Consider the following 72,089-nt stretch of genomic DNA (forward strand, 5'->3'; position numbering starts at 1 on the left):
GTATCAAGCACAATTAGAGGACAATATATTATTATATTAAAAAAAATACAAAAAGATATTAAACAACGCTTAAAATTATTTCGTAGGGTATGTGTACTATAAAAATTGTGTTGTAAAATCTTATCGTAACTAATAGACTAATAAACTATTAGACTATTAGACTAATAAAAAATATAATAAATACAAAACATTTTTTTTAACATAGTGATAACATTAAAATTATATATTTGTGTTGAGTATTTTTCGAAAATACATTTTTTCAGAAAAACATAATCTTAAGCGCTAAAGTTGAATTTTCATTACAAAATTACATTAGTCTAAATGTGTACATGGTGGAAATGCAATTTGTTTGAAATGCAAGTATGCAATTGTTTTTAAATAAAATAATTTTCAATTTGTCTGTTAAATATTAATTTACAAACACGCAGTCGTCGACGATTTATAGTTGTCACAAAAGATAAAAGTAAAAAAAAAAAAAAAAAATAGTTTAATATTATTTACTATTATTAAATAGTTATAATTGTATCGAATAAAATTAATCAACCGAATATTTAAGAGTTCATTTTACGTTTTGCTGCTTTCAGTATTATTACTTGAACTTGGCGTTTTGGCAGCGTTCGCCTTAGAGTTTGACTCGACGCCCGGCACTTGGACCGTGTGCGGAAAGTATGCGTCTGCCGCCAATGGAGCGTCCTTGCTCGCAGTGAAGCGCACCTCTACGACGAAATCGAATTGAACGGGCAAGCACACGGGACCCATATCGGTGTCCGTAGTGCAAATGCTGGTTTCGCATCTCAGTATAATAATTTGAGGTTCTTCGTCGCAATCGTATTCTCCGTTATCGTCTGCCGTGTACTCTCCGGCGTCACCTTCTGTCGAGCCTTCTCGCTGGTTCACCGGCATACGGATCAAATACTTAAAATCGGTAGACTGCGTTCCGACGTTGGCCGGACTTTTGATTTCTTTCGATTCCCACGTATTATCTGCGATCGAACAATGATATATTATATTAAAAAATAAAATAGTCAAAAAATTAATCATACCTGGCATTTGTAGGGTCCATTTCAACGGCGGCGAAACTTTTTCAACGCTGTCGCTTTCGTTGGTCACCTGCGACGGCCACGACACTCGACCGCGAACCATCAACTGGGCCGGAGCGCTTCCGTTGTTCGAAAGTCTCACTCGTGCGTTTCCTACTACGTTTTTCGGTTCTTCGATCAACGGGAATTCGAATTTAAGCTAAAACAATATAATGGAATCGATTTAGTTATCGTTGTTAGTCGACCAGTTGTCGTTATTGTTTAACAACACTATTACTTTTTTGGTAACGTAAGAGTTGAAATTATAAGCATAGATCGTATGCGAGTTTGTGTCGGCTATCAACAATAAGCTGCCATTGTCAGTATTAGTTTCATCTTGGTGCTGTCCGTTTTTGTTTTCCACGAAATACAAACCATTTGGTTCGTTTAACTGAAAAAAAAAAAACCATATTGAGAATGTAACTTATCGATTATTTTGCATACGAAGCGAAATCTGTCTTACTTTAACCGGGAGCGGTAAAGCATGGACATTTCCTTTTGCACTCAAATTGGGGTCGGTAGAATTTGCATTGTGCACGCTGCCTCCTCCAACTATGCCGGTTACGCACTTCACCTTGTTGTTGTACGTATCGGCCACGTACAGAGTGTTTCTTTTTCGGTTCCACGCAACAGCCATCGGATGTTGGAGGCGGCTATTGGTACCAGCCGGTCCGTCTATGTCTCCATAGCTAAACAAGTCCTGAGAATACGAGTAAAAGTATTAATAATCAATTTTATATCCAATATTAATTAGTGTCGTATGAAGTTCAAAATGATAAGTTCTTCGGTATCCCATATACAAAAGTGTTAATTATTATTATTAAATTTTTTTCACCGTCGGGTCAGGCGATCCACCACAAACGTTCAATACTCTGGTGCAACAGCGAGTGCTTGCAGGCGCACTGGAATTATTACTGTTTCCGGTGTCTAAATACACACGGCGGATTGTTGAAGACTCGGCGTCCGCAACAAACACTGAAAGATTCTGGTGGTAATTGTACTGGGGTTGACTATCGTCTTGTTGATAATTCTGATAGCCTCCGGTCACTGCCAAACACAAACCGGACGGTTGAGCGAAAGAAGCTCTCAGAGCGTTGTAAGAATTGTTACGATTTTCTTCTTTTCCCGAACCGGCTACACAAACACACAGGCCTTTGCCGCACCATCTGAATAAAGGTAATTGTTTAATGGTTCAACCATTCAGATTACAATACTCAAAAAGTATTTGAACGTATTATTTTAGTTTTGCAATTTTTTTCTTCTTACTTTGACTTGTTCGTTCCTTGTGTAGTTTTATCGAGAAATAACGCCCATAGCTGATGCGAACCTGCCATGGCAATAATGACGGCACGTAAACGTTCCACATACAACACGTCCCACGGAGTGTTCAAACGTTGTATGGTCCACATAGCACCGCCAAAAGGACACAGTCCCGAATTTGGGTTGCTTGCTGCAGAATTTTTTACATCCATGTTGGCCGGCAGAAGCATTTGTCCGTTGCCCGCAACTGTTTTGACCGTTTTCAGTTTTAAATCCACCTGGAAAAATATAAAAAAATTATATTCAAACTTTTATTCGGCAGGAGAGTTTTGCTAAATCGTAGCTACCATTCGTATGGCATGATTTTCTGTGTCGGCTACATATAATACATCATGTGTTTCTCCGAAACAAAGTCCCTGAGGATTTTTAAATAACGCTTCTCTAAATCCTCCGTCTTTGAAACCATGATTGTCAGACGACGGCTTAAGAGGATCACTACCTCCACCAATCACACACTGGGAAAAAAAAAAATAAAAACTATGAATAACAATTTAAAACAAAATTACTATTTTATTGCCGTTTACCTTGACGTATCCTCGGATATTGCATACAATTATACGATGGTGTCCACTGTCCGAAACTGCGACTAGTATGTCGGAATTTTTATTACTTTTTTGAACAACGGTGGCCGTAACTTTTCCCGGATAGAGTAACGGGCTCGCATTTGGAGGGACAGCTGCGTTTTTTCCTCCACTCCCCATAAAGTGGGTGTCCACCTCGATTCCTTCAATCTGATGTCCACTTATCAAATCTGCCGCTTTTAAAATCTCAAGAGAAGAAGATATAAAAGTTTGCAAAAGCTTGCTGTGAAACTGCTCTCCTTGAACGACCAACATTGGCTCACCCAGCGGGCCTACTATTATACAAGTTGGCCAACAACAGCAAGCAAGATCGTTCCACATGGTCGACTCCGTGTCGTTCACTATCGGATGCGTCATTCCGTATCGTTTGACAGCGTGTTGTACATTTACGCTGTTCAATTCGTGAGGAAACTTCGCACTGTGAACACTGATCTGTAAACATCGTCAAACTAGTATTAGATGCACAATAATGGGGTAAAAATTGATAAAAAACCATAACATTTATTTTAAATAATTATTATGTTAACTTGAAACTTCCCAACACGGAGTTTGATATTGTTATGTGAAATTTCAAGGAGGAACAAAAAAGTGAGTAGGTAGCCGAGAGTTCTAGATACAGTCGTTGCCATATAGTTCTCCGTATTTTAAGTCGTTTAACAAATAGATCAACAAATGAGCAATTATAGTTTTGGTAAAAATTTAAAACTTGCATTATGCAATTTATTTAAAACTTTATATTATATTTTAATACTTCATTAATATAATAAAAAAATAATTGAATTTCTTTTTTTTTTATACGAATGTTATAATTTGTTTTTTTTTCGGATTAATTTTATAAAAATACTTTATTTGTTTTTTTGTACTGTATTAAGTTAAACTTATAGTGGTGCTACACCAAAACCTTCATCTTTGTCTTCAATACTTGTAGTGCCGTCTTCGATTAAACCATCTTCTCTGAATGTTACCACTAACTTATCAGTTCTAATCTAATCTTAAAACTTATCTAATCTGTGGTTTCAGTGTTCATACAACCTTCCTTTTCCCAAATCTCAACCTCCAATTTTTTCATATTTTTACAGACTGCTTTCCACTCTGATTTACCGATAGTATAAATTTTTTGTTTACACAGTTCGTCAATATTTCTTTATACAACAACTATGGTTTTGTTTTCACTCGGTGCCAAATCATTTAATTTACTTTCTTTTCTTAGCATACTATCCAACAAATACATAACCGTAACTCCTTTGTGTCTGCCAATTACATTATAAAGTTTTGGCTTAAGCAAACTTGAATAAAAACTAATACTATTTTCAGTTAACCATTTTACTATGGATTTTTTTAAAACTATTTGAGTTTCGAGCTCGGTTAGATTGTTGACAGTGATAAGATGCGCTATCCATGACCACAACACAATTTTGGGTTTAATTTAGTATTACTTTTTCTACGACCCATTCATGATAATTTTCCTTAGTCGTATCGTGGTAATCATCATTGGAAGTTTGAGCTTCTCATGTCAGTAAAGCATTGAAACAAAACCATCTTCTCCTTCAGAATGAACAATTATTTGACGCTTTCCTTTACTTGAAACCGTATTGTCATCGGCAGAACTTCACTATTGACAACATGGGATGACAATATATAACTTTCATCGGTATACACTATTTGTCTACCTTGTCTAAGAAACTATTTTTTTTTAACGTTTTTATGTTGTCCAAAAACTAGTTTAATTTTGTCAACTTAATACATATTATCTACGATAGTTTGCCTTAAAGCACATTGGTTAAAATACAAGTAGTATTATAACGCACGGCACCGAGGGTATTTATCTCTATCGATACAAAAATGTACACTATTGTGGAGTAAAAAAATATACTTTATATATTTTGGAGAGAGTTAAACTTTTAATAGTACGACAATATACAATATATATATATATAATTTTTTTTATTTACAACATAAATCATAGTTTTCTTCCCTCCAAAAGCTATGCCTTGTCGAAGCATAGTTGATAGTTAATTTTTTTATAAATTGTATAATAAAATTATTAGTAATAAGAACCATAGTAACAATAAACAACCGTCGCGGGCCAAACCACTTGCGCCCTAGTCGACGGTGGCGCAAAACACTAGTTTGGAATAGACCTACTGAAAGACCCTGCCGTGGTTGTGTCAAGTTATTTGGAAACGGCTGTACCGAGCTTTAATTGAAATGAGTAGAAATATTTATACTTAACTATCGAAACTAAATATACCTAGCTGTATACCTATTCATTTTTAACGCCTCAAGTAAAATAATGAAATGTCATTTATAACCAATTCAATTTTATAATACGACTGTGACAATGTGCTTAGGTCCTATCGAAAAACCCAGAAAATCCTAGTAAGTCACATGAATGATGGTCATAGAGATCGCTTACGTGAGAAAGTGTCTTTGACTTTTCCAAAAATAATTGGAGTTTTACAGTAGACCAATATTCGAGATAGCAAACAAGATCGTACGAGATAATATTTATTATCTACATATTCAGCATACTTACAATTACGAGTCCTTGTTCGACAGTAAATTTTTTTTCTAGCTTTTCAAGAATAGGAATCATGTGTTGGCAATTGACACAACAATACGTCCAAAAATGAAGTAAAACCAATTTTCCACGTAAATGCTTATGAAATAGTAAAGGCTCTTTACAATTGAACCAATCGAGATCTGAAAAAAAAACCATATTAATTGTACAACAAACATTCGATTATATCAGTTATTATAATAATTAACCTGTTAAATTTTATTAATTTATCAAGTCAATAAAACGAGTCTATCGGTCTTAGCCAATTATACAAATAAATACAAAACTGATATATTAAAATAAAACACAGTTTGGTTCACAAAAAAAAAATTAGGTACGCAAATATTTTTGGCTATGCAAACACAAAAGATCATATTATTTCTTACTAGGTTTGAACTCATTGACTCGCATTCCTTGTTGCGATCCAGATGTCTGTGCTCCTGAGCTTGCATTACACGCCGTTAACATTTTTTGAATATAATCTTCGGTAGTTTCTCGTAAATGAGAAGGGATGTCTACGGTATCGTCGTCCGTAGTGCAATTGCTGCCGTCTTTGTTGACATTTACATCCAAATTGGAGTTTGCCGATCCTGCTGTGGAATTAAAGAGATCAACAAAAACCGACGAGATCTCTAGTACCCGATCCATAGTGGCTAGAGGCTAAAACAAATAAATATTCGATTGCTGTTAATATATATTATTTTTGCATTACAACAACCGAAGAACGGAATATTATGACAGTTTGTAAGACATTATACTTACACGAATTACAAAATAAAATTGTCTAAAGTTTGAGAAAATACAATTCAAAAGCAAAACGTAATTATTGTATTTACGTATTTATGTGTAGCAAAACGCCGAGTTCTTGAGATTTCAGTCTGCTATCGAAATTCGAATTACAATTTTCAAAATAACATACACATTACACGAAAAGTTCTCTGCAGCAGTCGCCGTAGGGAGGTTTATTCGTTATACGGGTACTGTTGAAGCTAGGATCGGTAGGAGCCAAACCGGGGGCTAAGCATCATTCCGTGTCCATATATTGATAACCCGGCTTTATGTTAGTTTACAACTGATAACAATTACCCGCCTCCGTGTTACCGCATACCCGATCCGCGGTATGCACTACATACGGGTATAACGTTTTGCCTCCGTGTTATCGTTTTTATCATTGTTATTATTATTATTACTACTGAATACTGATAAGAAAACACCGCCAGTCGCCACTGAACAGCACCAGCAGCTGTGTTTTTCTGGTTTCTGTACAATAAATAATAATGTACTAGGTACCTACAAACTCTACAATATTATTATGCTGCATAGTTGTTACAATGTATTTTTCTACAATTACCTACGTGCCAAATCGTAAATCCTAACGCCTAATGCATAGTCAAAACGTAATGTATTCGAAAAGGTTAAAAACCATTTTATTTTTTTAACAAAAAATTATACCTGCAGTTATACCTACTAAAATAATATGATAAGCAAAACACGTAATATATATTTCATTGGTTCTTCTACATCAGTTTAGGTATTTTGTTATACAATTTTATTTAGATGTTATCTAGTGTAGTTTGTGTTCAGCTCTTATAAATTCACGACGTTTTTAATTAATTTTATAGACTTCTAGTCGTTTTGGCAATGCTGGTTAAACTTATTCGTGGACTGTACTATAATGTCGATCACAGAAGAACATAATGTAAGAATAGTTAATTATGTATAAGTCGCGAAAATAAAATAATAATCAACATTGTCTGTTTTTAGATACAGGTCGATGAAAATGGTGTAAACTCAAATAATATGCAGAAAGACTTTCGTCAAATTTTTAGTACCACTCATGCCTGTCGAATTTCAAATTGCACTATTCGATTTCAAACCTATCTCATTATTTTCGTCCTACTCGGTGGCATTATTTTCTTGGTGACTCTTTACAATATTGGATATTCGGCTTCAAGATTTGTCAGTAATGGTTTTGGTCAGCCAACTGAGCATTTTGTGTTGAACGAACAACCCAAGTATCCGTTAACACAACCTATATTTGTTGTCAACGTCGGCATAAAATATCGTATAGGCATAATTAGTGATCTGGACAAAGCTTCTATTAGCCCCGATGAGAAAAATACGTGGTATAGTTTTTATAAAAAAGGATATGTCACGTGGTACGCAAACAACAGCACGATTGACGTTGTTTGGGATAATGAGGAACCTGCTGTTTTAAAATCGTCGTTGTCAATGGGAGGTCGAGGAATGGAACTCTCGGAACTAGTCACATTCAATAACAAAATATATACATTCGATGATCGAACTGGAATAGTTTATACCATTGGCGAGGATGATTCAATTCTACCTTGGGTAATTCTCATGGATGGAAATGGAAATATTTTTAAAGGTAATTTATTGACATTTCTAGTTAAGGGAAAAATAAAAAGCAAAATTTCACACGAATAAAAACTAAAATACAAAGTCGGTTTTCAGAATATCGACTACTTAAATTAATAATTATATACCATTTTAGTGACAAAATAAAAAATAATAACTGCCTATTAATAATACTCTTATGCCTGGTTTACCGTTAAATTATGATAAGTTATTTCATTTTATTATATTTATTGATTTTTTTTTTCAAACAAACCATTATTATTTTATTTTATCCAATATTGTATTTTTGATTTATTATGAAACAACATTAGATGGTGTTTATTTTTAAACGTAGTATTTTATAATTAAAAAGAAAAATAACAATACATATACCTAGCCTAGTTGAGAGAGTATGAGTTGACACTTGGCTCCGGGCAACTCAAATTGCCAGCTGAGAAGTTGAGACGATTATTAAAGAGTTGCCCTCTGCTCTCCGGTAAAGCATTAACGACCTGTCAAGGTAGCGAATAGCGTTAACAAACCTGTCTCACGACGTGAGGGTGGTGGTCGTAGTCTTAAGTTATGCGTATTGTGAAAATAATTTTTACACTATTAAAATAAATATTGTAATTTTTTTTTCTTTTTTAGGATTTAAAAGCGAATGGGCAACTGTACACAATTCGGATTTATATGTTGGCAGTATGGGCAGAGAGTGGTTGTCATCAGACGGTGAATACCTCAACGATAACCCAATGTGGATAAAAATTATTGATAAGTTTGGACAAGTGACTCATGTTAACTGGACTGAAAATTACGTTGCACTAAGAACAGCAGTTGATATATATTACCCGGGATACATGATACACGAGTCGTGTGTGTGGAGTGAAGTGCATAACAGATGGTTTTTTCTGCCGAGAAGGAGTTCTATACACCGATATAACGACAAGACTGATGAGCACATGGCCACCAATTTATTGTTGTCGGCAAACGATAAATTTAATGATATTAAGGTATTCAACTTAAATCATATTTGATTTATACATTTTAAAATGTTTCTACCGTCATTCAGAGTTGTCGAATAAAACATTGTTGTAATTGACTAATTCTAGGTAGTTACCATTGGCGAACGAGTTCCCACTCATGGGTTTTCCAGTTTCAAATTCTTACCCGGAACCAATGATAGAATAATTGTAGCGATTAAATCGGAAGAGGTCGGTTCTATAACTGCCACCTACATGACGGCCTTCAATATTGACGGCACAATTATACTGCCAGAAATAAAAGTAGCTAATTTTAAATACGAAGGTATTGAGTTCATATGACGCATATTTAAAATTTTATTTATTAATATTTTTTTTTTTTTTGTGTTGTGATTTTTTTGTGGGTTAAGTATTAAAAAAATGTAAAATTGTTGACGTATGATTTATTTATTATAATATTATAATTGTTCAAGTTTTGCTTCCTCAAAAAACGAAGCTATGGTTCACTGGACAATTTTTGTTCGAATATTGGGATAAGAGTAATGCCATATTATATAAAAATTGAACAACTTGGCATTCTGTCTGTGGATGTGTGTGTGTGTTCGATAGCGACTATGCGGCTTTGAATTTGTAACAGCTATGATTATATTTTTGCTTTTATCAGTCGAGAACCTACCTTGAGCTTACATTACCGAGAACTTTTAGACTCTGATAAGAGTTAATACGTTTTTAGTCTTGTTAGTATGGAAACCGAAATTCTTGTGAGAATTCTAAGAAAATGGACATTTATAAGAAGTACCTAAATTTATTTTACTATATTTATTACTATTATGAAATGTAAATTGAAAATTAACTGCTTAACATTTAGTTTCGCGCTCAACAATTGGCGCATCTTGGTTTGATTCTCATTTCTCGCCCACCGTAACTGATCTCTCCTCTACGTCGAGGGCGTAGCGGTTACAAAATGTTTAACCCGATAGAGTAGCCGAGTAGCCCGGCCGAGGTTCGCTTGTTGCTGAAGTTGGAGAAGCAATCAAATTCAAAGTGAAAACCATTGTACAAGTGGTAGGTAAGTCCAATCCCACCACTGGATATCACCGACGATGATTGACCACTCTGTCGTATGGTGCCCAAGCCGGCGAAAAAGTGCAAACGCGGTAGCCCGTAAGAAGTCCGTAAGAACGGAATCTTTGTATACGCATGAGCGCTCATCGTCATCAGACCGACCGTCGATGTCGGTGCCACGTCCAGCAGTTTATCGGTCAAGTTCACACCCTGTAGACAGTTGCGGGCCACCGAAGCCAACGTGTTGATCCGGTCGTTACTTGAATAGCCGTTAACCAGCCGGGGCATAGCCAACCCGCCAACAACGCGAAACTGCAAGATAACACGATATGTTTTTAAACCCGTAAGAAACTGTACGGTAGTTGAAATAACCGGCAACATGTAGTATATATATATATATATATATACAAGTTTTACACCAGTTCATTGTAATATCTCTTGATCATTTTAAAATTTGGGCATTCTAAATATTAAGTATTTAAAAAAAAATACAAATTTTTATTTTTAATTTAGAAAAAAAATCAAAATAAAATATGTTAGGATGTATTTTTTGAAATTTTTAACTGGTCTGAAACAAGTCTGTTTACATACTTTTTGAGTAATAAGCGCGCATATATATTTTTTTGTTTATTTAAAAATTGAAATATTTGAAATTGATGAATAAATTCTAAAACTAGGAAAACTCAGTTTAAAATTTAGAATTGTTCCAGGAAATACAATATACCATGTAGGTGTCTTATGGTAATTTTTAGTTGAAAATTAAAATCAAAACGTATGTACTTTATTTTACTTTTAGAAAAAACTTAATTTACTTCTGACGAGTTTTGATTTCGAAAAATATCGAATACACAATGTTCAAAACCACGTTAAAAGGCAAAATCGGCTAGGCAAACATTTTCAATAAATTATTATTAATTTAATAATTCAATTTTTTATGTAAGTTACGATATAAGTTTCACAATAGTCGACAAAGCTCTAGAAAATACTAAAAAAAATAAAATTTGAATATTATCTAATATTGTGATATAATATAAACAAAAATGGTTTAAAAAAAAAAAACTGCAATTTATTTTAAACGTATTTTATACATTTATATTATTTTAAATATGTAAAAAAACTATTCATATTTTATGTTACAGTAATGAAATAGTTTTTTGTTTTTTACAACTGAAATAAAATTCGAAAAGTACTTATTCAAATCCATGGCTGTCATTGTTTTCATTACATTATTTCGCTTTTAAATGGGTAATTAAGTATGCATGTTTCTAATCGACTTTTAACATTTACCTACGCTTCGAAACTACCCTTTAAGATAATGTTTTTTTTATCAAATATATTCTAAGCGATTTAGTGTCTACACACTGTATGGATTTTATTTGGAAATATTTTTATTTCATTCTAAAAATCACTGCAACATGAAATTTGGAAAACCTTGTACGTATCACTGCTCCGGTAGAACAATGACACAGCTGCAATAATTGAAATTTTACAGGAGAACCAAAACGCCAAATTGTTTACACATCGATAGTTCACGAACGCACAATTAATTACGAAATTGAGGGCTTGACCAGAAAACGACCACAGTTGCATCGTTTTTCGACGAAGCATTTAGTCCATTTTTACCGAATTTTGCAGCTGTGTCGTTGTTCTACCGGGGCGGCGATATGGTGTTCAACAATTCTCTGATCCGTGTCACTAACTAATGCGATAAACAAAACAATAACTGTCGTACCCGGACCGCGGCGTCGTTGCCCAAGTGTAGCGTGTGCTGGCCTATGAACTTCGAAGAGACGAACGCGTCGTCGGTGGTTAAAAAACCGAATTTGTTTGTCGCTGTCATTATGAGCCCGGGGGCGGGTAAAGTTTTTTTATGTCTTCCGCCGCCCGTGTTGTCGTAGGAAAACCGGTTGGTCAGGTCCACTTGCCACTCTCTGAAAATACCCTCCCAATGTCCGGGCTGCCTGTAAACGTCCAATTGAACAAACTGCTGAAAGTTCCTCAACGGCGACCACCTCAGACCGGCCGTCGCGCCCATGTACTTAGCAGGACAAGGCCGTCGCCACGTGTTGTGGAAAAACGATAAGAAGCCCGTCCAAGTGGCCGCGACCGGCAGGTGAGCAGTCAACGAATTTTTCGAATTGACGTTTTTGTCCAAAAACGATTCGGCAGTCAAAAAGCATCCGTTTTTTACGTTCACGCACCTAGGGAAAAGGACACGGACATAAATTACAACTTAGTAGGCTCTGGACGCGCACGCGTATCATCCGGAGTAATGACTTATTGTTATATTTCGCAACAATCCCACCGTCATATGTCTTAAAACTGTCCATTTTGCTATCTGTATTATACGTTTTTAGCTGGAGTCGATCCAAAATGGTCGCACACGATCCGCGGTATCGACATTGTGACAATAATACAAGAAAACCAGGTAAAACGAAAAGAAGGGGACGGGAATTTATCAAATCCGAAAACTAGGGAAATCAGCTGATCACAAGACACGTTTTTATGACTCGATGTCATTTCTTCGAGGAAAATATAGATTCCGAATAACCCTTCCCAGTTTTTTTTCTGCTTCCTGCAAAAATTTGTAAATCAGTACAGGAGGAGTTAACAACAAAGTTGGCTTAAGCAATTATTTAATCAGAATGCGATTTCATAACAATCAAACGCTTCGATACTATGCGGCGATTAGTAAGTATCTAGCATTGTCTAAACTAGAACAGTCTGAACCAAGCACAGTATAAGCAACCCAGCATAGTGATAAATTACAAAAGTGGGGTCCTGTATGAACAGGATGTATGATTTCAAAATAGAAAGCATTGACTTTCACAACTTTTGCAAATGATTTTTTATCTATAGAGGTTCTGCTCAAGTCTCAAGTAAATCGGCCCAAAGGAATACAATTATTGTGACTACACACGAAAAAAAAAATAATCATACTGCGTTGGAAAACCAATATCTTTGGTGTTGTAAATATATAATGTTCTAGACACTTTATCTTAAAAATATTATTAAAACTAACCAGTAAAGTGGATTTGGGGTATAGGGGTAACGGAACATATAGTGATTGGGGAGGTCACAGGCCTAAATGAATTATTACAACTGAAAGAGATAAAATCACTTTAAAATAAACGCTTCGCATTGAAATGGTAGAATTACAAATATCGCTTAAAGTATTGTAATGACATAACGTGCTAAAAAAATATATTTTTATGGCAAGGGTGGATACGATTTGGGTTGACCGTCTTTCTATAGTAATTTATTGCCAGTATAACTCAGAACCCATACATAGCAATTAACAATATGATAAAATTGTTTTCAATATCCGTTGTCTGTAGATTCATTGACACGTAGCAACCTAGACATTTACTATGGCCATAGGGTAATTATCTCCATTTTTTGGGGGTTTTCCTTAATAGGACAAATGTGGGACTACAGATTTTCGAGAGAAATGTATATGTTATAGATAGCTGCTCATTCTACATTGGGATTAATTTTTATAGTACCAAGTACCAATCGCATCCGGAGTTGCTACATGAGTAAAACAGTCCACAGAAAAAAAGTTATCGAATCTAAGAGCAATAAATACACCTAATCAACTTGCGTTAAGTTGCTGATCTCCGAGAGAATGATTTTAGAAGAAAATCTTTGGATAGGTTTTCGATATAAACAAAAGTCAATGGAGGACTTGAAAAAATCAAGAACTACAGCAAACGTGCCAGAGATCATAGTTGTACTAGAGTTACAAAAGAAACAGGCCATTAGGGCGCCCACGTGCAAGATGGGGAGATCGTGAAATGGATACGACAGATCCAGATCCAGATTGGAGGGAATTAGCTTTAGACGATAGAGAGATGAAACTAGCTTTTCTTTTGTCATTGCGGTACCTTCACGACCGTAGACTGGGAGAAGAATAATCGTCTTACGTTAGCTGTACTCCTGCAGAGGTTTCGCACACGTTCGGGTGCGTGGAGACCGACAGATTGCTTGATCCTATTTGCCAGGAGACAGGTTTAGCCTCTTCAATGTCGAAACACAGCCGGTAACCGTTGGGAGTGGCATTGAGCCCGACGCTATTCTCGACTGTCACTTGGACCGATTCAAAACATCGAGTCTGTTCTAAACGGGTTCTCGCTAAACGAGCTTCGTGGACGATATTGTCGAACCCATTGACCTCCTTCAAGCCGGCCACGCACATTTCGAAAATGTCTTTTTTGACATTTTCCAATCCGCGCGCAACTATGGCGTCGACAACGGCTGTCGCGTCCGTAGAGCACTTGCTCTGCTTGGTCTCTTTCACCGTTACACCTTCCCCTTTGAAAATGGAATTTTTCAGGATGAAAGGCCCAACAGTGTCCTTAAGTCGATTTAATAAGTCCATGATTGGATTTCAGAACACGCGATACACGGTAGTTGAATTGAGCAAACGATATATAAATAACATACAAACAAAAATTAGATAACAAAGAGTTGTTTATACTAGTAGTTTAGGAGAAAATGTTATGGGTTACAACTTTTGTTTTGAAATTTAGCCAGCGTGTATAACGTTTGTTATAATTACCTACATAGAATCTTTAGAATTTTTGGTTAAGTGACTTTTTTTCTTCTAACCATTTTTTAAAGTAAAATTTGCCATAGATTTTATCAAATTTTTAGATAAAAATGTCGATGCCTTTATAACACGAATCAGCTTAGATCAGTGGTTTTCAACCTTTTCAACAACAAGGCACACTTAATCTTCCACAAAATTCTTGTGGCACATCAAACCATAGATTTGATTATTTATTTCTAATACCATCTTGATTCTAGAATCTAGATGGTATTAGACTTAAGAGTTAATGATTGTAAAATAAATTAATGCAATGATGAATAGTTTTATACGAGGATCATGTTCATCACCCGACCAGAAAATCCTATGTTTAAATAATTTTCATGATACTGACGTCTGATAATATTTTTTGTTGGTTCACTCATGACTCACTTAAGTGTTGTTAGCAGAACGAGGTATAAATTTATCCATAATAATAATTATTATTGAATAAAAATATGTAATTAATTTAAAAAAAACCATATACTGTTATATAAAATAAACTAAATATTACGCGATGAGTATAATAATATAATGTAACTATAGTTGTGTCCCGTGCACTATACATTCGCACACAAACGAAGACAAAAATAATAAAAAAACTAAGTATAAACATTAGAACCACCGTGGTTGAGATAAAAAAGAACTAATCAAAACAATATAAAACCAACCGGTCCAGACGTCTGGCAAACTTCAGAAAAATAGGATTGAAGAAAAATGACCATTTTAAAATAATATAAATAAATTGTACATTTTATTTTCGGTTTTTCCATTATTTTTTTTGTCGTTGACTGCCAATAAGCTCCATAACACGAGGAAATACTACACACTTATACAACTTTTAAGATTTAACGCACACCTCGAAGACGCTCACGACGCACCAATGTGCCGCGGCACACCGGTTGAAAACCACTGGCTTAGATGTATAATATCCTTTTTCCCCGATTTAGAATTGATGAGAGATTTTTAGAAAACGATCCAGCGACAGGACAATGATCACACGTTTATCAGTGCTAAAGAATTACTTAGTTTTATTAAAATAGTCAATGACACGGCAGACCGAGCGATTAAAATGATAGAAGGTTTCAATGAGGCATTGACAAGCAATGGAGAACAAAAGTAAATTATCTCATGTTGTGATCAAGAAAAAAAACCAGTACAGTGGGGTCGGGGCATAGTGGGGACGGTGCATAGTTGGGTCGGGGCATAGTGGTGACGGGGAGGTCACAGGTTTACAGGAATTTTTAAATCTGAAAGTGATAAAATCACTTTCGAAAAAACGATTGGATGCAAATCGGTAGTTAGTATTTTCAAGCCAGTACAGTCCAAACCAAGCGCAGTATAAACCAGCAAAGTTAGAAAGTTTTAAATGAAGGTTCTGTATTTACAAATGAGCATCAAAGCGTTAATTTGAAAGTGATTTTATCCGAGAGGACTAGTACAGTAGAGTATAGGCATAATGTAATCAAAGCAATGAGGAAACAGAGAGGTCACTGGTCTACAAGAATTATTATAAATAAAAGTGATAAAATTGAATAAAATCGCTTTCAAATAAACGCTTTGATGCTCATTTGTAAATACAGAACCTTCATTTAAAACTTTCTAACTTTGCTGGTTTATACTGCAAAGTATGCTGGTTAACTTTAAGTCAAAAGTGGTACTTGAGCACAAAACCTAATAGTATCATTCTGCATAGGTATAAATAAAATTGTTTTAATGATTTGATCAATTTTTTTTAAAGATTTTAGGTGTTTTTGTTAAAATATACGCAATGTGCGAAAACACGGTTTTCCGGCAATTAAAAAAAAACAGTAGTGCCGAATTTTTCACCCGCTTAATATGTTATGGATACATATGAGTTCCAACTACTGGCAAATTTTCAACCCAAAAGTTTTAAAATTACGGCTAAAAACCCCGAAAAACAAAAAAACTTGTACCCCCCCTAGGGGGCGGGAAATGGGTATATTTTGAATTTGACAAAACTGACGTGCGCGGGCATACCTAATAAATATTTCTTATACATTTCAACTCGATCCGACTCTTTTTCTCGATACTATAGCCAGTAAAAGTTCTAACTTAAAAACTCGTACGGTTTTTTTTTTGTTTTTTCAACTTTCGTCTGTGAAGACTTAAACTTTTTCAACTTTTACCCCCCCAAAGTACAAACTAGACAAAATTTGTGATTTATAGAGTTGCTATTCGAAGGAATTGGTCAAGTATTAAAAAAGTTACAGTGTATACAGCGAAAAAAAAAGCCCACATCAGAGTAAAACCAATACCTTCTCGCTTTGCATCGAAGCTAAAATGTCATCAAGATCAGTTAAGTAGTTTCGGAGTTCATCGCGAACAAACCGTGTGAATGGAGATTTTTATACGTATAAAGATATAAGTTTATAGAATAATATTAGGATATATATAAGGATATAGAAGGATCTTTACATCAGAGCACTTATTTGTTCAATAGGGTGGAATTCTCAGCGTCAAGCATCAGACACGCTAAGTTCAACCGAAGCTGAATTTGTCGCAAGTAGTGAAATTATAAGAAACTTAATTTGGTATAAAAAATTGTTAACCGAATTAACAAATGGAAAGAGATTGTACAAACCCATTTTGTAAATAGATAATCAAACTACTATTCGTTTGATTAGGAATGTAGTTTTTCACAAAAGGTCAAAACATATTGATATTGGTTACCATTTCATTCGGGAAAAGTTTGAAGAAGCCGTATTTCAAGTGCAGTATAAGGCGTGAGGAGGGTCATAGTAAATATATATTTTACACACATCAATTTGTAGTTATATTAATAGCCATATAAAAATTATAACTATTAAATACATCAAATTCTCAATACCTTCATTAATATACGTATTTAATATAACTGATATATTTATTATAATTAGCTTAAGACTAAAATTTAAAGTAAAACTCGATTTTCGTACGTAGTCATTTTAAAGTTTAGTAAATACTACCGATACATTAGTCATTATAAAATCTTTGCAAACTAAACAAATATAATAAATCTGTGTTGAAAATTAGACCTCAAATTTTTTTTAATTTTCCACCAACTTAATGTCGCTGCTATTTTAGCTCTTCGTAATTTTAACAAAAAAAATGTATGTTTCTATTTTAAAATCTAAAGTTGCTATCGAAAAAACTCATTGGACATGGGGGTAAGAACATACAAATTTGTGAAAAATTGAGATAACATTATACAAACACAATATGAAATAAAAAATTCAATTATTAATTATACACGGTCAGATACTGAGTGGCTTATGATAAAACATTCACCCTGTACATGGATATTTATGTATAGTATACTTGTCTATGTTATATACAATGCTACAAGCCTTTCCGATTAAATTCCACTTGAACCTAACCTATGGTTATAGGTAAACTGCTATGAATATTATTGACGGCATGTGTATAGACACATAAATTGACTATAAATGATTCTTATAGAAACTTAAAAATGAGCCAAAAATGTTTTAAGTAATAATATAGAGTGTAATACCCATTTCAGTATTTTGCTCACTCTATATTATTCGAACCTTGTCGAAATGATATTGTTTTTTATTTAACTAATGTCGTCTGTACAAATAGCTGTATTGTATATTAATAAATTTTACTTAATGTCATATTTTAAATACTGCATCGAAATTCAGCATAACGCTGTGCCTGACTTTCAATTAAAAATTCATTTGTTTCTTATTGTCGTACTGCATACAAGGTTTTCGAGAAAATGATTGTGATAATTATACTTGTGTTGGCGTATTTTAACGTTTTAGCGATAGCAACACGAACTGACCAACATTTTCAAGGAGTGGTAAATATTTTAGTCGAATAATGTCTTTTTTGTTGTTCGTTTTAGTAGATACGATAGTTATATTATGTTTTTGATAACGCTAAAAAATGTTTTACGTTATTGGGATGGAAAATTAAAGTAATTTTATCATACTATAAAAATTTTACCATACATTTTTTAATGCAACAGTGTAGTAGGTATATTTATATCAACTATATAAAATTATATTATACAAACCCAATAGTGTATATGCAAATAATGCACATGTAATATGACTCATTGATATGACTCATTGTACGCACCTGCATCCGAATAATACCATGATGTACTATGCTAATTATATTAAATAAAACAAAACACACGTCATACATTGTGCTGGCCAATCACAGAATCACAAAATGACGTAAATAGCTCCCTCCACAAACACTGGAAAAAGCCTTCAATTTTTGCCCTTATTACCTATTGTAAAAACACAATAGCGGTCAGTTCTCAGTTGTCAGTTGCCATCGTCAGTTCTCAGTTGTCACTCGTTTAATTCAGTCGTCGCACAGTGGTCCGAGAGTGAATTCTAGGCGCTCAAAAGTCCTATTAATAAATATGCAAAAAAATATCAAAACAATTATGAATTATTAATTTTAATATGTTTATTAGACATAATATAAAATTTCAAGGTCATATGTGTACCTGGACGTTTTTTATTGCTATTTAAAGTTCAGTTTTTATAGTTTGGCGGTTATTTTGATTTAAAAAATAATATTTCGTTTACAACTTTTTTACCCTGTGATATTTTTAAAAAACAATTTTTAATTAAATTTTTTAATTTAACTAGTAGATAACCAAAGGAAAAAAATATTTTTTTTTAAAAATAATTTTTTTTAAACTAGTTATGATAATTTTGAATGAAAAATATCAGATGTTTTACATGTTTTTTTTTTTAAGAGAGTAGTACTAAAATTTGCCAATTTTTACCCACATAGCAATACATAGGTGTTGTAGAGCAAGTATTCAGGTTTTTAAAAATATTAATTTTTATTGCGACAGACAAAAATTAATTAGTACACAAGGCAAATTAAAAAGTATGATTTTTCAGTTTAGCGGTTATTTTGTTTTCAGAAAATAATATTTCGCTTACAATTTTTTTACCCTTTGATATTTTTTTTTTAATTTAACTAGTAGATAACTAAAGGAAAAAAATTATTTTTTCCAAACTAGTTATGATAATTTTGAATGAAAAATATCAAATGTTTTACATGTTTTTTTTTTTTAAAGAGAGTAGTACTAAAATTTGCCAATATTTACCCACATTGCAATACATAGGTGTTGTAGAGCAAGTATTCAGGTTTTTAAAAATTTTCCGATAATGTTGAAAATTTATTTATTATTAAAGCTGATAGTATAATAATTGATGATTGCAGTGATGACTTAATTGCATCACTATCAGCATTAGAAATAAATTAAAAATTTCAGTAAATAATCGTACTATTTCATTAATTTGCCTTGTGTACTAATTAATTTTTGTCTGTCGCAATAAAAATTAATATTTTTAACTGACCCAATATACAAATTGCAAATTACTAAATTAATAAAGAGGGTTTTCATTTATAGAGTTCACGTTCAAATGAAGTTAATAACAGTTAGTTAAACTGATTAGGAATCTGAAAATATTAAGCTGCTCGCACTTATATAGTTTGGAAGTTATAGAGACAATTACCAATTACATATTTTACTCATTATACATTTTGATCTGACACCTTATAAAATCCCTACAAATGTCCTAAAAAAAATGTTTTTATGCTCAACAATTTTAAAATAATGCACCTATAATATTATAATATTTTTTTTTTTGATAAATAATAACCTATTATATCTATATACTAATATTATCATAAAATAAACTTATCAATGATAAGTTTCGTATAAAAACCAAATTTAAATGAAATTCAAAAGAGTATCGGTAAAAAAAGGTTATACAGATATCTAAGTTTTGACATCGAGTACTTTCAAAAAAATTTCAACTGTCGATAAATATAATAAAAGTATTATATTATATTATATTATTATATTTTATTTGTTATAAAAAAATATCTTGTTAACATGTAAAATTCTTAAACCGATACTTAAGTGGTTTCGAATTTTAGTGGTTAATGCGCCATAAAATTCTTAAACATTGAAACAAACAATTTGGAAATAAAAAAATTGCAAAATTATTATTTTTTGTTTTCATTAAAAAGTTATAACGGATTTTTAAAAAAGGAGCTCACCAAGCTAGGTTAGGAAAAAAAGTGCTTTGAACTATTAGCCCTACTCATAAAAATGTTTATAGTCATTTAAAATGATAACTTAAAATTGACTAGTTACTTTCAAACTGATAGCATACGGCAACAGTAAAGGTAATATCGTGGAGTGTTGCATTACGCAAGATACTTAAATGTCTAGTGAGAGCGCAATGTTTTCACAGATTTGTAATCAGCATGACAAGTTCAATTGATAAAAAAAAATAATGGAAAAAAGAGTTTTCGTGTGAACTAGATTTGTTCCAAATTTTATTCAATGAAATAATATAGAAATTGCAAATAACTGAATTTATAAAAACGGTTTTTATTTTTTTTAGAGTTCAAATACCATCATAAATAAACAGGTAATAGTTGGTTAACAGTTATTACAACGGATTTATAGTTTTAAGTACACGTTATAAAAACATTTTTTTTAGCTTGATCAGTAAACCATATTTTTAATCGTTTAATTTTATAAAGTTTAATTTTTAATTTTTCTTGTCTAAATTTTAAAACAATAATTTCCTAAATATTGTTGCTGAAATTAAAAATTTGTTGAGATTCTAAGCCATTTAATCATCCTATACAAATCAATAAAATACGAAGTAATAAAATGAGTAAAAGTGATTTATTATTATTATTTATTGCAGAATAAACAAATTTTTTTCAAGGGTGAGAGACATGAAGAGTAGAGAGAAGCGCTTGGATGAAGTGTAGGAGAGCATCAGGTGTTTTGTTTGACAGGATGATGCCAATGATATTAAAAGGTAAATTTTGTAGGACAGTTCTGAGGCCAGTACTGCTATATGGGTCTAATTTTGTGTAGTAGACAAGAAAACTGAACTAAAAATATATGTAGCAGAGATGACAATGCTAAGATGGATGAGTTTAGTGAATATAGAGGATAGAATAAGAAATAAACACATACTTAAGGGGGAGTGTAGAAGTTGCATCAATTGTGGGGAAAATGAGAGAGAACAGGTTGTTATGGTTCGGTCATGTTATGAGGAGAGATAATACAGAGGCAGGGAGAGTTGTTATGAAGATGAATGTAAAGAGAAAGAGAGGAAGGCCAAAGAAAAGATGGATGGACGGAATAAAGAGTAATATGAGAATAACTGAAGTGATTGAACGAGATGTAGAAGAACGAGCTCTATGAAGGCGTAGGAATGGGGTGGCTGACCCTATGTAATTGAGAGAGTAAAGCGATGATGAAGAAGATTGCAGAATTAACTAAAATAAATTCAAGGTTTCATAAAATTAACTATGAATACTGTGTTTACTCAATAATTATTTAGACTTTATTTTTAAATAAAATATAAATGCAACATTTAAAATTTTTATTTTATTTATGTTAACGTCGATCAATACAATTGAAATAGGAATATTTGGAAGAGCTGTACAACGCAGATATTGTACAATCGTTAAATTTTTTGCCGACGTTAATTGATAAAGACGATGTGGACATCAACGAAAATGACATTAGACTTCTTTCGGAAGAATGCTACTCTGACGAACGTTGTTTAAACGATAAAAAAACGTCCGTTAAAAAGTACCACCAGAAAATGCAAGCAATCCAGTGTATTCACGGATCGTTCATTTTGAAAGTTTTGGACGAACTGGAAGAAATCATATGCGACGAAAAATCATCCAACATCAGCCAGCTAAAGAAATTACTTCGAGGACTTGGAACATATTTTTATCTGACAAACATGATGTGCCTGTTACACTGGGCGAAATGGAACGCTTACGATTGGCAAATTGAAATTTTTACCTTTGTGTCGGGTCTTACGAATTCGGACACAAACATTAAAAAATACAAAGAACGTTTCAGAAATTACAACGTACGCATGCGAGAAGACGTGGTAGGGTTTATTGGCCGATGTGTCCACCATAAATATTTATCGTGTCCAGGCCAAAAAACTTCAGGGGAGGCACCGTTTTCCTGTCTTCTCGACAACGCTTACTCGCGTATGGACTTGTTGTACAGAATCAGTGCGTTCACCACCCACAGACTCTTCGAACACTACTCCGTACGGAATCTCATGTTGGTGCATTTGTATTCAAATGACGATTTCATTTTCGACTGGTCGACGTCTGACGTCGGACTTGAAGCGGAAAATGTCAAAAGCCAGTTGATGGAATACGGCACGTCGTACCGTAAACTTCAGTCGAAACATAAATGGGAATTGGATCCGATCGGCGGCAACAAGTACAATGCCCTGATAGCGAAATGCATCCGCTTAAGGATTGTGTACGCCGCATGGTTTCACTTAAATGCATATCACAAATTACTGAGCCGGCCTCTTGACGGAGACGTACGAGAGTTCATGGAGAAATCACTGGTCCAAATCTGGCATACGCTAGTTTTTCCCATCAAACGTGCCTTGAGGACGTTTGGATTTGACGGAAACATCTACTGGTCTGCAATACGCGTTATGATGGTCGACTTAACCAAGATTAGCAAACAAGTACTCGCGGCGCGGGAAGAGTTTACGAGAAATTATTTTTGTCGAGCTGTAGAACACTTAGGACTCGCCCGGGAATCCGATGTCAATCGAAAATTGCAGGAACTAGTGGTGGCAAACGGTGAAATGTATGACAGGATCAAAGCCAATGGCGACATGCTAGACGATTACACCGATGCGATATTACGTGCACTGAGTCCGGTCGACGGCACGTTTATTCGTATAATAGTTTCTGCCGAAGGAAATAAAACCTTTGTAACGCGTTAGACGATAAGGAATTGATAAATATTGCTTATATTTTTTTTTTTTGTGATTACAAATCTAATAAACCTACTCGAAATTGACACATGTGTGTTTCCTGTATAATACTTTTCTGCAAGCCTACGTGTTACATTAGCCTTAAAAGTATTGTTGAGCCTTAACATGTTTTTTTTAATATCTGGATAAAATAGTAGTTGACTTGTTGGCTCCTCGTATGCGGAGTGGAGTAGTATAACTATGGTGTATTTTCTTTTATCTCAGAAGTCGAGACAATTTTTTTCTTGGGTACTGTTTTACTCGAATCGAAATCGTATACGATTAGATGTATGTGTCATATGCCTAATTCTAAATAATCTCAAATCAACATTTAGTTTAATGTATTTTTATTTTATATTTAACATGGATATATTGTTGATTGGGATACAAAAAAGTTCATTTCGATATTCTCGCGTTACGCTTAGACATATTGTGTAATAAAATATTTGAGTTAAGAAATTAGATACGGGAGATTGGAGAATATAGGGAGGAAATAAGAGATAAATGATAATTGATAACAGATACTCCAAAACATATCCAAGATTCAATGTTTTTTCGTGGAATGGAGAAAAAACCTAATTTTTTTTGACGCAATTTTATAATGTTGGCCAACGTTTTTCTATAACAAAAAAATAAATAAAATAAACAATTTTTAACTGAACAAGTTTAGCTCATATGATAGCTCATATGTACTCGAATTCCTAGTTTATTAATATATGTCATATAGGTTTATATGTATAATAGTATCTACATGACGTGTATTTTTATGATATGTATATAAGACGATAGCAGCGACCGCATCATTCACCGGCATCCCACCAGGGTTTTAAAATTTGTTAACTATTTGTACTCGAGATCTATTAGAAAAACTCCAAGGGAACACGCTTATAATCTTATGTCTAAACTAGTGCAAAGGAATTTTTTTTACACATTTTATTAATATTTTTCGTCATGAAATTTTCGGTATTCACAAATTCTAAACTAATAACAAAAGAATAATATTATTTACTTGAACGTTTTTCCTATTAAAGTATCAGTACAAGGTTATATTTTGATAAACACTATAGAAATGGTATTATATGTTATAGATTATTGCTTAGCCATAAATTAATATTGTATCATATCAATATTGTATAATCGAGATATAAAATGAGTGTTTCTGTTACAAGAAAGCCCTTATGGCAATCCTCGCCATTTATATTTCTGCCACGCCACACAAGTTTGCATGTCTATAAATGGAACCAATTCCTACGAATGAAGGTGTAAATTGCAAGGTTACTTCAATTGTAGCGAATTAATCAAACATGATATATTTTAACTGTCTGGAAATCACAAACGTCACATAAATAAAATGTATTATTTATTAAAATGAATTATTTTCTTACAATATAAGGCGAACATGCCGAAGTGTAATTGTTTCAAAAATGCCTTAAAGTTTAACACTTCTTACAATGAAAATAATAAAATTTAGTGAAATGCACGGCCAGCTTTAAGGGAAACAGGAATTATAGAAATAGTGATGGGCAAAGAACTAGAATTAAATTATATACCTTTCACCCAATCCTGTGCAGGCCATTTTTCATAAAAATCAAATTTTATGTTTATTAGTACCCAGTATTATACATACATAATACATTATACATTATGCGTAATATACCAACAGAGTATAAAAAAATAATTAACACAAAATGTGGATTAAAACCCATGAATGTAAAACTAAATAATTTGTATATATAAATTATAATATTGAGTACTCAAACTAGCGCAGAACCATATTTTTTATCATTGTGAATACATTTATTTAACCCCTGAGCAGAATAGGTGTATTACTTTTATACTTTAAGTAAAGATAAAAAAAAAATTAAATCATTAAATAAACATCCGTATGCATATATACATCTTTGACTAGTGTCCTGATAAAAACAAATTTATGTCATTAATAGTAATTATTATGTTATATCAACAGAGAGTTCTGCCAACCATATTATGTCCTTTACTACCTATCCCATAGGCCATATGTTTGATATATTATGTTATGATAGTAGTGATAAAGTACTAAAAAAAATGGTGTAAATAAAAATATTTGTTATTAAATTAATAAATTAAATAATAAATTGTCTTGCATTTTTATTTACCCAAATGTATAGAAGAATAATAATTGTTTATAATATTATACACAATAATATTATGCGCAATAAATAATGCATATAAATATAAATATATTCTTATTTAAAATTAATATTAGATAGATTGCTGAGTTGCTAAACATTAATACTGAAAATAATATACTCTTTGTACAATACTATATTTCAATTATTATGAATTCGATATTTATTTCTTTGTATTAGTTATTTAGCTGAACGTACTAGTAACTAAGTAATGTTTTCGAAATTCCTTTCTAAAAATTCCTTCACTAGTATTCAGTAAAACACATATTACCTGTAAATCGAAAATCTACATTTAAGTTTTGTATAGCCATATAAAACAAAAAGGTAATAGAATAAGTATTTAGCTGTGGGTCTAAAGTTGAAAAGATAACACTATCGTTAATTTTTTATCAAATTTTAGATTAAATGTATAATATTATATAATATATTTTCAGTCTGTTGTGAGCAACGTTGCTGCAGAAATACGAGGACAAATAATACTCCATATTCTATCCATATTCTATGGAGTATTATTGTAGATCATTACTAAATAAATAATAAATTGAAACAATACCGGATGTTTTCCCTACTATACGGATATCGCAAAATAACTGTACTCCGTTAGTATTTGTTGATAATATATTTAGAGTTCAAATCAATCGCCAATATAATATTAATTTACGGTACAAAGGAAGTTATAAAAACCTTTTTTTTCCAACTAAACTGATTTACTCGAGTAGCGACTTTATATATCTAAAAGTGTGTGCAATTGGTATGTACTTTGGTGAGTCGAACGATTAAAAAATACATTTTTCTACTTCAAATCCAGTACGAATTTGCCGGTTTCTTAACTTCCATCTTTGATTTTAGCAAACACGGTTAGATCAATAAAAAAATATTTATTAAGCATGTCCCGATCCAAAAATTTCCAGCAATCCTAAGTCTAAATTATAAAGTACTATACTCTGCGCCACGAGAGAAGTAACCCGTTGCTCGACCGAAACGCGTCCGATTCCGCGCATCGCCACCGATAGGCCACACCCACGGTCGGCGGCGGCGGCGGCGCTGCATATATAGGGTGTATCATAACGTAAACTCGATACAGTGTGTCACAAGTCACAAGACTCACGTCTTACGATTTTGAACCACGCGCTTACTTTTACTGTTGAATTATTACATTATTATATTATTATTAAAATAATAATATAATAATAAATAATATATTATATAATACATATTTAATTTAAATATTGTTTAGTTTTAATTTAAATTTAAATATTTTTTAGTTTTAATTTAAATTTAAATATTTTTTAGTTTTAATTTAAATTTAAATATTTTTTAGCTTTAATTTTAATTTAAATATTTTTTAGCTTTAATTTTAATTTAAATATTTTTTTATTTTAATTTTAAAATAACAAATATACTTTATATATTATTATTATTATTACATTATTTTATATAATTGTCGTTTTTTGTCGTTTTTTGTCGTTTTTTTGTATAAATAAATAATTAATAAATAATAATAATAAATAATAAATAATTATATATATCATTTATAAATGACAATATAATATAATTATTCACAATTATAATAAATAATATACTCTATATACAATCACTCTGTATATCGTTTGTTTCGCGCTGTATGCACGCCTCAGCGCGACACTGAATGGCACAAAGTGGGGGAAATGGGACCTCGGAACAGTCGCGGCCGTCAGTCGTGATGCGCGAAACGGGTTACTTCTCTCGTGGCGCAGAGTATAGTCCTGGTATATTAGTTAGTTGCTCTAGTCCAGTGATTTAGATGTGATATAAAATTATTAGGAACATTCACGAAAATGTTTCGATGCGAATCTGTGGATACTGCACTCTACTTGGTTAATTTCTTATTGTGCCGATTCTGTGCTTGGTTTAAATGGTGCTGCTTTAGTCCTTTCTTGGTTTTGAATGTTTTGGACTCTTACTATTTACAGAATTCCATGGAATTGTTTGGTTGTGATGAAATCATCAAGTATCACCACCAGACTTTGCTAACTTTTTCTGTACACGAAACGTTGAAATCTTTAAAAAAGTTACTGTTATTGCCTATGACCATAGTTTGAGTTAATACGAGGACACAGACCATTTACGTTGATTTAAAGATTGTTGCAAGTGTATGTAAAAGGCATATTTTTATATTAATTAAGTTAAAATCTCAACTTCATTTGAGATTATCAACTTACCGAACATCCCTGATATGTTTTACAATAATCTTCATCCGTCGAGTTTACATTTGATAATTAAACGTTTTTGTTCATTTGTTTTTCGACCAAACTAATGTAGTATACTTACTACCATTTGTATATTTTTTAAATCAAAATTAAGATCACTAATATGGGATAAGCATGTTAAAGAAGTTGAACACTAGACTTTATATAATTAAAAAAATTCAATTTATTGTATCATTTTGTAATATAAGAATAACAAGTTCATAACAGTTCATATGCAACTGCCTATGTCAGTGGTTACATTTTTAGTAGGCTCGAACGTTTGTAAAATCTAATAGAGTTTAAACAAATGTTATGTTAGAATAATAATAAAGCTTTGAAATTATGAACATTTTCTTTATATATTTTTTATTAAACTAATGATTTACCAAAAAAATAACTTATTTAATTTATATCATAAACATATAATAGATAAATCCTAAATCGGAATTTTATGTGAAATATTAAAAATACCAGAAGCTACTGAATGAGGTCAATAAATGTATACATAGATTTAACAGCATACCTACAATTTTATAAAATCTTACATGCGTCAAAAAAAGCTTACATCCATATGACGTTTTCGTTTTGGGGTTAGGTGATTTGCTACCAGATCGCAGCAAATGATGAATAATTCACTTTTATGTCTTTACTACCAAATAAAATACGGACAATTTGTAGTTAAGCTGTAAACTTAACTTAGATTTTGTAAAAATGTCACGTCCTATACCCTTTGTGTTCTAAGCGCTTCATATTAAATGTATCTTGATGATGTTGTCATAACAATGAAATAAATATACATACAATCTGTATGCAGATTATTGGCAAATTAAATTTAACCAGTATGACGAAAATAAGGATAGTTTAATCTCTAAGGGTATTTCAGAAACTATTATTCGAAGTCAATAGGTATCGATACTAGATATATTTATTTCTTGTTAAAGCGACACAATAATGTTCTGCGTTCATATCGTTATACAATCAGTTGACATAAATATTTTCTGGATATGATCAAATTATATTTAAAAAAATTTAATAAAATGTAACCGATAATGACTATTTAAAATTGTTTTGTGTTTTTCCATAATTTTGAATTTTTTAATTATTCCTTACATCTTTATTTTCTATTAAATTACAATAAAGAGAGTTTTTTAATGATTTACTGCTACAACTTTTAGCAAGTTACATAAAAAAATGTAGGTACTACATTTCACAATTTATCTATAACATATATTTTGTCCCAAGGCGTATAAATTTGTATTTGTGTATCGTCAGCCGTAGCAGCTGTATCGCCAAAAAAAAAGAAGACTGACGTCATAAGTATACTTTAAGAACTGGCAACTAAGGCTACCGTTTGTTCGACTGTTTATGAAAAATTTCACTAATTTACATTATTATCGTTACTTTTAGTAGTTAGCATCAAAAAATAATTAAATTATCAATTGCTAAAGATTGCTCTGTATTTTAGACAAAATATTCTTTATTTTAAAAAATCAAGCGTATAAGTTAGCATTTAAGTTTAAAAAGTCCACCTTTTTTAGACCCCCAGAAAAATTACTAAGCGTTTTCAGCCGTTTTTTGGCTACATTTGTATACTTTGACTACTTTTTGCCCATCGACGATAAAACCAAATAATATATCGTTGTAAAACATACACCTTACGATAATATACGAGTACCGAGAATATTTTCATCAAAGTACATTACACAAAGGATAAGATACTCATTTTTTGTAGTTTTGGTAATTGGAGACACTTGAGTTTGGGTGAAAACACACATATATGTATAAAGAACCACTTATCGCTAGATCATAAGCGGACACGACTAGTTTATGAAGTCAGCACGAGAAAATACAAGAATAATTTTTATTTGGAAAAAAATATCATCAATAGATTTAGGATAACAGACTTTTCTGCTTGGTATAAAGATTTACCATTTTCACAAAATGGTGGCTTACTCTGACAGCAGCTTTTACATTGGCTGGTCAATTTGGAATACTTTCTCCTTACCAGTTTGTGATCATACATGAACCATTTATAAAGAAATATCAAATATGGCGACCGATTACGGCTTTATTAATGTATCCATTGTCTCCCGGCAATGGTTTCCATTTTTTAGTTAATTGTTATTTCCTCTATAGTATTATTCTCTGCGATTGGAAACAGATTCATATGATCAGACCGGCTGATTATTGTTTTTTACTTTTATTCACCTGGAAATTTTGGTTTTAATGGATGCTATGGTATTAAGTATACTTTACGTATGGTGCCAACTAAATAAGGATGTAATTGTAAGTTTCTGGTTCGGTACTCGCTTCAAAGCCATGTACTTGCCTTGGGTATTATTTGGATTCAACTTTATTTGATCCGGAGGGGGACTGCAAAAATTAGTTGGAATTATTGTTGGTCATATATATTTCTTCCTTATGTTTAAATATCCACAAGAAATGGGTGGACCGCAACTGATACAGACACCTGCTATACTGTACAACATTTTTCCAAACCAAAAAACAGTTCACAGTTTTGGTCAACCGCCAACTAGAACGAACCTCAACAACAGGGCGTTGACGGAGGTGTCTTTCAGCGCCACAACTCGGGGAGAGGCCACGTATTAGGACAGTGATAACTGATAACTAACAAGTCTGAATCAATAATTTTTTTTCAACTTAAAAATATCTTTCATCTAGTATAAATTTATTAGAGGCGGAATGTGATTTGTTTTTTTAATTTTATTATTAAGTCATAAGTAGTAAAGAGGTGAGAAACTTTTGTGTAAAAGTGATCCGAGTTGTTAGAATTTTGGGTATCGGCTAAAATGTAATTTTATTTATGGTAATTATTTTGTATTTAACTTAATTTCAAAAATAATCATCGTAAAATAGAGAACTACATCAGTAAGTAAATTATAATATAAAATTATTTATATTGTGATTTAAATATAAAATTGTTTATGTGGTAGAACGTAAGTACTGCAAATTTAATTTAAACTAAAGGTTTAATTAGGCTAATAACTAAATCGTTGAAGCCTGTATTTATTCTTATCGCAATAAAAAAATTGAGGGAAAGTCCAGAAGAATTGAGGGAAAAAAAGAGAGAAATTTTGTTTAGGTTTTCTCGACAATATTTTTTTTTTTTTTTTTCTCTTGGCTTTACGGGCCATTTAGGTCCATTGCCGCAACAACCACTTGCCTCCAGCCATCTCTGCTAAAGATTGCTATGTATTTTAGACAAAATATTCTTTATTTAAAAAAATCAAAATTTAAAAAATCAAGCGACAATATTTTTAGGAAATTTAATATTTTAACCTTAATTACCAGCGCCAATAAAGTAAAGAAATGTCAGAATTAAAATATTAATTGCGGGCGTTGGGTTAATAATATCAAAACAAGCCGACGAGAGAACCTAAATAATATTCTCGATATTTTAAATATGTAAAAAAAAAATTGTTCTACGATTATCGAAAACAAATCACAATAGTAATTTTGACTGCTGTTGCCACCAAACATCATATCCGAATCACGTTTACAAGCGTGCGTCTCAGTACATATGTTATGCTAATAAAACGCTGACCGTGAAAATGCCGCCTTCAGTCCCCTTGCAAAATTTCTCTACCGCCGATGCACGACGAGAATTGTTGTATTGGATTGCGACTCGTAAACGCCACATTGTCAATTGTAATTTTTTACCATTATACTTGTACATAGGCACATAAAAAAAAAAAAGGTACGTTCGTTTATTAATCCACGTCTAAAATGAAGTTTTTATTCGATTTCTCGTACTTAGTATATTACTCGTGTGTGTTGGGTTGTGTTGGATTAAGTTGTCATGCAAATCTAGTGGCCACGGTGGTAGAGCTGTTGTCGTATTCCGGATGGCGCAAAATCGGCTCCGACTACTCCCCTGTCAACATTATAGATCGACGAATGACGAACGAAACTGAACTCCAATTGACCATGTACAATTTCCTGAGGGTAACGCCGACTGACGGAAACGTGGTCGACAGAATTCAACTAGCCCATCAGTTCTTGAGTTGTTCGTACGCCATAGTGCTGATGGATTTGAGCGACTACGAGAGGGCCATTGGGACTCATTGCAAGAACATGGGCACGGCTTCAGAATCGCTCGAATGTCTTGAGGTAATCGGGCATAAACACCCGTTGGTTATGCGCATGACCGGCGCTCTTTCATCCCTTAAAGCTTTGGCGCCCCCCCGAACGAAATTTGTAGAAGCAGTGTATGTAATTTTGGTAGATTTGCCGGCACATTACCCGCAAAAGACCGCCGACGACGACCAGGCTACCCAACAAACCGTCAACGCCAAATGCAAAGCCGTCGAACATCGCGCGCACGTCACGTTAAGTCAGTTGTTTGCGTTCTACAATCAATTTTGCCGGCCCATTTCATATGATTTACGAAACAAAGGCCATTTGTACGTAACGAAAATAATTGAGTCGTTCGTCAAACGTCACGAAAACAACAGTAAATTAGTTGTGGGAGAGATAAAAAATGAATTAGAAAAAATCTCCAAAGTGTTTAGGGAAAATCACGACGCCCATTCCGGTTTTGAATACGACCCCGATTCGCGTACTACTTGTATCCTGCCTTACGATCTCATGAACACTGCGGTACATGTGGATAAAATGAACCAACTGCTAGAAATGCGCTTATTTTGGTACAGATTTGAATTCATGGAAATCAAAGAACGCGGCTGTCCCTATCGGACGAAAATTTCCGATTTCCTTCCAGAGGACACCCCCTACTACATTAGTATCGCCAACCATGAAAACGTGTACGTCAAACTGAAGCAAGCGCATAATTTTTTTAAGCTGTCAATATGCTTCGATTTTAAAAGAATCTTGCAACCACGCCGCAAGCATGTGGACCAACTGTCGGGAATCAAAGGATTCTGTCTGCTTAGACAAATTCCTGACAATATTAAACGAAGCCGATCCGTCGGTGGTGCTCATGATCGACGCGTTAAATTATTTATACCAATTGTCTCCGGAAACCAAGCAAAACACACGCGTTTACGAGTTGCTTAAGAGTTTCCAATGCTTCTACGACGACAGAACCCCACGGAATGACCGAGACGTAATGAGTTGGTCTCCGGAAATCGAAAATGATATTTCGAAAATCGCCCGATACTTAGACGAATTTCGTGGACAATATTGCTATGAGTTTAGTCCTTATTTTGTTCCCGACGCCTGGAAAGAAGGTACGATCGACGCCAAAGGAGAAATTTTCAAAGAAAGAATAAACAGTTTAACACTTTATCACGCTGTATATAGGTACAAAGAAATTAGTAATGTATTCCAGAGCTAAATTAATAGATTTATTATTCATTTACGACAGAAATTGTAATAATAATAATTTTTGTATTTACATTTTGGAAATATATTGTTATTTAAATAAAATCGTAATTATTTTTTTGATTGATGTTATAATATTTCTATTTTGCTGCTGATTTTGTTTACAAAAATAGCACACATGTAATTTTGATAAAAATAATTAGGATCAAAGGAAAGAAAAACGGAAGAAGTCAACACAATAGCATTATTTCAACCACTTAAGCTCATTCGCAAATCTAAAACAAAAACCAGTGTAAACTAATCACAAAAGCAATGGATATTTTATATAGTAAAAATATAAATAAGTATTGATAAATTTTTTATTATTGGCACTGCAAATACAATAATGTACTTGAAATGATCCTATAACTATTGCATACAATGCAATTAGTACGCATTAAGTCACGCCTAGTGGTCTGAATAGAGGGCTGGGTATGATGGGGGATATATCCCCCTCCATGGGCTTTTTTTTTTATACTTTTAATATTGAATTTTATCAACATACTATGTAATTTTTACGTACTCGTTGAAAACAACATTTATCATCGAAAATTCGTGTTGTGGTGATAACTGATAAGTGATACTAGAGACATTAACCACAATTACATGACATTATGTATGACACCCCCCCCCCCCCCAAACAAAATTCTTGCGTACGCCACTGGTCACGCCTTTGGTACAAGATTACCACAACTCAAAAAATATTTTTTTGAATTCATCTCTCAATTTATCTCAAAATTCAATTTAAAGATTAAAACCGGCTCCCAAATGGTTAATTTTATCTTTTAAAGCTTTAATTTTAATACTTTGCATTTATTTTTGTCACCCAAGGTTGGTTGGCGTTTTAATTACACACTACCCATTTAAATCTCAACCAGGTTCCAGAATTTTAGGTGATGGAGATTTAGCAATATGGGGTTTGAAAAATTAATCTGCCACATTTAATTTATGTGGTAGTTTACGATTATTTCACAAAAAATATTTTACGGATATGTTCGAGGGTATTTCAGAAACTATTATTCGAAGGGTACTCGGATATGTCGCCAGATATATAGGGTGATTCTTTTATCATGAACCAGTCAATATCTCACTGGGTTTAATTAATAATTGATTTGTTTTTAGAGTTTTTATAAAACGTGATCTCAATTTTTCACAAATTTTTTTTAATTTGAGGTTTCATTTGAGGCCAATGCGATGTATAAATTGTTAGAAAAATTGTTGTACACATATTTTCGCCAATCGGAGCACGTGATTTAAAAGCGACATCAAGCTTTTCGAACGAAGATTTCAAAAATATATAATAATAATAATTTTTTATTAGAAGTGTTGTTTATTGAATTCTCGCCTAAGCGTTTACTCGAAAACACATTTGCTTTACTTGTACTACAGTAACCACTTGTGTAAAAAAATCGTACACGTTTAAAAGACTGTAAACATTATTTAGATACCCATATGGTGCATGCGTATAATAGTGTTCATCTAATGCTGACAAATAATCAAGGTCTTTAGAAGTTTATGATCAACCTGACTTGTTGACGATTTTTTTAAATTATGAAAGCACGACCTGTGTGAATAATTTTTGGTATTTATCATACAATGTTATTCAAGGTTATTGTATTTTAATAGCATTTGGTGAGAGAATTTAGGGAGGCGCGATTTTAGAATCTCTTCTAGCAACCTGTATATTAATTAAGATATGCATGTCAAGCTGTTTTTTTTTATTTGACTGAACTTTCAAGTTTATAACATCAATCAAAAGAGCCGTAGCCTTTTGAAATATTTAAAAAAAAAAACCAGTACAGTGGGGTCGGTGTATAGTGGGGACGGAGCATAGTTGGGTCGGGGCATTGTGGTGACGGGGAGGTCACAGGTTTACAGGAATTTTTAAATCTGAAAGTGATAAAATCACTTTCGAAAAAACGCTTTGATGCAAATCGGTAGTTAGTATTTTCAAGCCAGTATAGTCCAAACCAAGCACAGTATAAACCAGCAAAGTTAGAAAGTTTTAAATTGAGGTTCTGTATTTTCAAATAAGCATCAAAGCGTTTATTTGAAAGTGATTTTATTCAATTTTATCACTTTTATTTATAATAATTCCTGTAGACCTGCGACCTCCGCGTTTCCTCATTGCTTTGATTCCATTATGCCTATACTCTACAGTACTAGTCCTCTCGGAACTTCCCCGTCCCCACTATGCCCTGACTCCACTGTACTGTTTTTTTTTTGATATTATCTCATTTGTTATTAAAAATTTTCTATAAAATTGACCAATTACCTTTTTATCTATACTAAGCATAAGTAAATAATTATCTATTACTTAATCCTATTTTGTTATTTGATTTATTGCGATCATAGAAAATTCTGCTTTGGAGTTGCAAGAGCTGGTGTTTGTTTCCGCAGACTACAACAGATCGGCCGACAAAAAAGTGCATCAAAGCGTTTATTTGAAAGTGATTTTATCCGAGAGGACTAGTACAGTAGAGTATTGGCATAATGTAATCAAAGCAATGAGGAAACGGAGAGGTCACAGGTCTACAAGAATTATTATAAATAAAAGTGATAAAATTGAATAAAATCGCTTTCAAATAAACGCTTTGATGCTCATTTGTAAATACAAAATCTTTATTTAAAACTTTCTAACTTTGCTGGTTTATACTGTGCTTGGTTTGGACTGTACTGGCTTGAAAATACTTACTACCGATTTGCATCGAAGCGTTTTTTCGAAAGTGATTTTATCACTTTCAGATTTAAAAATTCCTGTAAACCTGTGACCTCCCCGTCACCACAATGCCCCGACCCAACTATGCTCCGTCCCCACTATACACCGACCCCACTGTACTGGTTTTTTTTTTTTTTTGTAAAAACTTAGTGGACCAAATAACACATATACAATGTCTTGTTATATTTTGTTGGAATGGTCGACAATTCATGTTTCAATCGTTTGTACTCCACAGTTTAAATTAATTAGTGGTTTTGAATTAAAAAAAAAAAAAAAATTGAATTTGTGTAAACTTTAAGTCAAAAGTGGTACTTGAGCACAAAACCTAATAGTATCATTCTGCATAGATATAAATAAAATTGTTTTAATGATTTGGTCAATTTTTTTTAAAGATTTTAGGTGTTTTTGTTAAAATATACGAAATCTGCGAAAACACAGTTTCTCGGCAATTAAAAAAAAACTGTAGTGCCGAATTTTTTTCCCGTTTAATATGTTATGGGTACATATGAGTTCCAACTACTGGCAAATTTTCAACCCAAAAGTTTCAAAATTACCGCTAAAAACCCCGAAAAACAAAAAAAATTGTACCCCCCCTAGGGGGTGGGAAATGGGTATAGTTTAAGTTTGACACAACTGACGTGTGCGGGCATACCAAATAATTATTTCTTATACATTTCAACTCGATCCGACTATTTTTCTCGAAATTATAGCCAGTAAAAGTTCTAACTTAAAAACTCGTACGGTTTTTTTTTTGTTTTTTTCAACTTTCGTCTGTGTAGAATTAAACTTTTTCAACTTTTACCCCCCCAAAGTACCAACTAGATGAAATTTGCGATTTATAGAGTTGCTACTCGAAGGAATTGGTCCAGTATTAAAGAAGTTACAGTGTATACAGATAAAAAAAAAACACACATCAGAGTAAAACCAATACCTTCTCGCTTTGCATCGAAGCTAAAAGATTTCTACAATCACCGTAAGGCATTTTTAAGACTATTTTTAAATATTTAGCTAAATTAATTGGTTAATTGTTTTTTTTTTTAGCATAATATATTTTCTTATGTAGGTACATTGTTTTTGGCGGTTTATATAGTAATAGATACAAAAACAAAATTTGCAAAACGTGTGTTGAACCAAAGTATTTTTGTTTTTCGCTATTATTTAAATAAACACAATCCTCTGTCCTTAGATCTATTCTGTACTAAGCGGGTCGTAAGTGTTAAGATATTGTGTAGAGAAGCGGGTTATTAGAATAATATAATCCAAATCCTGCCATTTAAATATTTTTTCAATTAAACTACTTTTTATTTACCGATAGTTAATTATTATTTTCAATAAATTGTCAAAAAATAAATAATTATGTTCACTATAGCTCTTTAAACCCGAAATGTGATTTATTTGAAGCTGATGTATATTTGTTTAATAATAAGTTTTCCGGCTCTATGGAACTGATACGATGATTGGAATCATCATTATGCTTGCTGGAATTTAGGAAATAACATACTATGCATACGCCTTCTACGATATAACATGCATATTGTATTGAGTGTTATTATACTAAAGACTACGAAAATATGTACTCATTTCTTAGCGTGACCATAATATACCGTAGGTGAAATACATAATATACTTTATAAGACCCATTTTAAAACGGTAAACGTTGTGTAGACTTTGTCAGAAATTGAAAACAACCGAGGTCCTCTTGAACATATAAAGATGTAGTAAATAAGTAAAAACAAAATTTGCACGTGTATTGTTCAAATAATGATAAAAATATGTTTTTTATACTTAGGTTTCAATATGAATTCATTAATTTAAGGTGCTTATCTCGAAAATAAAACTAAAGGAAATTTTTTGAAATGGGACAAAACAAGTCTTTAAAAAATGTTAGTACAAAAGCGGTATTTATTTCGGTATTTATAAAAGTATCTCGTATAAGCCAATATTGTAGTAGCTGTAACTTTAAGTACTTATCTGATTTAGCTAGTTTTTACGCTTAAATATAAATTATCGTCCGAGGATTTGATACTATTCTCATCAAAATAGCCAATTACAAACAAGTTTGGACTGCTTTAATTCCATTGTCCTTATCTACCATCTAGCAAAACCACAGCCACAGACTATACTTGTAACGAGTAGGAAATATGATTACAACAGTTGTATACACGCAAGAAGGTGTTGAATAAAATTATTGAAAGCAGCTGATTTTCAATTATAGCTCAAAATTATATCTCAAGTCACAATTATTGTCGCATCGACATTGGAAATTTAAATAGTCCCCATTTTAATAGAAATACGTTCAATATAATAATTTTGAGAAAAAGGATCGGCCGAGTTAAAATTTATAAGAAATATTTATTTGGAATGTATATAGGCATTATATTATAGCTAAGCGTCGACTATTAAAATCACAAATTAAATTTATTCTAATTTCAAGGTCATAGAAAAATCAATTTTTATTATACTATATTAGAGGTACAATAAGGAAAACTGCAATTTTAATATTTGGAACAACAATGTGTTTAGTTAAGATTATGTATTATAATTTTGTATTATTTACCTACGTAATAAAAAAAACGGCTTCTTGAATATTTTTAAAATAATATTTGATTAAGACACTTACAATTTAATTGTTGCTTGATTGTCATTAATTATTGCTAATCGTTAACATCTGGGTTTGGTATTAATTTTAGTTCCAGTTAATTGTTTTAGGTTCATTCATATAGTTAACATAATACACCACACCTGTAATTATCGAAAAAAGTTTAGTGTGTGTAGCTAAAGGTTAATTAGCCTGAATCATTTATTATGACCTAATGCTTAAATATGCCCCCACCACGCAAACTATATTATAAAATTGAACGTGCACATATATAAAAAATGAAACTAAATATTAATCTTGTAATAGTTGTCGGGAAGTTGATACAAGTTTAGTACTCGTAATAATTTAAAAATGCACTTTCCCCAACTCCTTATTTACCATATTTCTTGTTCATCGATGGGTTTGTCAATCATATTGCTTTATTTATTCTATTCCTGTCGACCGCATATTTAATGCAACTTCTTTCTCAGAGTTCAAGCTCAAGTAGTTGAGCAAAATTTGTCAATGTGTTGTTATTTTGGAGTGTGTTAAAGCCCAAACATATGTTATTGTATTGTCCATCACCGAAACAATTTTTTTTTATAAAACATGGAACTGTTTTCATTCTTCTTAAGTATCTTTTCTTACAATAAATACTGCGGTAGGTTATTGTTCAATGTATCCGAAAACTGTGATACTGTTTGTCGGCTTGGCAATGCACTTGTTGCAATTTTGAATACTTAATAAAAAACCTTAAAGTTAGGGGCAGTCTTTCCTTAGCTGGCATAGCTTCTCTTAAACGAGTGCTTCTTTCTGAATACCAAGACCCACAACATTTATAACTTATTGGACTATTTTAAGAAAAGATATGGAGAGCCGTAATTTTAAGTTGAAAAAAATGTTAATTTTTCCCGATTTTGAAGGGGAATGAACTTTTTAAATTTTTAGTCTAATAGTCATAATTTTCGTATGGACCAGGAGAGCTTTAGCTAACTTTATGCCAGTATCGTGAATAGATATATGTACCTTATTTCTCCTGCTAGACTAATGTCATCTTGTTGAAGATCATTCAATAAGTCTTCTCCTCCATACCTTTTTATTGGCCAACAGACCTGGTTGAACCCAAAATCTTCTTCATTGATTTTCAAGTTAAAATTACACAAGCGGCTGAAGCAATGATTACATCATCGTCTGAAATTTAGCTTTACACTAATTTTTAAAACGATAAAATAAAATTTCCGGTAATATCATAACTATCTTAGATAACAAACATTAGACAATGTTGCTAATAAGCTATAAGTGTTTTGTGACTTCCGGAGAAAGAATAAATACTTCTAATAATATAATAAAACAGAAAAAAGTTCCATGTTTTGTAGCTAGGTATTTTTTTTTTTTGAGTATGAATAATACAAAAACACATTTCTTTATGTTATTGCAAAAGTTACAACGTCAATGTTAACGTGTTTATCCTCATTTTTAAATTTACTACATTGTGTTTTTTTTTTAGTACGATTAAGTAAAAAATAGGCGCTTTAAAAACAGCAGTTATTAAAAAAAGTTTAGCTAGCTAAAGGTTAATTAACGTGAATATTTCATACGACCTTTCAGAATATTTTTTGTCGAAAACTATATAATTATCACAAAGATAGTAATTATTAATCTTGTAGTTGCCGTTGTCGATACAAGTTTAGAACTCATATATTAACGACGCACTTTTTCAAGATCTTTCTATTTTTGCCATATTTCTTATTCATCATACACGAACGCGTTCATTCTATAATTGTCAATCGCATTAATACATTGTTGTTCGTTGCAAGTTCGTCCTCAAAACGTTCAAGTTCAAGTAATTTTGGAAACCTCTCCTGTTCTCGCGAAAGTATAGTATTCGTTTATCTAACTTGAAATGATTATATTTTATGAAAGAGGTTTAGTCCAATATTTGGGAAATTAAAAATAACTGTTTTTCCATACAATTTTACTTAAAAAAAATTACACAAAAATATTTGTAATTATTTTTTAACGAACATTAGGAGTTTTAAATGAACGAATTCGACAATTTTCATAAACAAATGAGATGCTCATAGAATCCGAAAAATGTAGCTACTAGATCTTATTGTACGGTTTCTAGGAGCAACGTGAGGACTTAGGTAACTTTGAACACCTAAGATTACATTTTAATGAATCCAATGGCATATGATTAACCTGTGTCCTGTTGTTTGGGGTCTGTAGTCGATAGACAAGTAATAATAATAATAACAATAATCTTTATTAACGGAAATTTATTCCAATTTACAATAATATAATATATAACAGAACAGTTTAGTATTTGTACATAAATTGTATCCCACCATGTTTATTTTAAATTAAATACATTCTAGTAATTCAGGGCAATAGATTAAGTTGTTTAATAATTTTAATTGGAAATTTAGTACATTTTTTCAAACACTGTTTTCAAATTTGGTAAGTTAAAAAATCCCTCAACACCCGCATATGGCGAATGTGGTATTCTTTCGACACGACATTTAAATGAAAGAAACCCAAGGAAGTTATTTTGAACTCTAGATAACTTCTGAAGTTGACCTGAAGAGTTATAGTTAGAGAGCTAATAAAAGGGAACCATATTCCAATTGTGAACGAACCAAAGAGCAATATAATAATTTTAAAGAGGTTTAATCTTGAAAGTACATCCACTACATGTACGCTTTAATAAGCCAATTTTTTAAATGCTTTGTTTTTTATAACTTCTAGATGGTTACCAAAAGATAATGTTGTATCAAAATTAATACCAAGGCCATTTACAGTATCTGACCTTGGTAGGTATTTCCTGATCATTTAAATCATATTTTACTATGGTGGGATTTTTTCCTAGGGTAAAGGATAAATTGATACATTTATTTATGTTCATCGATAAATGGTTTCTAATGCACCACTCATGGATATTATTCAATACAATTTGTAAACATTCTGTACCTTTTAGATTCTTTATTACCTTGAATATTTTTGCATCGTCTGCGAATAATAATGTATTAGAATGAATAATAACTTTTGATAGATCATATGGAAAAATAGAAAAAAGAAGTGGTGATAAATGATCACCCTGTGGAACTCCCCAGGAAACTAATAATCGGTTAGAAACAAAATTTTTGTACTTGACAATTTTTGTACGATTTGATAAAAGCGATTTAAACCAACTTAACAAAGGATTTACAATTCCATAATCATTTAACTTTGCAGTTAATATGTTATGATTTATTCTATCAAACGCTTTTTCTTTATCTGTGTATATAACATCAGTTTGCGCTCCATTACTGAACGAATCCACTATTATTTGTTTATATATCGGTGTGCTATATATATTTAACAATTTTGAAAATATTTTGGGAATTATTAAAATTTTAGAAATAGATCTGTAGTTACTAATCTCATTTCTAGTGTGAAACGTGGTTCAACTGTTGATGACATTCGATGAAGTCATGAAAATACATGAAAAAGACCTTTACAAACATAGTGCGAATGGTTTAAGTATCAGTATAATGAAAACAAAGTTAATCATAAAATATATTACACCTAATGATTTTTGTTTGTATATAATTTAGTGTGTTAGGGAGAATATACATCACATGGTTCATATTATAATAATGTTACAAGACCTTCAAATTCACATGCAAAATTCTATATAACGTTAGTCACGACCTTAGCTAAACTATAATACCCAGGTGTTTAATGATTTTTGGTTTCTAGTTCATCGATTTACCATCGGTCTACTTAAACTATTTATTTAGTAATTTTCCTTTAATGGTTAATCTTATACTGCGTTTTCACAAACGTGAATTTTTTATATGACCTTCAGAATACATTTTACAAACTATAATTATCATAAACGTGAGAACCGCTTGTTCAATGCTAAAATACGATCCCACCACGCCTACCAGTTTAAAACTCATAATTTAACAATGCACTTTTCAAATTCTTTTTTTCTACCACATTTCTTATTCAACATACACGAACACTTAATTACCTTTCTTGTTCCTACTCGTATTGTCGGTTTTGCCAATCATTCTACCTTTCTTCATTCTATGATTGTCAACCACATTATAACATCGTTGCTCGTTGCATATCCATACAAAAGTTAAAGTTCAAAGTGATAAATTTTGGAAATCTCTCCAATTTTAGTGAATGTTAAGTGTTCTAATAAAGTAGTAAAGTAAGTATCTAACTTATAAAATATATTTTTATAAATTTGTCTATATTATTGTGGAAATCATTCTTGATTTTTAACATTTGTCTTTTATAGTCCCAATAAATAGTTGTAGAAATTTTGATGAAGTACTCAACTAATCCAAATGCCGTATAGATTAAAACAAACAAAGTATTCTTTTTTTTAATCGAATAATATTTTATTTAATGCCCTACTCTGGCTATAAACTTTACACAGAACACATGCCATAAAATCCGTAAAATACTAATATATTAGTAACAATATAAAATGTGATGTTCTTATCACAACAAAAGCGCATTTCTGTAAAAATAATAACTGTATTATTTCGGACATTGACTTAAGTATATAAAACGTTAAACAATAATCGTTAGATGTGTCAATAGAGCTACAGCCATTAAAAATTACAATGGAATTGTTGTTAACTTGTTTGCTTAATAACTTCTATACAAAAATTGTATATTTTGTTCTTTTTCAGATTTCGCCAAAAAAAATGGCCTACCACAAAGGCGAAGATAAATCTTTTATCACCAACGTTGGATTGTTAAAGATAACTGGACTGTATCAAGTGCTGAATCCAACTGAAACTGATGGTTCAATTACGTTGGGCGGGTACAATATTTGTCAGTTGGCTTATATTTTAGCCACAATATTCGACGGTACGTTTTTGATTTTCTGCGTGACCGGTCTGTTTGGTTGGATCAACGACTTTAACCAATGGCTAAACTGTTCGATGCTATTAGTGGGTGGTTCTAATACTTTTCTGAACGTCATTCGAGTCAGTCAGCAATCCCACGTGATTTGGAAATGTTTCGACATAATGCACAACGATTTCTTGTCTTACCGCCGTTACAGAACGGACACCGTGAAATATTACAAAAAAAAATCGGTGACATTTACAAACATATACGCAACAGTGTGCTTTTCAATACTTATAATTTGGTTGATCAATCCGTTGTACATCACTGATTATACGGTGACAAATCCAGAGGGCGACACGGTGACCTACAGGAACAGCGTCTTGAACATTTTGCTTTATCCGTTGGACGTCGACCTGTACAACAAGCTGCACCCGGCCATTTACATTATCGAAGCCGTTATACTAACGCAATGTGCAATTGTGTATGTACTATTCGATTCGGTGCTCATTATTTTCTGTTGGTCATTTGTAGCACATCTGAAAACAATCGCCGCGACCAACAGCTCGTTGGGATACGACAAAACCCAAAGTATGTGCGCCCATTAAATCACTTGACTATCTACACACACACACATATACATAGAGATTACTGGTTTTTTATACTTCCTAAATGGATAACGTTATCGACAGCGTTCTCTTGTGTTTCAGATAAATCGACAACGTTAGTCGAACAACTCAAAACGATTAATTCGGATCACGCCAAAGTCATATCGTGAGTTAATATATTATATGGTCATATTTACCATTTATAGGCGAGATAGATAAGTACGAGATTGTGGCTCCAAAATTAAAGGGGCCGCGCTTCAATTACACACTCTTAAATCAAATAGCCAATAGGGTTTTCTTATGATTTAAACAATACAAAACAAAATAAAGTAGGTAGTTTAGTATACATTGTGTATAATATGGAATGACGGTAGAGTTCTAGAGAAAAGAACAGCTATATAAATATCAGTCTAAGTAAAAAATAAATATAAAAACCCAAGAAGTTTTTTAATTCATTTTATGGTGTTGCTTTGTGGTTTTTATGAGCCAGCAGGGACCGTACAAATTTAACATTATTTTTGTGCCAGCTGCCCCTAAAAATTTGGTTTTATTACTCATACAAGTAGTAATAGTATTCACCAGTATATGTAGTAAATAGGGCAAAACATGTTGGGAAAGTATTTGCCTAATTTATAGGAAAGGAACACAAAAAAATATTATGCTTTATGGTTTAAAACAATAGTAAATCAGGCCCTGATTTACTATGGAATGTATCCATATTATTAAATAAATAGCATATAGTATTATATATTTCATTACGTTGTTTTTAAATTAAATGTATTATATATTGTCCTGGATATTTTTTTTATTTAGGGTAATGAGAGAATTGTTCAATACTATTCGGCCAATAATAGTATGTCAGCTTGGGACTTCTGCTTGCATACTTATTTGTTTTACATACGGCTATGTGGCGGTAGTACTTAAATTGTTACTTTTAATTATTATCTTTACACTAGTATGCTGATATTTAATATTTATTTTACAGAATTTTTTTAACGGGATGCCGATTATGTCTGTCGCTTCTATGAAATATTTTCTTACCACTACTTATGGCATGTTACGTTTGTTCATCTTAACAAAGTTTTGCGGACTTGTGGACCATCAGGTGAATTTTATTTTACTTTATACTATCACACATGTAACAAAATTTGCTTGGACACTAGACTGCCATATTTTGTTTTTTTTTTTTTGTGATGTTCCTTTACGTTTTTTAATGATATAACTGTTAAATTAAAATAAAATATGAAAGTTTAAAATGCCTACCTCGTTTGGTTACAGGTGAACTCGATGAATATCTCGTTGTACAGTTGTAATTGGTTGGATCAAGATTTATCTTTCAGAAAGTTACTGTTGTTGACTATGACCATAAATAGTGCTAATATGAACACGATAACGATAACACCGACAAAAAATGTCGATTTAAAGATTTTTGCAAGTGTATGTATAAAAAAAACAAATTTTTTATGTTTTAGAGAGAAAACACAAACCTAACAACACAAAACATGTATAATTTCCAAACTATCGAGGTAACTCAAGGGATTGAACTTGCATTTATAGTGTCCTGTTAGGAAACTATATTGATGACGTTTTATAACGAATGTGGTTTCTTAATTTAAAGAAAATACTTAAACAAGCTGAAACTACGCCAACATATAAAATGTTAATGTTCATTATGTAGTGTTTGAAATCCTCAAATCTTACCTTGACTAATATCCCTGCTATTTTTCTCTATAATCTTCAACCGTTGTGTTTCTATTTTAGAATTAAATTTTTTAATTAATATTTCTTTTCAGACTATACACACGTCGTACACTATTATTTCTGTACTTCTGAAACACAAATTATCTGAACACGATTAAAATCACTAATATGTTAAGAGCATGTTATTCAACTCTAGAAGATATTATAGGTACAATATTATGTAACAACGTATCGTGTTCACAGTAATAAAACTGTAAGCATATAAATTGTGTAATGTTACACCAACATGAATAGTATAAAATATGCAATATTGTGTGATTAAAAGAAAATGCATTTTTTCTGACTTAAATTTTTCTTTTTATTAATACCACGTTACATTATTAGCTGTTTTGGTATAGGTCTCTCTATTATGGGATAAGGCTGGAAATTAGCACCTTTTACTGTTTGACGAGTTCTCATAATAATAATCATGTTAAATAATGCCAAAGCGGTGTAAGGCTAAAAACATACCAGTGACTTAATGGATATATTTTTATGTTGACATGTTCAACGGATATTTGTTTTTCCTTAAAGCATAGGAAATTATATCTACTTTCCAATAAAAAATGTCGGAATGGTCGGGCCACGTTTTGTGGCCAAAGAATGATACATAAAGTTTTAATAAATAAGCCAAATAGAAAGAGACCTCTGCAGCGATGGTCAGAGAGGATCAACAAGGATCTGAAAAGCTTGGATGCGATGACGAGAATCAAATAATTAGATGACCAAGACCGATCGAAAGAGTTGGTAAGAGCGGCAAAAGCCCTAATGGCCTGTAAAAGTAAAGCTAATAGTAAAAACTAGTAAAAGTGAAAAAAAAAACATTTTTTCTGAAATATATAAACGTTATTAGTTTAGGTGTACACAGTGGCGCCACTAGATGTTCTTTTACCTATATACCCTAGTGTAAAATTAATTGTAAGTGTGATGCCTTCAGTCTTTGACCCTTAGAATATAAAGTAGTATCAAAATACTTTAAAAAACCCCTAAAATATTTAAAAAAACTTTTCCCCCCAGAAAGGGTTTAAACTTTTTCTTTTATTCTCTTTTCCGAGCAAGCTTTTAGTACTTGAGCCCTAATTCTTAGACTAGTAAGATAGAACTAGGGTGGAGCTATTACATATAAAATTTTCTCAAAAATCAGTACTTAAATTTTTTTTTTAAACAGCTATTTTATTATAGGAATTATTATTAAATAAAAATGATAAAATTAAATAAAATCACTTACAAATAAACGCTTTGATGCTTATTTGTAAATACAGACCTCAATTTAATATTTTCTAACTTTGCTGGCTTACACTGTGCTCGGTTTGAGAACTGTACTGGCTTGAAAATACTAACTATTAATTTTATCAGTTTCAGATTTAAAAATTCCTGTAAACCTGTCACTTCCCCGTCCCCTCTGTGCCTCGACCCCACTGTACTGGTTTTTTTAAATTCCCATAAATAGTTGGGGAAAAATAATCAGCTAAAACAAGTGTCATATAAATTAAAACGAAAGATTATTAAAATTGTATTTGAATAATTTTCAAATAATATTTGTTGGAGTATTCCATTTTTCCAATCGAATAATATTTTATTCAAAAATTGCCCAACTCGGGTTATACAGAACAAATGACATAATCTTAGTTAAATACTAATAAATATAACATAATACAACTTGATGTTATTATCTTAAGAAAACCGCATTCTTGTAAAATTAATTACTGTTTAAATATCTAAGTTCTGACATCAGTAGCTAAATTCAATACGTCTTAGCGTTTTTTGCATAGACCTATAAAGAAATAATTTGTATAGGTCTATGGTTTTTAATAAGCTCTAAGATTCCCTCCGGCTTATTCTGTGGTTTATATAACAAAAAGTTTATCTTAATTCTTGGTTATTATCAAAGGCCACATGGGGCATTCATTATCAGTTAATTTGAAGATTTTTAACCGTTATCAATGTAATGTATTTTTCAAGAGCTAAACATGTATTTTAAACAATAAACTTATGTATAACTAGTTAGATAGCGCAGACCGTGTCTGCGTGTGCTAGTGACTTATTTCTGTTTATCAACGAGTTAAATAATATGTTATTTAGCTATGAGAATAAACGAATGATTTTAATAATAATCAAATGATAAGTAATCGATATAAATGATAGGTAACTAAGTGTTCGTGTATGATGAATAATAAATGTGGTAAAAACAGACTTTGAAAAGTGCATTGTTAAATTATGAGTTTTAAACTAGTAGGCGTGGTGGGAGTCATATTTTAGCATTGGACAAGCGGTACTTACTTTAAAGGTATTCTGAAAGGTCATATAAAAAATGTACGTTTGTAAAAACGCCACACTTCCTTAACCATTAAAGGAAATTTACTAAATAAATAGTTAGCTCGGTATAGTAGCCCGGTAAATCGATAAACTAGAATCCAAAAATAATTACACACCTGGGTATTATAGTTATGCAAGGGTCGCGACTGACGTTATATGTATATAATTTTGCATATTCAATTAAAGGTCTTGTAACATTGTTATAATATAAACCAGCTTATATTATATACTAAATTATGTACAAACAAAAATCATTAGATGCAATATATATTGTTATTAATTCAAGTTTCATATTACAGATACCACTTCAACAACTCACTCTACGTTTGTATAGGTGTTTTTCATATGTCTTTTCATGACTTCAACAAATGCACATTGCGTCATTATAACGGCTTCGATAATGTAAATGATCGGGTGCAGTTTGTTGTATAGTTCGACTTTTAATGGATATAGCAAATTGTTGAAGACGCTGTATTTGTAAGTCACCCTCTTGATTTGTCGCCGTATAATCAGTGATGAACACCGGGTTGATCAACCAAATAATAAGTGTTATAAAACATACTGTTGCGTATATGTTTGTGATTATCACGGTCATTTGTTTGTAATATTTCACCATGTCTGTTCTGTAATAGCGGTAAGATAAGAAATCGTTGCGCATTATGTCGAAACATTTCCAAATCACGTGGGTTTTCTGACTGACTCGAATTACGTTCAGAAACATACTTAAACGAACTACTAATAGCATCGAACAGTTTAGCCATTGGTTAAAGTCGTTGGTCCATCCAAAGAGACCGGTCACGCAGAAAATCAAAAATGTGCCGTCGAATATCGAGGCTAAAATATAAGCCAACTGATAAACATTGTACCCGCCCAACGTAATTGAACCATCAGTTTCAGTTGGATTCAGCACTTGATACAGTCCAGTTATCTTTAACAATCTAACGTTGGTGATAAATGATTTGTCTTCGTTTTTGTGGTTGGCCATTTTTTTTTGGCGAAATCTGAAAAAGAACAAAATACACAATTTTTGTATAGAAGTTATTTAGCAAACAGAATAATAACAATTTCATTGTAAGTTTTAATGGCTGTAGCACTATTGACATATGTAACGTTTATTGTTGTTAAACATATTATATACTTAAGTCAATGTCCAAAGTATTACAGTAATTAATTTTACAGAAATGTGGTTTTCTTGTGATAAGAACATCAAATTGTATTATGTTAATAATATATTAGTAACGTATTTAATTTCATGTGTTCTGTATAACATTTACAGCTATAGTACGGGCATTGAACATTATTTGAATACAATGTTATTCGATTAAAAAAATAGAATACTCGAACAAATGTTATTTGAAAATTATTCCATTGCAATTTTATAATTTTGTTGTTGTAATTCACACGGAATTTCGTTTAGTAAGTTATTTAATTACATTTTCTACAACTATTTATAAAGAATATCAAAAACAATTGTTATAAATCAAGAATGATTTCCACATGATTATAGAAAAATTTTAAAAATATGTTTTATATGTTAGATACTTACTTTACTAGCTACTTTATTAGAATACATTACTTTCACAAAAACTGAAGAGGTTTTCAAAACTGCTTTAAACTTTGAATTTGAGTACGGCCTTGCGACGAGTAACAATATTATAATGTGGTTGACAAGCATAGAATGAAGAAAGCTATAATGGACGAAACCGACATTACGAGTAAGAGCAAGAAAGTATTCGTGTATGATGAATAAGAAATGTAGTAAAAAAAGACTTTGAATAGAGTAACGATGGCGTCGCATTGTACCGTAATAATAGTTCATTGTTAATTTATGAGTTTGAAACTAGTAGGCGTGATGGGAGCATATTTTAGCATTGGACAAACGGCACTTACGTTTATGATACTTACAGTTTGTAAAAAGTATTCTGATAGGTCTTATAAAAAATACACGTTTGTGAAAACGCAATATTTGCTTAACCATTAAAGGATATTTACTGTATGAATAGTTTAAGTAGCCCGGTAAATCCAAAAACTAGAACCCAAAAATAATTACACACCTGGGTATTATAGTTATGCAAGGGTCGCGACTGACATTGTATGTATACAATTTCGCATGTTAAATTAAAGGTCTTGTAACATTGTTACAATATAAACCAGGTTACATTATATACTTTCAACATACTGAATTATGCACAAACAAACATCGTTTGGTGAAATATAAATTATTATTAATTTTAGTTTCATTATACACATACCACTTTAACAACTCACTCTACGTTTGTATATGTATTTTCATGACTTCGCCAAATGTCATCGACCGTCAATCTACATTTGTCTATCTACTACAGCCTTCTCCCCATAGGACACCGGTTAACTATATTCAATTAGATTGATTACAATTCCCTCTTAGGTATTCAAAGTTAGATGTCCTCAAGTTGTTCCTAGAAACTTTACAGTAAGATCTAGTACCTACTCGCAAGACATCAGACGACTCAAACGACTAAAGCCATTCGACTTAGTCTAATTATTAGATTAGGAATGGGACTACTTCACTGGAAGTAGAACCCCACACATGTTTTGTATATGTATATATATATTTTACTCATATGTATGTATTAATACTCTTTTGATTTATATATATAAAGATTTTTAATCGTTTAAATAAAAATGCCCTTAGGCACTTAAAAAAAAAAAAAAAAAAATTTACTAAATAAATAGTAGACCTTACCGATCTAGTTTCATTATACAGATACCATTCAAGCATTTCGCCTATAGTCACGATCGAAGATTATTTGGTCTGGCAAATTGATAATTAGAACAACTATAGTATATACAGCTCATGTTATCATTTCTCACGAAATGGCTGCCTTTTTAGAATTACTTTAATTAAATTCAGTCAATCCGCAACAAGTAGATTTCTGTTCAAATCAACTTTATATCAACTGTGGTTTAATAAAATCCTTATCCAGTTAATTATATTATGTTGACAAATTGTTTTTTTTTATTAAATAATAAAAATTGATAAAGTAAACATCAAACTACGTCATAAAAGTTGTACTCCGCAATACAAGTTACAATCAAATTAAAAAGAAGCGTTTTTGTAGACGAGATTTAGAAATAATATTTGAAACAATATACAACCCTTTGTATCAACTGATTTCATATTTTCATTACGGATCAGATAAGAGCGCGCAACAACATGGCGTTCGTACACATGATGATGCCAATAGAACAAAAAATAACACTATTTTTTTCGTTTCTCATATCTGGTACACCGCGTTTGTACTAAAACTACTACGCGTTTGTGTAAAAGACATTAAAAGTGGTCAAGTTATATGTTTTAGGGGTCGGTATTAAAAAAGTTACAGTGTATACAGATAACATAAAACACACATAAGAGTAAAATCAATACCTTCGTCGCTCTGCATCGAAGCTAAAACGATTAACTCTAACAATGACTGATCTAAACTAACCATACTCCTTTGGAATGCAAACAGAGCAACTCAACATAAAAATGAACTGCAAAATTTACTTAACGAAAAAAAATAGATATTACCCTTATCACTGAAACACACCTAACACACAAATCAAACTTCAAAATTTACGGCGACCCCCTATACAAAACTAATCATCCTCAAGACACAGCACATGCTGGTGCTGCATTACTTATCATCTCTAAAATTCAGCATTGCCAATTACCCGGCTACCAAGATATTTCTATACAGGAAGCGGTTATTTCGACAAGTTAAAATTTGTAATACATTATATCATCGGCCTCAAAAGCCATTGGCTTTGTAGAGGAGTCTCCTTATCCCGGGAGACTTTCGGTGTTCTTATAAGTCACCTTTTACGACAGGGGGAACAACCCATGGTCTTATTCTTTCCCGAGAGCCACACCGGAATTTGATTGGTTAATAGACGATATTATATCCCATTTAAAGAACAAATATAAGTAAAATAAAAACTTATCCTCGTAAAAATCAATATGTTTTCAGTTCACTTGGAAGCTATACTTAATTTATTAATTATATATTTTTTTATATTCAACAGACCCTCTCTCAAAAAATTCAGCCTGTCGAAGTATTGATATATACATCATAGTATATATTGTCTGATCTTTCTCTAGACCACAACGTCACTCTTATTTTCATGAGCAGCACCGTTTTTTTTTATATATTCCTTGACATTTTGGCCAGTTTCTAAATGAGGCATACAATATAGATAAGTGATGGCTGACTTGACCTTTTCCTAAGATTTTCTGTACACACTTAAAAATATAGTTAGATTAAATAATTGGAGTATTAAATGTTATTATTAAAAAAATGGTTTTTGCATTTTCTATTATTCTAACAATATGTAATTATACTATTTATGTTGGTGTATCATTACACTAGTTATATGTATACAGTTTTATAATCATGAACATAATACGTTGTTTAATAAATTTGTACCTATAGTATTTTCTAGAGTAATTAGTGATTTTAATTGTGTTCAGATAACTTGTGTTTCAATAATACAGAAATAATAGTATATGACGTTTGTAAAGTCTGAAACAAACATTTAACAAAAATCAAATTCTAGAATAGAAATAAAACATCATCAATATAGTTTCCTAACTAGACAAAACAAATGGAAGTTCTTCTTGTGTTGTGTTGTTGGGATTGGGTGTTCTCTCTAGAATACCAAATTATGTTTTTTTTTTATACATACACTTGCGAAAATCTTTAAATCTACGGTCTTTGTCGGTGTTATCGTTATCGTGTTCATATTAGCACTATTTATGGTCATAGTCAACAACAGTAACTTTCTGAAAGATAAATCTTGATCCAACCAATTACAACTGTACAACGAGAAATTCATCGATTTCACCTGTAACCAAACGAGGTAGGTATTTTAGTTTTCATATTGTAATTAAATTTGACAATTTTATTTTTAAATAATGCAAAAGTGCATAGCGAAAATATTGTTATAAAAAACAAAGTATAAAACACTAGTTTTTATAACAAATTTGTGTAATGTGTGACAACGCAAAATCAAATAAAATTCACCTGATGGTCGACAAGTCCGCAAAACTTTGTTAAGATGAACAACCGTAATATGCCATACAAAGTCGTAGTAAAATACTTTATCGACGTGATAGACATAATCGGCATCCCGTTAAAAAAATTCTGTAAAATATTTATTAAATATCAGCATACTCGTTAAAAGATAATAATTAATAGTAACAATTTAAGTACTACCGCTAGATAGCCGTATGTAAAACAAATTAGTATGTAAGCAGAAGTCCCAAGCTGACATACTATAATTGGCCGAATAGTATTGAAAAACTCTCTCATAACGCTAAAAATAATATATAGAACGATGTATAATATATTGAATTTAAAATTAGCGTAGTGCAATATATAATTGCCAAACATCATACTATATGTTATGGAGATGGGGGTGGGACTTGGGGGAATGATGTTAAATTTCGATTCAATTGGCACTGGAGTATTGATGACTATAGTAGTATGTATATATTGTAGTATTCACAACGCTCAAACTATAACTAAAAAATAAATTCAATAATTTAACAGGTCATATTCCCTATGAATTGTTTTAGGCCAGATATTATGAAAACACTAAAATATTAGCCACAAATTTGATATGTTTTAATATTAGCTTGACGAGACTTGAAAATGCTCTTTCGTGGTGGCAGACTCGTTTGGAAAATATTTTTTGACATTTTTATGTCTTTGCTATGGCACACACACGGAAAATCGACACCGACATAGGTTATCATAACGAAAAATAACACCTGATTTATCTGTTTAGATAAGAGAGATAAGAGGGAGGGGCTGAGATATAGGGGTTAAGAAATAAGGGGTGAGAGTAAGTGGTGAAAGTAAGGGGGCGAGAGTTAGAGATGAAGGATGGGGTGGGGGTTGTTATAAGGATGATTTATACTATATCATTATTTATAATTCCACCACTACTCTTAAGTCTATCTCGGTACTTCAACGAGACATGTAAATGCTCTTTCGTGGTTGCAGACTCGGCTGAAAATTTTTTTTAAATTATATGTTGTTTTCAAGACGAACAAATTTAAATTAATGGCTATTGAACTGATTCAAAATAACTAGCCAAGTAAACTTTTGCCAATAAATCGATTAAGGCCAATTATTAAAAAACTTTTGGCCACAACGTAAAATTAATCATCACCTACCTTCGAGTACCGTGGTTACCATTGTCACAAACCAAGTGTTTATTTTGTGTAAGCAACAAAAAATATTTCGAATGGTATCAAGTCTTCAGAATCGAGGCGGGAAAAAAGGAGCGGACGGTGCTCCGCAGAACGAGACATAAAAATATATCCCGTGGTGTTGCGGACTCGTACGCAAGTTGTTTGGATCAATTTAACAATTCATTCAAGTTTTTTTCCCTAGATCTCTACTGTCATTCCACCTATTTATATATTAAACTACACTACCTACTTTATTTTGTGTTTTTGTGTAATTGAAGCTAAGGCTGGTTTAATTTTGAAGATATAAACTCGTACCTACCTATCTTGCCTATAATGGTAAATAGCCATGTAATAAATTAACTCACGATATGACTTTGGCGTGATCCGACTGAATCGTTTTGAATTGTTCGATTAACATTGTCGATTTATCTGAAATACAAAAGAACGCTTTCATTGATATTATACATTTAAGAAGTTTAAGAAAACAGTATCTGTGTGTGTGTAGACAGTTAAGTTGTATAATGGGTGCATGTACTTTGGGTTTTGTCGTATCCCAACGAGCTGTACATAGAAGCGATTGTTTTCAGATGTGCTACAATTGACCAGCAGAAAATAATGAGAACCGAATCGAATAGTAGATACACAAATGCACATTGCGTCATTATAACGGCTTCTATAATGTAAATGAACGGGTGCAGTTTGTTGTAAAGTTGGACTTTTAACGGATATAGCAAATTGTTGAGGACGCTGTTTTTATAAGTCATCTTGTTGCCTTCTTGATTTGTCACTGTATAATCAGTGATGAACAACGGGTTGATCAACCAAATTATAAGTATTGTAAAACATACTGTAGCGTATATGTTTGTGATTATCACGGTCATTTGTTTGTAATATTTCACCATGTCCGTTCTGTAATAGTGGTAAGACAAGAAATCGTTGCGCATTATGTCGAAACATTTCCAAATCACGTGGGCTTTCTGACCGACTCGGATGACTTTCAAACAAATACTTAAACCGACTACTAATAGCATTGAACCGTTTATCCATTGGTTAAAGTCGTTGGTCCATCCAAAGAGACCGGTCACGCAGAAAATGAAAAGTGTACCGACGAATATTGTGGCCAAAATATAAGCCAACTGATAAATATTGTACCCGCCCAACGTAATCAAACCATTAGTTTCAGTTGGATTCAGCACTTGATACAGTCCGGTTATCTTTAACAATCTAACGTTGGTGATAAATGATTTGTCTTCGTTTTTGGTGTTGGCCATTTTTTTTTTGTGAAATCTAAAAAAGAACAAAATATAACATTTTTTGTATAGAAGTTTTTGAGCAAACAGGTGAAAAACAATTCCATTATCATTTTTAATGGCTTTGATCCTATTGACACATATATCTTTTTTTTGTTGTTAATCATATACTTAAGTCAATGTCCGAAATAATACAGTTATTAATTTTACAGAAATTTGGTTTTCTTATCTTTACTATTTTTTCGTTTTAATCCTACGGCATTAGGTTTAGTTGGGTATTTCATCACGTTTTCTACAACTACTGATAGGGAATATAAAAAACAAATGTTTATAGACAAATTTATAAAAACATATTTTATAAGTTAGATACTTACTTTGCTAGGTACTTTATAAGAATACTTTACTTTCACGAAAACTGGAGAGATTTCCAAAATTACTTTGAAGTTTAACTATAAGTATGGACTTGCAATGAGTAACAATGTTATATTGTGGTTGACAATCATAGAATGGAGAAAGATTGAATGATTGTCAAGATCGACAATACGAGTAGGAGCGAGAGAGGTAATTAAGTGTTCGTGTATGATGAATAAGATATGTAGTAAAAAAAAGACTGAATAATTCATTGTTAATTTATGAGTTTGAAACTAGTAGGCGTGATGGGATCATATTTTAGCATTGCACTAACGGTGCTGACGTTTATGATAATTATAGTTTGTAAAAAGTATTCTGAAAGGTCATATAAAAAATTCACGTTTGTGAAAACGCAATATGAGCGTACCTAGCTATTAGAGAAAATTTACTTAATAAATAGTAGACCTTACTGATCTAGTTTCGTTATATAGATACCGTTTAAACATTTCACACTATGTTTGTAAAGGTCTTTTTTATGTCATTTTGCGACTTTGTCGAATGCCATTGACAGACAACACATATTTGTCTATCGTCTACAGACCTTCACCTCACTACAGGGCATAGGTTTACCATATTCTATTGGATTCATTACAACTCTCTTTAGCTATAAGAGCTATTAGCTCTTTTAGAAAGTGTTGACTACCTTAGTCCTCACGTTGTTCCTAGAAACTGTATTCGGTTTTTTGTCTTAGGATGAATGTTCTTTTTTTAGAAATATTTCTTCATTTTCAAAATAATGTATACATAACGGTAAAATACAAATTTCAAAAGTTACACTATACGGATTTTCTAATCCTTGAATGGTCGTTGTCATCTTTACAATATTTTAATCTAAAATTCAGTGTCTCAGTATTGATAGTTGACATTAGCCTTTAACGCCAAGTTGGTAGAAGGTATTAAATAATGAATACGATTTTTTAAACTATATTTCGTTTTTAATATTCTCAAAACTTTAAACTACTGACAAAAGCATTATTAACAATTTTTTTTTAACACAAATCGTTGTAAGACCTTTATTTAATGAAATATTCAGCTCATAAGACACTCTTTCCTCTGTGATGTCTAAATAGTATTTCGTCTATTACTCTCGTTTTACATTTATCACCCATTAGCTACTACTGCAGTCTACATAATTTATGGAATATTATATTAGTAAAATTCGAATATAGATGTATGATAAATCTTTTTGATTACTCTAAAAAACAGTACAGAAAATAATGTAGCTGTATGATATTTTAATAGTTTATTATAAATAGTATGTAATTTGAACAATTGTGTTGTAATTATATTATTATGATATGTGTGTTGTTGAAAAACAATCGTGCATTCTTGAGAAACTATTGTTGATATCCTCTAACAAATAAAATGTATACTTAAAAATATAATCATCATACATCTGAACTTAACGCTAAATTTGAATTAAAACAAAGTCATTAATTACTATGTTGATTATATGGAAGTATAGATTTGACAAATTCTGGATTTATTTAATTTTTTTTTCTCAATACAAGTGAAACGATAATAATACTATTACAAAACGTCAATATACGAACGTTAATATTTTAACGTTTGATAAAACACTTATTGTATTGTTTGACGCAAATAAAATATCTAAAATCAAGATGATCCAGAAAATCTGGTTAATATGGTTACCTGAAATCTGACTATTGTACCGCAGTTAGAATTTTGCTGTTGTATGCTATTATATTCGGTTAGGCACGAAGGCTAATTTAAACCATCATACAAAACATTTCAAAATTCTTAGCAAAATATTCTTAATACGTTTTAATTTGTTGATATTTTTTGGAATTTTCGTTTTGACAACATATTAACTAAACAAAATAATAACCACCCAATGCATGCTGTTATAGGGCTAAATGAACTGAAAACGATAATAAAAAAAAATTGCCTACTATAATATACTAAAGTAGAATAAAACTACATAGAAGTAATGTATGTATGTATTAGTACAAATATGTAGATTGATTCTATTTTTTAAAGTAGTTCACATGTATTTCTAGATATCATATTTGTGTTGTTATGCATAAACATAACATATGCATAAAAAAGTACCTGCTGCTTCTTTTAACATATCTAAAAAAGTCCATAAGTATTATGTAAGTTTTAAAAGTGGATGTTTCCTATAAATATTCTATAAAACAAGATCCGATCGCTTTTCGCTAATTTATAGCAAGTTAAATTAAAAGTTGAAAACCCGGCCAATTTTTATTTGGGTTTTCACGGTTCTTGGGGTGAAATAGTCGAATTTTTCTTCTTTTAACCCACCAAAATAATACTCGAGTCAATCGGTGCTGTTGAAAAAAAAACATAATTTACCTTTTCAGCCAATTATATCCCATATATTATAGTAAGTTTATTAGGTATATTAACACATAGGTGTATAATATGCATACACCCATCGAATACAAGATGTAAGACGTCAGCGTACACTTACACTGACTGCTCCAGATCCAAGTTATAAGCTTTAGAATTAAACGTGTAACTCAAAATTAAATTTATCTGTTACACATCCATTCTGCACAAAATGTTATTAGGTGAACAACTTGTTCCCTTTAATCGCCGCCTGCCATCATCGAAGTAGCCATGTGTGTCTGTTCTTCGCTGCTTCCTTAAGGTATTGATAGGATGTATAGCCCATCTTCTCTTCTACGTCGTTGAAATAATTAATTATAGGTCTTCCTCTGGGTCTTCGTCCATTATTTTTCCTTCAATTGTGTTGTTAAGTTACATAAAGTGACGGATAAGTTGCCTAATAAATTTGATTTTCGTTCCATCCAACTGGTCTTAATCATCTTCCTCCACATGTGGTATCTCCATTGTTTGCAGTTTGTTTTTATCTTTCTGCGTCGTTATCCAAGTCTCCTACTCATAACATAAAACACTCCATAAAAAAGTTTTAATCAACTTTTCACCAGTTTCAAGTTTGAGGTGCCTATTACTAAATATATTATATTTCTTGAGGCCGCCTGCCATAAGTTCCCTTTATCTGCATGAATTGACTAGCTTTGAACAACTGATTCCGTTAAATGTGGCTTCTCCTAACATTCAAACATTCTTAACCTCGAATTTTCTTTAAGTTTCTGCTAAGTAACGTGCTTTACAATGCGTGTTTGAATTTATATGTCTAGTTAGTATTACAAGTATGCTATGCTATCATAAGCCTGTTTAAAATCAATAAATATAATACATAGCTCGTTGTCGGACTCGTAGTATTTTTTCGTGGTTTGCTTTAAAGTAGGTGGTCTACCATTTTTTTTAAAACCACACTGATTTTCAACTGTTTTTTTCGAGGCACATGATTCGACCCTGCGTAGTATGGCAGAGAAAAGAACCTTGTAGGTATGCAGTATATAATAAACCTACCTCTCTTTTGTTTTCAGTGTTTGTTGGATCTCTTTTCTTGTAGATGGAGCGTAAGATGGTTGTGTTTCAGTCATTTTCTTTTCTTTCATTCTTTTAGGACGTCTTTTCCTGCTATTTTGAATAGTTTAGGATTGGTATTACCGTCACCTGATAACTTGATATTTCACTATCAACTCAACTATATCTGTACTGGACTCGGGTGTTTCAGGCTCAGTTGTGTAGTAAATTAATTGGCATACATTCGCCCAGTCAGTACAGTTTAAACTAAGGAATGAAAAGTAAAGAAAGTTAATAAATCTGAAAGTAATTTAATCACAATCAATGCGAATCTGTTGATAGTAAGAGACCAGCGCAGCAAAAAATAGTAAGTGAAAAGAGTTAAGTAGACCATTGAAACCGAGTACAGTAAAACAAAAGACAGTATAAATCAGTACAAAAGAAGCTGATAAAGTGGGTCAAAGCATCTATTAAATCTGAAAATGATTTCATCGAAACCAAATACTTCTCAATGAACGAATCTTTGGTTACTAGATCCTACTATCGTTATTTCTTATTGTGTTAAGTGCTTGGTTAAGATTGTAGTGGTACAGACTGTGCGTGAGATGGACGGTACTTGTTTAGAATATGATGGATTATTCAACAGAATTTCCATCCCACGGGTTCACAACAGTAATTTACTTTAGCTTTCTTTTAAACGTTTTTTACTCTTCTGATTAAGTTGGTAAAAAATTGGAGTATTAAATGTTATTACAAAACAATAATCAACCAGCATCAATACATAATAACCAGTATGAACTAAAACTATAGTTTTAGCTTAAGAAGTTTTAGTTTTTACGAAACACACCTAATAACTCGTACCAAACAGATAGCGATTACAAAAATATTTTTGCATTTTCTTTTATTCTCAAAATATGTATTTGTACTATTTATGTTGTTGTAACATTACACTAGTTATATGTATACTGTTTTAAAACCATGAACATAATACTTTGTTTCATACATTTGTACCTAGAAATAATAAATAGTATCTTCTAGAGTTGAATCTCTCTTAACATGCTTTTTACACATGAGTGATTTTAATTGTGTTCAGATAACTTGTGTTTCAATAATACAGAAATAATAGTATATGACGTTTGTAAAGTCTGAAAACAAACATTTAAACAAAATAAATTCTTGATGCGAATATGTAACCGTTAACCATGCTCCATCCCCACTATGCCCCGACCCCATTGTACTGACTTTTATTTATACATACACTTGCAAAAATTTTTAAATCGACGTTTTTTGTTGGTGTTATCATTATCGTGTTCATATTAGAACTATTTATGGTCATAGTCAACAACAGTAATTTTCTGAAAGATAAATCTTGATCCAACCAATTACAACTGTACAACGAGAAATTCATCGAGTTCACCTGTAACCAAACGAGGTAGGTATTTTACAATTTCATATTATAATAAAATTTGACAATTTTATTTTTAAATAATGCAAAAGTGCATAGCGAAAATATTTTTAACACGCTTATATTAGCTTAACTTGTATGTATGTTTGTTTGTATGTAACTATGTAACTAAAAGAGATAGGCAACTAAACGTACATGCGTGTATTCATTGTTGTTTACCTGAAGTTTTCAAGTAATAGAGACACGTATGTACTAGAATTAAAAAAACACGATTTTAAAGCACATCGAACTAAAAAGTGGAAAATAAATATAGTTTAAAAAAACTAAAACACACCCTTAAATAGTAAAATAAAATAAAAAGTAGAAAATAATTTTCATTATAGAAATCAATTAATAAAAAATAAATAGTGTTATTGTGAAAAAAGCGTGGGGTGCTACATATATCAGTTCTTGAAAAGCGCCCCACACTTATTTTCACAACAACACTATTAATTTTTTATTAATTGATTTCTATATTGAAAATTATTTTCTACTTTTTAGTTTATTTTATTATTTAAGCGTGTGTTTTAGTTTTTTTTTTATAAAAAACAAAGTATGTTACTCTAGTGTTTAAAACAAATTTGTTTTATGTGTGACAACGCAAAATCAAATAAAATTCACCTGATGGTCGACAAGTCCGCAAAACTTTGTTAAGATGAACAACCGTAACATGCCATACAAAGTCGTAGTAAAATACTTCATCGACGCGACAGACATAATCGACATCCCGTTAAAATAATTCTGTAAAATATTAATGAAATATCACCATACTCGTTTAAAGATAATAATTAATAGTAACAATTTAGTAAAGTACTACCGCTAGATAGCCGTATGTAAAACAAATTAGTATGTAAGCAGAAGTCCCAAGCTGACATACTATAATTGGCCGAATAGTATTGAAAAACTCTCTCATAACGCTAAAAATAATATATAGAACGATGTATAATAAATTCAATTTAAAATTAGCGTAGTGCAATATATAATTGTAATATATTATGACGCGGCCCCCTCAAACTATCACACGGGTTCGGCTCGCGCTGTACCTCCCTGTCACCCGTCGACACATTGCCGTCAACGTGTGACTTTTTATAAAAATTGGTTTTTTTTTCTCTTTCGCTCAATTTGTTTTCTCGTTTTCCTTTGAAAAAGGAAGCACGCTGAGGGCTATCGAGCACTCATTCGGTTGTCATTCTATTGTCTTTTTGGCGTTTCACCTAATTAAACGGGCCCGGCCCACTTATTCAACACTGAACACGTCTATTCAATAGTATTACTCATTTATTCGGTGTTTCCTATCACTCTTCTCTTACCGAGACGCCGACCACCCCACGTGTCGCGTCAATTATACTATATGTTATGGAGATGTGGGTGGGAGTGGGGTTGGGACTCGGGGAAATGGTGTTAAATTTCGATTCCATAGGCACTGGAGTGTTGATGGCTATAGTAGTGTGTAATAAATTTAATAATTTAACAGGTCATAATATTTCCTATGAATTGTTTTAGGCCAAATATTATGAAAACACTAAAATATGTGCCAGACACTTGATATGTTTTAATATAGCCACCTTAGATACTAGCTTTACGAGACATGAAAATGCTCAATCGTGGTGGTAGACTCGTTTTAAAAATGTTTTTTGACATTTTTATGTCTTTGCTCACACACACGGAAAATCGACACCAACACCGACACCGGTTATCATAACGAAAAATAACAGCGGATTTATCTGTTTAGATAAGAGAGATAAGAGAGAGGGGTGAGGAATAGGGGTTAAGAGATAGGGGGTGAGAGAAAGGGGTAAAAGATAGGGGGCGAGAGTTAGAGATAAGAGATGGGGTGGAAATGGGGTTGGGGGTTGGAGTGGTTATAAGGATGAGGGTGGAAATGGGGATCTAGGTCTTAAATAGGTCTAGGTCGAGGTTAAGGTCGAGGTTGAAGAATGGGAGGGTATATTACATTTTTTAAATTATATGTTGTTTTCACGACGAAGCTGTTTGGATCAATTTAACCATTCATTCAAGTTTTTTTCTCTAGATCTCTACCGTCATTCCACCTATTTATATATTAAACTACACTACCTACTTTATTTTGCGTTTTTGTGTAATTGAAGCTAAGGCTGGTTTAATTTTGAAGATATAAACTCGTGCCTACCTATCTTGCCTATAATGGTAAATAACCATGTATTAAATTAACTCACGATATGACTTTGGCGTGATCCGAATGAATCGTTTTGAGTTGTTCGATTAACATTGTCGATTTACCTGAAATACAAAAGAACGCTTTCATTGACATTATACATTTAAGAAGTTTAAGAAAACAGTATCTGTGTGTGTGTAGACAGTTAAGTTGTATAATGGGTGCATGTACTTTGGGTTTTGTCGTATCCCAACGAGCTGTACATAGAAGCGATTGTTTTCAGATGTGCTACAATTGACCAGCAGAAAATAATGAGAACCGAATCGAATAGTACATACACAAATGCACATTGCGTCATTATAACGGCTTCGATAATGTAAACGAACAGGTGCAGTTTGTTGTATAGTTTGACTTCTAACGGATATAGCAAATTGTTGAAGACGCTGTTTTTGTAAGTCGCCTTGTTGCCTTCTTGATTTGTCACCGTATAATCAGTGATAAACAGCGGGTTGATCAACCAAATTATAAGTAATGTAAAAGTTACTGTTGCGTATATGTTTGTGATTGTCTCGGTCATTTGTTTGTAATATTTCACCATGTCCGTTCTGTAATGGCGGTAAGACAAGAAATCATTGCGCATTAGATCGAAACATTTCCAAATCACGTGGGCTTTCTGACCGACTCGGATGACGTTCAGAAAAATACTAAAACCGACTACTAATAGCATCGAACCGTTTATCCATTGGTTAAAGTCGTTGGTCCATCCAAAGAGACCGGTCACGCAGAAAATCAAAAATGTACCGTCGAATATTGTGGCTAAAATATAAGCCAACTGATAAATGTTGTACCCGCTCAACGTAATTGAACCATCAGTTTCAGTTGGATTTAGCACTTGATACAGTCCAGTTATCTTTAACAATTTAACGTTGGTGATAAATGATTTGTCTTCGTTTTTGTGATTGGCCATTTTTTGGCGAAATCTAAAAAAAACAAAATATACAATTTTCGTATAGAAGTTATTTAGCAAACCGGTGAAATATAATTCCATTGTATTTTTTAATGGCTTTGATCCTATTGACACAACTAACGTTTATTGTTGTTAAACATTTTATATACTTAATTTAATGTCCGAAATAATACACTGATTAATTTTACAGAAATGTGGTTTTCTTATGATAAGACCATCAAATCGGGTTATGCTACTAATATATTATTATTATTTAACGGATTTAATTTCATGTGTTCTGTACAACGTTTACGGCCATAGTAGGGCATTGATCATTATTTGAATAAAATAAAATTGCATAGAAAAATTAGAATACTTGAATAAATGTTATTTGAAAATTATTCGAATACAATTTTACTATTTTTTGTTTTAATCTTTAGGGCATTAGGTTTAGTTGGGTATTTCATCACATTTTCTACAACTACTTATAGGGAATATAAAAGACAAATGTTTATAGATAAATTTATAAAAAAATTTTTTATAAGTTAAATACTTACTTTGCAAGGTACTTTATAAGAATACTTTACTTTCACGAAAACTGAAGAGATTTCCAAAATTACTTTGAAGTTTAACTTTAAGTATGGACTTGCAATGAGTAACAATGTTATATTGTGGTTAACAATCATAGAATGGAGAAAGATTAAATGATCGTCAAAATCGACAATACGAGTAGGAGCAAGGAAGTGTTCGTGTATGATGAATAATAAATGTGGTAAAAAACGACTTTGAAAAGTTAATAGAAAGGAAATATTAATTTTAAACTAGTAGGCGTGGTGGGAGCATAGTTTAGCATTGCACAAGCGGTACTAACGTTTATGATGATTATAGTTGGAAACCAAAAATAATTACACACCTGGTTATTATAGCTTAGCTAAGGTCGTGACTAACGTTGTATAAAGTTTAGTATATTAAACTGAGGGTCTTGTAACTTTATTATAATATAAACCAGGTTATATTATATTCTTCCTAACACACTAAATTATGCACAAACCAAAATTAGGTGTAATATATTTTATGATTAATTTTAATTTTACCATACAGATACTCACTCTATGTTTGTAAAGGTATTTTTCATGTATTTTCATCGACATTCGAACCACATTTGACTATCGTCTACAGACCTTCATCCCACCCAGGGCACAGGTTAACCATATTCTTTAGGATTCATTTCAACTCCCTCTTAGGTATTCAAAGTTACCTAAGTCCTCACGTTGTTTCTAGAAACTGTATAACAAGATCTAGTACATACATTTTTCGTATTCTGTATACATTTCTTAATGAGATGGCTAGCGGGAAAAAGGTAGTAAGAAGGTAACCCTTATTGTACTTCTCTATAGAAGTCTTCTAGATCATGGAGCTTACAGGGCGATCATTGAGTCTCTATAGGTTTTTTAAAATTGTTTTTTATTAGCTTTCACCAAAAGGTATTACAGCTCGACAATAATTGTTATAATTGTTATAGATATTATTACAATTAATGTTCTTGTTAAAATTAAAAGTACAATAATTTAACCGAATAAAAATGTATAATAGCTATTAATAATAATAAAACTAAAATAATTTTAAACTATATTTCATTATTAATACTCTCAAAACACTAAACTACCGACAAAAGCATTATTAACAATTTTGTTTAAACCACATCACTATAGGACACTCTTTCCTCTGTAATGTCTGAACAGCAGACATTACATTTCGTCTATTACTCTCATTTCACAGTTAATCTGTGAACCCATTGGTTACTACTACATATTATCTGGAATATTATATTAGTAAAATTCGAGTATAGATTTGTGATAAATCTTTTTGATTAATCTACAAAACGGTACAGGGATATCTGTAGAAATATATAAAACTCATATTAATAGCAATATGATATTTCAATAGTTTATTATAAGTATTATGTAAGTTGAACAATTGTGTGGTAATTATATTTCATATATTATTATGATATGTGTATTATTGAAAAAAATCGTGTGTTCTTGATATCCTGTAACAAATAAAATTTACTCTTATAAATATGAACGGGGGGTGGGAACTTAACACTAATTTTTAATTGCAACATTGCCGTTAACTTCTTTGTTGATTATATGAAAATATAGGTTTGACAGATTCTGGATTTATTTATTTTTTCTCAATACAAGTTAAATGATAATAATGAGCAATATTTAGCAATATTTTATTCAAATTTAAAAGAAAAAACAATATTCAATAAAGTATTGTAACATAAAAGCTTACCGGTTACTAAAAACGTCCAAAACTCCCATTGACCCACTTGCCTAAAAAGTATTTTTTTATTTAAAATATCAACATTTTTTTTTTTATACTATTTGTATTAACTTAATTATAATATTTTTTATACAGCTGAAGTATTGATTGCGTTAAAATGTTTTTGTCCAATTTGTGTTAAGTTATATTTAAGAATTCATAAGTGATTTTTTTCGAAATTATTTAAGTTGGTAAGAAAATATGAATTTAAAAAAGAGAAATAAACATCACGTAACTAATTAATTGTTTCATATAAATTAATATACATTATATATATATTATTTAATATGTAATATAATAATACCTAAACCGTTCATGACATTGCCAATAACACTCGTATTTTCGGCTTGCCGGTCTACACAAACAATTAATGTAGTTTTAATAACATTTAACCGTATCCAAAGTATATTTGAAGGATAAATAAAATGTGCATACAGGTATTTTGCAATATTCTCGAAAACAAACAAACATATAATAATTGTATGATACGTTTTAATTTGTTGATATTTTTTAGGAATTCTCGTTTTGACAAGATAATATTAACGAAACAAAATAATAACCACCCAATGCATGTTGTTATAGGGCTAAATGAACAGCTAATGTTTGGGGCATTACTCAATTTTGGAAAATAAAATAAAATCGTGTACTCTAGTACACTTGAGAAGAATAAAAGTACGAAGAAGTAAAATATGTATTTATCAGTACAACTATGTCGATTGTTTATATTTTTATTAGGAAGTTTACATCTATTTCTAGATATCATACATGTGTCGTTTTCGCCAACATCTTCACCACCTTGGCCAAAAAAAAAATATATATATACATTTTTAGTTAAGTTAATATACAATAAGGGACAACATATGCATAAAAAAGTACCTTCTGCTTCTTCTAACGTATCTAAAAAAAAGTCAATAAATTTGTCAGATTTACAATATTTAAATAACAATAATATCCAATAGTCAAGATACTCTTTAGTAAACTTATGTTGTTTGTTTATATTTTTTTAAAAGTATTTTGCATAAATTTGTAGATATCATACTTGTGTTGTTATTGTTATCACCTTCGCCGTCCTGACCTGAAAACAAAACCACTTTTTTGTCAGAGGGTCAACATATGCATTAAAAAGTACCGCCTGCTCCTATTAACGTATCTAAAAAAAGTCTATCAATTATGTTATATTTACAATATTTAAATAACAAGTTAGTGTGAAATTACAAAATAGTTGGGGCGTGAAGTTAGTTCCATAGGCATTAGTTTTTTTCAACATTTAAAGACATATCATTTTACCAAGTTCTAAATTTTAAGAGGTAATAGCTAAAAAATTTTAAATTATTTTTATTTACTAAATTTATAAGAAATTATTTTGGATCCCTGGTAATAGAACCATTCAAATGTTTTTACTGTTTACAGTACTCATGAAAACCGTTAGATACTTAGATAAAGTTAATGAGTACTGTAAAAAGGCAAATTTGTATTAAAGCGATTTTTAATTTCATGAAATTTTCTATTTATAAACATTTTTATACATAACATTTGTGTAATTATTAATATGCAGTGTTGTTTTTTACTAAATACAAGATACAAATTAGGCCTTTCCAGCTTTTGTTCGGTATTCGTATTTTTCCCTTTAAATTCATCTTCATAAAAACTCTAACTGCCTCTGCCACATCTCACCTCATTACATGATCGAACCATCTCAATCTATTCTCTATATTTTTCCCACAATAGATGCATCTCCTAGACTCTTCCTTATGTACTCATTTCGTATTCTACCCTCCCTAGTCCTTAGTACAAAAAACAAATAAAATGTCTCCTATTTTAAAGCATTGTTGAGTTCTTTTATATTGTTTTAACTGTTTAAGATACAAGAGTTTTATCTTTTTATAAGACGTATTTATATTGACATAGGATACATTATATTTTGAATGTATGACTTACTCGGTGTAGGCAGGCCACGAGTGACTAAATATAAATAAAAACTATCAATATAATTTTCACAAGGTAGTTGTTAGAAAAACTTACTTGGTTTACGGTTACACATATATTTACAAATTTACTTTGTCAACGCTTCGCAAACCGTTTATTTTAAAGGTGGTTTGTTGCACCTGTGGCGTGTGCTTCATCAGAGTAATACTGTGTAGTACAGGGTATCTAAGATAGCGGCACGGAACCAAGTCCTCGGGTCTGCTATTTTAGCGGTAAACATGTCGGGGTTGCTCGTTGTAGCAGCATGGTCTCCAGCTGCAATTTGTATGGTGTTATGGGGGGGGGGGGGAGTAAGGGATGTCCTGTTGGACGTAGCCCATTCGGCTCCCGTTTTACAAAAAGGTAAATTCCCAAACGGCTCCGGTTTTTTACAACACAAATTCCTCCTCGTCAGCGAGTTTTTTATGGACTAAAAACGAAAAATTTTCTATCATTTTTTCGAAAATTTTAATAGATTTAATAGGGGTTGCTACCACTATTACCAAATTCGTAATTCGTATTGATAACTGATAAGGACGGCAGGTCTCCGGGTGTTTTGGCACTCGCACGCTACGCTCGCTCGGCGCCGTCGCTTTGCTCCGCTAACTAAAAATATCCTAGGTTTGTAGGCTACAGTCTAGGAGGAGGTTACAGGTTTAAATTTAAGTTAAAGTTTTTTTGAAAAGTTAAAGAGACCTGATAGTTTACGCGTAGTACCGAATACCGGAGCCGTTTGGGAATTTACCTACTCGTGAAACCTTTTTCAACGGGAGCCGTTTGGGAAAAAACAAACAATGGATGGGAGCCGTTTGGGTTGCACCGGTTTTCGCACTTTTGAAGTTTCATGCAATCCTCGAGCTACTTTTTGTTGCAAACACTAAGAGTCCAATATCGAAGTTCCGAGTTCCGTTTCATGAAATTGATACAAAAAATAGCTGCCTGAACAGCGTTTCGTATAATATTGAGTTCAGTGGTTCTCTCTTTTTCAAATATCCGACGTTATGTCTACTAGTCTGGTTGTTTGTACTGTTATTGAACTCTGGGTACAGTTTTTGTTTTCTAGGCCCCCGATTGTTTTAGGTCGTTTGAGACTAAGCCGGTATGCCAGGTCGATTTGGCTGGGAATGGATGGATATTATGGCGTTGGCCGACGACCAATATGTTTGCGTCTCCGTAAGGCAGGAAAATTGTTTTGGTTAAAATTAATTGAAATAATAATTAATCATTTTCGGACCGATTCGTGTAAATATTTTCCGCGTTACAACGATCGCAATATCGCGGCAATGTTTGTTTGTTTGTCTTATCGGTAGGCGACGGTTATTGTGCAGCAGATGTGGTATTTGTGAATATCTAGGTCAACAGTGTTTCTTTAATCCTGGCTGCGACAATAGACCGGCACGTGGTGTTCCGGCGCGTGCCATTGCGAGGACTTTGTGGGGGGTTGCCAAGGGGAGGTGTACCGGATGCTATTCAGTGCGGTTCCCCACAAAAGAAAAGCTTCCAAAACGCTGACAAAGTCCTTTTGTAAATATAAATGTAACAGTAAACCATCTAAATATTTCTAACTTAACGGTTATTATATTAAACGTAACAATATTATATGTTATTATTGTTCGTTACTCTAGACTTAATATTTTTGTTTAAAATAAAATGTAAGAAAAAACATAGTAATGAAAAATTATATTATACATAATGTACAGGGTGATACACTTATCGTGAACCACTCAATATCTAATAGAGTTCAATAGGAAATAACAATATATTTTTTCATATTTTTTTTATACTATGTGATCTCAATTTTTCACATATTTTTGTTTTTACCCCCTCCCAACTTAGTTTTTTTGATAGCAACTTTTGAAACTTAAACGTTAACGTATATATTTTATAAACTTTTTAAATTGAGAATAATTTATTAAAAATGTTGTCTAGTCGATAACCAGAAGTTATTGAAGTTTCAAGTTTAGGGCAGGAGGAAAGGTGGAGTGAAGTATTATTTTTATCTGCGCCCATTACCCAAACGCACTTATCCTCTCATCCTAACTTTAAAACTTTTATAACTTTAAAAATAGTAATCCGAAACTGGTTACCGACCATTTAAAGTTGTTAGTACATTATTCTCATTTTAAAAAGTTAATAAAATATTTACGTTACCATTTAAGTTCCAAAAGCTGCTATCAAAAAAATCAAGTTGGAAGAGGGTAAAAACAAAAAAAAATTATGGAAAATTGAGATCACATTGCATAAAAAAAATATGAAAACAAAATTTGTAATTTCTTATTAACCTGTATGAGATATTAAATGGATTACGATAAGTGGATCACCTTGTATATTTAATAAAATTACTTTTAAAAATTTAATAATTGTTTGCTACTAAAAATTTAATATTAAAAAAAAATAATACATCATTTAAACATATAGTTAAATACATTATAAGGGCGACTAGTAATAATATAAAACACATTACCCAATAAAGAATTCAATAAGATGAGAACAATGAAAAAAAATTTGATTTTCTGCATATTGACCGATATAAGAATCTTGCAACTCAAAGTAACTCTGTTTAATTGTTGGACGAAGTGCTTTGTAACAACGTATAAAACAAAAATATGTAATGTCCTAGTTTTTGAAAATATTACATGTTAGATTAGTATTTAGTTAGGTGTATAAGTATATAGATATTATTTGATTAAGTTTGTTAACAGATTGTAGAAAAATGTTTTTCTAGCATAGAATTGTACACAGGTGTATATTTTCAACTAAAAATGATGTTGTCGATCATATAAATTATTGTTTAGGCGATAAACATAGGAATCAAAAAAATATGCAAAAAACCACTTATGGGACTGAACAATCAATAAAGTATAGACTACTGTATAGTCATTCTTCATCTTTAAAAATACATAGCTACGCAGAAAAAACGACGAGATATTCATATATATTCGAGAAAAGTATTTAAAAGTCTTAAAAAAATTATTGATGGGTTTTTTTTAAAGTCATGTGTTAGGCAATCTGAAGTAATTGTGTTAACATAGTCATACCTTGGTTACGACTTACTTTTTAGTGTTGAATGTTTATTAAGGAACCATTTTAATTAAGTCATAAACAATAAACCATTATCATACGTTTAGTGGATACTTATGGTATTTGAATGTCTATATATAGTGCCATAGTTATATTTTTAAGCTTTTCCAATTTTTTATGTGTAATTTATTAATAACTGGCTAAGAAAACACTCATGGCTTCGCTCGGGATAAATCGTAAGACCTAAAGATAAATCCTAAATTGAATTAAATAAAACAATTTTCAAATTTTTTGGTTTTCCTGGGGGAGCTTCTTTTATTCTTCAAGTAGTTTAAGTTTTTTGTATAACTTACATACATGTAGTTATGGTTAAAAAAATCGAAAACAAACCTGTTTTTTAAATCAAATCAAATTTAAAAATTAAATCATTTGAAAACATTTTTAAGCTATTTTATTATTTCTTTAGAATAAATATTATGTGACATATTCGCATTGCACTCGAACTTCATACCATTAATTTAAAAGATTATTATTGTTATTTCTATGTTTTAAACACGTGTTGGTTTAATTTTTCCACCCGCACTATTAATGCGGACAATTAAACGTTTTGACTTTTGATTCATTATAAATGTACAAGTATTTAACTTGATGAAAAAAAAATCATTTGTATATCGTGCGTGTTAGCTCTGTTGTGTAATATGTTTATCGTGCCTTAAATATTTAACGGATAAAGTATTTTTTATTATTATTATTATTATTATTTCATTTGTGTCCTACATTATTGTTCTAAAAAGCTACAGCATTTGGCGTTTGTGTTTGCGGTAGACTTTTGAAGATGGATACGTAACGTTGTTTCGGTATACATAAAGTACATTAGGATTATGCTGTGCTGGATTCAGTGCAGATTCATATCGACAAATATTTGAAAAAAAGACTACTGGTTTTTTTTTTTCGATATCTAATTCATTAAACCAAACACTACTCAACACTTGAATTCAACAGAATTTCTATCCCACGGGTTCACAATAATAATTTACCTCAGCTTTCTTTTAAACATTTCT

At 31.7% G+C, this 72,089-nt stretch overlaps 3 protein-coding genes, 1 long non-coding RNA gene and 1 pseudogene across 8 annotated transcripts; 3 read left to right on the forward strand and 2 right to left on the reverse strand.

Annotated features, from left to right (window-relative positions):
- Positions 1-317: 317 nt before the first annotated feature.
- LOC126841546 (NHL repeat-containing protein 2-like) lies at positions 318-6,545 on the reverse strand. Its single transcript, XM_050578112.1, has 11 exons — positions 6,303-6,545; positions 5,927-6,200; positions 5,517-5,683; positions 2,924-3,412; positions 2,687-2,854; positions 2,346-2,617; positions 1,915-2,245; positions 1,543-1,779; positions 1,318-1,470; positions 1,044-1,239; positions 318-983 (listed from the first exon to the last, which is right to left on the reverse strand). Exons 2-11 carry the CDS (start codon positions 6,186-6,188, stop codon positions 565-567), a joined length of 2,694 nt encoding a protein of 897 aa, XP_050434069.1. The 5' UTR covers positions 6,189-6,200; positions 6,303-6,545; the 3' UTR covers positions 318-564.
- Positions 6,546-6,755: 210 nt separating this feature from the next.
- LOC126841547 (apyrase-like) lies at positions 6,756-9,277 on the forward strand. 5 transcript variants are annotated; one of them, XM_050578114.1, is made up of 5 exons: positions 6,756-7,071; positions 7,163-7,239; positions 7,305-7,929; positions 8,547-8,908; positions 9,008-9,277. In XM_050578114.1, exons 2-5 carry the CDS (start codon positions 7,216-7,218, stop codon positions 9,218-9,220), a joined length of 1,224 nt encoding a protein of 407 aa, XP_050434071.1. In that variant the 5' UTR covers positions 6,756-7,071; positions 7,163-7,215; the 3' UTR covers positions 9,221-9,277. The 5 variants fall into 5 exon arrangements, with proteins under 5 accessions (XP_050434071.1, XP_050434074.1, XP_050434072.1 ...); XM_050578117.1 differs by having other exon boundaries at positions 7,311-7,929; XM_050578115.1 differs by having other exon boundaries at positions 6,756-6,954.
- Positions 9,278-18,236: 8,959 nt separating this feature from the next.
- Positions 18,237-23,344, forward strand: LOC126841520 (uncharacterized). The gene is made up of 3 exons (XM_050578063.1): positions 18,237-18,357; positions 20,948-20,974; positions 21,992-23,344. Exons 1-3 carry the CDS (start codon positions 18,274-18,276, stop codon positions 23,342-23,344), a joined length of 1,464 nt encoding a protein of 487 aa, XP_050434020.1. The 5' UTR covers positions 18,237-18,273.
- A 6,253-nt stretch (positions 23,345-29,597) lies between these two features.
- LOC126841521 (derlin-1-like) lies at positions 29,598-30,380 on the forward strand (annotated as a pseudogene).
- A 35,280-nt stretch (positions 30,381-65,660) lies between these two features.
- Positions 65,661-66,840, reverse strand: LOC126841544 (uncharacterized). Its single transcript, XR_007686188.1, has 4 exons — positions 66,808-66,840; positions 66,347-66,397; positions 66,013-66,053; positions 65,661-65,764 (listed from the first exon to the last, which is right to left on the reverse strand). It is a non-coding gene; the product is annotated as an uncharacterized LOC126841544 (long non-coding RNA).
- Positions 66,841-72,089: the final 5,249 nt, after the last annotated feature.

The sequence above is a fragment of the Adelges cooleyi genome, unplaced genomic scaffold (assembly GCF_023614345.1).
Source record: "Adelges cooleyi isolate 19-005CV unplaced genomic scaffold, UGA_ACOO_1.1 ACOO_flye_CR_arks_rails_tigmint_CR_PRNA_39, whole genome shotgun sequence".
NCBI lineage: Eukaryota > Metazoa > Arthropoda > Insecta > Hemiptera > Adelgidae > Adelges > Adelges cooleyi.

What these genes read in the sequence shown, in the direction of transcription:
- LOC126841546 (XM_050578112.1), bottom strand. Translation starts at nt 6,188, where the DNA reads ATGGATCGGGTACTAGAGATCTCGTCGGTTTTTGTTGATCTCTTTAAT. An exon ending in AAAATCATGCCATACGAATG is followed by an intron (nt 2,618 to 2,686) that starts GTAGCTACGATT and finishes ATATTTTTCCAG; the next exon opens with GTGGATTTAAAACTGAAAAC. An exon ending in CAAGGAACGAACAAGTCAAA is followed by an intron (nt 2,246 to 2,345) that starts GTAAGAAGAAAA and finishes ACCTTTATTCAG; the next exon opens with ATGGTGCGGCAAAGGCCTGT.
- LOC126841547 (XM_050578114.1), top strand. Translation starts at nt 7,216, where the DNA reads ATGTCGATCACAGAAGAACATAAT. An exon ending in CGATCACAGAAGAACATAAT is followed by an intron (nt 7,240 to 7,304) that starts GTAAGAATAGTT and finishes GTCTGTTTTTAG; the next exon opens with ATACAGGTCGATGAAAATGG. An exon ending in ATAAATTTAATGATATTAAG is followed by an intron (nt 8,909 to 9,007) that starts GTATTCAACTTA and finishes GACTAATTCTAG; the next exon opens with GTAGTTACCATTGGCGAACG.
- LOC126841520 (XM_050578063.1), top strand. Translation starts at nt 18,274, where the DNA reads ATGATTGTGATAATTATACTTGTGTTGGCGTATTTTAACGTTTTAGCG. An exon ending in ACCAACATTTTCAAGGAGTG is followed by an intron (nt 18,358 to 20,947) that starts GTAAATATTTTA and finishes TATTTTTTTTAG; the next exon opens with AGTTCAAATACCATCATAAA. An exon ending in ATACCATCATAAATAAACAG is followed by an intron (nt 20,975 to 21,991) that starts GTAATAGTTGGT and finishes CAATTGAAATAG; the next exon opens with GAATATTTGGAAGAGCTGTA.